The sequence below is a fragment of the Hipposideros armiger genome, unplaced genomic scaffold, assembly GCF_001890085.2.
Source record: "Hipposideros armiger isolate ML-2016 unplaced genomic scaffold, ASM189008v1 scaffold_582, whole genome shotgun sequence".
NCBI lineage: Eukaryota > Metazoa > Chordata > Mammalia > Chiroptera > Hipposideridae > Hipposideros > Hipposideros armiger.
In genome coordinates, this window is record NW_017731932.1 from 515,802 (window position 1) to 580,132 (window position 64,331).

The following is a 64,331-nucleotide window of genomic DNA, read 5'->3' on the forward strand; positions in this document are numbered from 1 at the left end:
CACACACACACACACACACACACACACACACACACACACACACACACACACACTTTCCTGCAGCTTTCACCTTCAGAGAGTGTCTCTACAGCAGGAAGGGTGTTAGAGGCCAGCGGGGGGCGGTGGGTCTCTAACTGAGGCCACCAGCCACCTGCAACAGAATCAGGTGGGGGTCCCCGGAAAGAATGCAGCTTCCTCAGCCCTGCCTGTGCAGCATCAGAATTCCCGGGCGAGAGCCAGGGAATCTGCATTCCACACCCCAGGCTCTTCTCATTCAATGTCACTTAGAAAACAACATTTTTTTCAAAGTAACTTTTGAAAGTTGGATGTGGTCCACCCTTCTTACGCTGCAGATTGAGAAGTAAGGCCAGGGCGGCCCAAGGGCCAGGGGGCTAAACAGGCATGTCTAGGTCCCTGTATTTCTGTACTGGAGGGAGTGGGGGTGTCATCCATCCCTGCCCCTGGCCTTCTGGCCCTCACTGCAGCTGCTAAAGGTCTGAGCCAGAACCAGCTTTGACCTGTACCCTTTATCATGACTTCCAGGTGGCTCCTGGGAGTTCCTTCTGGCAGGTTTGCTTGGGGAGAAGAGGAGCCTGCATCCCAGAGGCCGAGCAGTCATTCCCTGGGCAAATATCCACTGAGCACCTTCTGCCCCAAGCAGTGTGCTAGGCCTATGAAAGCAGAGGGGAGGGAGACTGGGCCTTGGACCCAAGGGCCTCAGCTGTGGGGCTCCCTGGGGTTCAGAGACCTGGGGGGAGACTGAGGATCTGTGACTGTGCATGGTACTTGATGCCCCGTAAGTGCTGAGTGCAAATGCCTGTGTCTGACTGAGCCCCGTGCTCACTACATGAAGAGCTGCTGAGGCCGGGGTGTGCACGTGGCACTCACAGATCCCGAGTGTGGCCTAGACATGGATGCTCTGGTGTGCCTCCTCCCATGGGGGAACACACACGTGAGAGTAGGGGACCCCATGCCCCATGTGCGTGGTACATCCCGCTCCTCGATTTTGGGCCCCACCACGAGCATCACGGGCCTGCACGAGCGTGTGCCGGCTGTCCCCCGCGTGTGTGTGAGTGCCGGCCCCGTGCGTGTGTAGGCTGGGTGTGATGTAATACTCAGTGACACAGCGGCTGCTGTTCCATTCGTTCACACCACCTCCGCGTTTCTCGGCCTTCTCACCCCTCCCCCGTGCGGCGTTTCACGATTACTTTCTCCTCCTGAGTTTTTCAGAACCACGTGGGGTGGAGGAGCATGTCTTTCACCCCTTATCTGAACCTGGCAGGGGTGGGGTGCTGGAGCGTGTAGGGAACCCTGGGTGGGTTTCAGCAGGTCTGAGGTTTGGGGCTTAGACCAGGTTTCAGAGCTGGAAAGGTCCTCCAGATTCATCTGGTTCAAGCTCTTGTTCTACTGAGGGCACAGCTGGGACTCAGAGAGGGCAAGTGACTTGCCCAAGGTCACACAGCAAAGTGGTTAACAGGGCAAGGACTAGAAAGGAGTCTCCTGATGCCCAGCCAGGGCACTTCCCTTCCTGGCAGAGTCACCCTCTGAGCTCGCTTCCCCAAGGACTTGATGCCAGAGGAAGCCAGATCCTTCTCTGATCCCTTAATCCTACCCTTTATCCACAAGCTCACAGGAGTGTGAGCTCTGAAGGCTGCCAGCCCTGGTGGGGACTGGAGCTCTTTCCCCAGCCTCTCGGGCTGATTGGCACCCCAGGAGAGACAGAGGGAAGGATGTGCAATCCCAGAGTGCTCCAGAGTCAGGGGCCACTCCCTGGCATAGGGGCTCTTCTAGCCTGGAGGCTGAGCGTGGCAGGAGCCAGCATCTCTCACCCACAGCTCCCTGGCCCCCTATTTGCCCACATTAGGGGGCTCCTCTCTTCTTTCCCCACACCCTCCCCTTTTTGTCACCATGTCCCCCATCATGGCCCACCTCCCCAAGCCTGGGATGATGTTCCCTGCAGGCTCTTTGAGGAGGGGCTCTGAGCACCGGCCCCTCCATGACAGCTGCTGCGTAACAGTGACTCTGTTGCCATTTCTGGCCCTCACTGCCGTTTAAAGCAGCTGTAACCCAAGGAGCCTCATCCATAATTCAGGCTGCGGCTCTCACTGGAGGCAAGGAGGAGGGGAAGGTGGGGGGCTCTGGGTTTCTCTGCCCCCAGGCCTGGCTGGAGTGCTCCTGGGCAGAGGCAGCAGGGGCTGGTGAGCTGTGTGTGCCTTTCTCTCCTTCCTCCGCCCTTCTTCCCTGCCCAGTCTGTGCCCTTTTCCTTCACACCACGGTCCCCTCTCCACCCCCTCCTTCTCAGGGCTCTTCATCACCACTCCTTCCCTCCAGGCCTGTGTCCTCCCTCTCTCTCCAGGACCACGGTTCCACTCCACCCACCCTTTGTGAATCCGCAGCAAAGACTGGGCAAGATGAACAGGGTATCAGAACTAGAAGGGGGTTACCTCAGTGGCTATCAGAGCAAACCCCTTATTTCCCACGTATCACCACTGAGGGCCGGAGAGGGGGCAAGGTAAGCTTCTGAGTGAGCAGCCCAGGTCTCCTAACACAAATCTGACAGTCTGTCTTCAGTATCTTTCTCGAAGCCTTCATGTCATCTCCCTGCTGCTACATGGGCCAAGGAAAGCCCTTTCTAATAGCATCCCCACCTCTCCGCTCACCTCATCCTCTCTCTTTCCTCTTCTCCTTTTTTTCTAAAGATAGCAGGTAATGGTAGAGTTGCAGGGAAGTATACAGCAGGGATGGGCAGGAACCATCTGTTATGATACACCTACTGTGTGCCAGGCACTGTATTTGTACATCTTTGCGCATAGAATACAACATAACATAAACCCTGTAAGATCAATATTATGGTACCTAGTTTGCAGATGAGGCTCGGGAGGCTCAGAAACAGGAAATGAGTTGCTTCAGGTCATGCAGCTGGTACAGGTAGAACCCAGAATGGACGAACGTGTGTCTAAAGGGACTCGCTGGCCTTCTTTGGAGACCTCATATCATCCACAGAAACCACCCCTGGGCATGAGAGATGTTGCCCTCTGGGTAAAGGGAGGAGAGAAATTGTACCCAGGTGCACAGGGATGGGCCAGCTATGACTCTGGGTCTGTTTGGCTGTTCAGGGTAAAGACAAGGAAGCGATGCAGGCTCTTTCTGTAACTTTCCTCTGCTGGGCCCCAGGTTGGGGCTACTCTTGGTGGGGGTGGGGGCTGTTGGGAGTCAAGGAGAGATGACCAGTGTCCAGAAGATATGGCCAGAACTGAGCAGGGGAGGGAGTGGAGAGAGGCCAGGGCATGGTACCCATTCTGGAAGGCTGAGGTGCTCAGAGCCAAAAAGTATCCATGCCCCTAGGGACCACTGTCAGGGACTCTGGGCTATCAGTCGCTCTGGAATACCAAGTCTCAGAAACAAAGTTCTCATCCCCGGAGCCACCCTTTGGTTTGGAGGCCCCAGTGAAAGAAGGAACTTGAAGAAGAGGCAGATGGGCCCAGGGTAGAGGGCAGGAGCCAGGGTGCCAACCCACAGGGCAGAGTGGCTGGTATAGAGTGGCCCCAGGAAAGGGTGCTTCCTGGAAAGGGAGTCAAGGCCTCTGGCTCTGAAGGAGGGGCACAGGGTCCCAGGTGAGAAGCAACAGTTCCATGCCCAAAAGGCTGGGGAAGGGCTGGGGCCTACCAGCAGATGCTGAGGGGGCCAGGGCTGAGGAGGTGGGAGCCAGGAGCAGAATGGAGGTGGTGGCGATGCCAGTGACGCAGGGGCCTGGGGAGGCACTGATGGTGACGGAGGTTTAGGCTGCTGCAAACAGCTTCTCACTCTGCCAGAATGTAACACCCCAAAATAAGCAGGTAGTGGCAGGATCCGACGTGGGGCCGAGAGATATAAATGGCAGCGTGGAGCCAGTCAGGGTGCCCACCCTCAGAGGCTGCCACCCCACGCGCGTGTCCTCCTCTCTTCCCCTCACAGCCACCCCACAAGACCCTGAGCTCTGAGCTCCAGGTCTGGCCGCTGACCACTCCCTGAGAGAAGGGATGTGACAGGCAGGCGCTTTGGGAATGGAGGGCTTCCCACGTGGAAGTGGTTACCAGAAGCCTCTTTGTCTCATCCCCAGGCAGCACCCCCCCAAGTCCCTTTCTCCCCTCCCTTTCTCTTTCTCCTCCCCTTTCTCTCTTTCCAGCCCCCATCCCCACCCTGATCAGTCCCCAGCCCCTCTCCCTTCTATGGCTCCCGTCCCCAGCCCTGGCTGTCATCCGAACCCTCTTCCCTTGTTCCCGGCACTCCAGCTCCATCCCCGTCCCCACCCTCCTCTGGTTTCTGATCCTTCCACTCCCCCTTCCTTCCAGGGACCAGTCCTCATGCGCTTTTCCGACACCCCTAACCCCAGATTCTGGGTGTTTGTGCCTAGCCTGCTTTCCACCCCTCTGCTACTCTGGTCTTCCCTCTCCTTTCCTCCTCCTAGGTCCTCACCTGGGTCCCACTTCTCTCCAGCTTTTCCCGTCGAACCTTTCCTCCTCTTCCTCCTCCCCCTCCCTGTCTACTTCCTCGGTGGTTGACTGCCCCCCTCCAATCCTCTTCCCCCCACCTCTTCCGCACCCCACCCCCAGTCTCTGGCCCACACCCTTGGCTGTTACCCAATCTGTGGAACTATCCCCTTTCCCCCCCTCCATCTGTCCAATAGGGGGGATTTGGATTTCCCTCTGCGCCCCCTATTCTCCCAGACAGCCCCCTACCCACATCCCCTGTCCTCCCAGGTGACTGGAAAGTGCTGAGGCACGGGGCACCAGGAGTTGCTGAGTCGGCGCTTCCACAGCCGGCCCGAGTCCTCAGCGTCCCCGAGAGCAGGTGGAGCCGGGACAGCGGAACCTGAGCCTCCCTCCCCCCCCACTCCGGGCCCGGTCCGCCTGCCCCCTGCGTCCCCCTCGGTCACGAGCTCCCCGCACATCCCGGCAGGCTCCGAGCCGGGTGCACTCTTCCAGCCTGCAGCCCTGGGGGCGGGGCCCCAGGGCTAAGCCTTTCCCCCCTCGCCAGGCTACCCCCACACCCCACGACTGCCCCATCCTCGCGCTTTGGGGGCCGGGGCGCCCGGCTCTCCTCCCCAGGATGCCCTCCGCCCTCCGGAGGACTGGGTTCCCTACCTTGCAGCAGGCGCCTGAGCCCGGGCAGCATCTTGTCTCGACGCTCGGGGGAGGGGGCCGCGGGGGGAGGGCGCTCCCACTCGCTCCCTGAGCCCGCCAGACAGACGGCGGGGACTCCGCGGGGCTCCGGGAGGGCCCGGGAGTCCCCGGGCTGTGAGGCAGGGCCGCGGCACTCTACCCTGCGCCCCCCGGGCTGCGGGCCTCGGGAGCAGCCATCGGCCCCGACGGGACAGGGCGGGGCGCGATGGGGCGGGGAGGGCCGGAGCTGGCCGTCGACGCCCGGTGCCGGCGCCCCCAGCAGCTCAGGCGGCGCGAGAGTCAGTCAGTCTGTGGGTCCGTGCGCCCCGGCTGCGCGCCGAGGGAGAGTGGGGACAGCGAGGATGCTCTTCCCAACCACCCCCACTCCTTCCCGCACTCGCTGGCTCCGCCCTCGCTTCCAAGCTTGCCGACTTAACCCTTTCCTGGCTACCAGGAGGCGGGAGCGCCTCTTTAGCCCCCTCCATGCCGGCCCCCACCCCTCCTTGGGGAACTCCGAGGGCTGTGTTCTGTCGCCTTCGCGGCGCCACGCTTCTAGAGAAATCCCTTCCAGAGGGGGTGAAGTAGCGTAAGGGAACCCCGTAGACGTGTCCAGTTCCCCTCCCCCAACTTTCCCGGAGGAGATGGGCTCTCGGGTCACCCCCCTTCCCCCCGCGGCGTCCGGGGCGCCAAGGTCCAGGTCTCCAACATTTCTCTCCCCTGGGAGCGCTCCAAGATTCCGCTTTCCCTTCCTTTCCTAGACCCCAAGCCATGAGAGTGTGCGACTGTATAAGAACAGTAGATGCAAGAAGAGTTTGTGTGTGGAAGATGGAGTGCATAGAAGTGTGCACGCGCGCTCAAGGACGCTTGTGCAGGTGTGACCGAGTGCTTGCACGTTATCTTTTATACTCCCACGGAAGCGGGGTGGAGGGTGGAGGGCACGTGAGTGTGCGAATGGGTGAGCCTCTGAGTGCCTACCCGCGTGCTTCTTTGCGCTGGTGGGAAATGTGAGGCTGTGCGAGAGTTTGGCGGAGCCAACTTGGGGATGGGTGGCCAGGGTACTTGTGTCTGAGTATGTATATGCCCCTTGATTCATTTGCGAGCGGGTGCAAGTTTGGTTGCGCCTGTGAGTGTGTGCATTTTTATGCGTATGTGTGAGGTGTCCTGAGGGGGATATCTCATCTCCCGCGGTGGGGATAGGAAAGGACTCAAGGATGGAGAGGGCGGCGTTGGCTTCACGCGAGCTGCTTCTACTTCTTTTTAAAGAGGGGTGCATTCTGGTATTATTGGGGCCCCTCGCATCCCTCGTAGCGGTGTTTGGTGGAGGGGGCGGATATCAGTCGACCCGTGACCTAACCATCCTCTGATTAAGGCGGCGATGCGGATCACCCTGGACCCAGCCCAGCGCGTCCGGAGGGTGCCCCGGCGCAGCATGGCGCGGGGCCCTTGGGGGATCTGCTTTGGGGACCTTGGCCCAGCGGCGCGAGCCGAGCTGGGGCTGCCGAAGCCGCGCGTACAGCAGGGGTGCGCCAGGGCCATCTGCGCGCAGCTCCGCCCCGCCCGCGGAAGCGCGGGAGCCGGGGTGGTCGCTCTCCAGAGCTAAGAAAACCCCTCGCCCCGCCGCCTTTCTCTAGTTCCTCTCCAGTCTGTGCCCGAGTCCGACGCCGCTCCCGGCATGCAGTCGGCGCCTTATAAATGCTGGTGTCATTTCCCCATTCAGTCTCCGCTCCATCCATAGTCTCATTCTTCCCTCGTTCTCATTCGATTTCTTCCCCCACTCTTATTCATATTTTATGCTCTCCATTTCTGCTCCCTCCCTTCCTCCCCGTCGTCTCCTCCCTTTATGCATCTGCCTCTTTGTGTCACTATCTTCTCTGTCTCTCTCATTGTCTCTCTGTGTCTCTGTCGCTTCCCGTCTGTCCTTTGGCTCCCTGCCGCTCTATCTCTCCATCTGCGTCTCGTGTCTCTCTCTGCCTTTATCTTCCTTTCCACGCCAGTAGCAGGCTCTCGGCCCACTTGCACCTTGACGCTCGGGCGCCCCCTGGTGGTTCCATCCTCTGCCCTTCACCGGCTCCCAGGCCCTCTCAGCACCTACATTTCCTCTCCTGCCCCTGTCGCGATCCCGCGAGGTAGAAGCAGAAAGGGGCGTCTCTGGGGCTCCGATTCCCCTCCCATCTCTAGAAGGCAGGAACAGGCCTCCGTGTTTCCCTAGACCCACTCTGCCGAGGGCCCGCGCCTGAAAGGAGGGCCTGGAGGGGGTGGCGGGGAAGAGTGTTGGGGGTAGCAGGGTGGGATTTGGCGTCCTTCCCCGGAATGAGCCGCGGCACAATCTGTCGCTGGGTTTGTTTGCCGAGCTGCCTCCGGAGCGCAGTGGGGCTGGCTCCCGGGTAGCGAAATATCACAAGATGCGGAGACAGACGCTGAGGGTCGGGTGGGCGGCGGACTGACTCAGGTGTGCTGTCATCAGCTCCCCGGGCCCGCGCTCTTATGAGAGGGGTGGGGGAACCCCGAGCCCCCAACACAGGCGGGCACCCATCCCGGGGGTGAGCTTCAGGGAAGGGGGTGCCTCTGCTGATAGTCCTTGGCTCTAAACCTCTCCTTCAGGCCTGGGAGCCCCAGGGGATATCCCCATCTTGGGGGTCACGAACCCCTCTGCTCATACCCCATTGTACAGGCGTCGGTTTCCTGTAATTACCTGCGGACTCACCACTGTCCCCGCACGAGACTGCTAGCTTTTTGAGGGCAGCAGACTCTTCTCATCTATCTTTGTGTCTCCAGCAGGTGCTCCATGAACACTCTGGGATCGGATGGCTGGTGGCTGGGTGGATGGCTGGTCTCGGTTTACAGGAAATACCACAATGCATTTGGTCTTCGCTGTTGACCGTTCTGACCCCTTGTTCCTCTCCCTGACCACATTTGCAGTCCCCCTCCCCCACCCCTACCTCCAGACAGGCAGGGAATTGCAAAGAGCTCTCCCTAGAGTTTGAACTCAGAGTTCTCTAGGTGACCTTACGCAAGTTACTCCTCAGTTTCTTCATCTGTACAGTGGGAATATGCCACTCACGCGTAAGACTTTAGTAAATCTCCAGCCACTCAAGGTATGAGAAAGGGCTTAGTAAAATGAAGTTGTGACCAGTGTCTGTGGTGGTAGCTGTTGTCATTACTGTTTTGGTGGTAATTCTTAAGATCTTTATCCCAGTAGAACTAGACGCCATGTTTGAACACGAGCTGAACTTCTGCAGTTAGACGTTTGGAGATCTGAGGGAGTAAGCTGATGGCCAAGTGTAACCGAGGGCGGTGCGACAGGGCATCTAGGTCCATCCCTGGCTGGACACTTGGCCTGGCTCTGGGGGTTATTGAATCCTTAGGACTTGGTCACAGAGCTGGCTCGCCCTCTGGTGGCTATAGATAGATCTGCAGCCCCACGGAAAGCCGATCTCCAGAAAAGGACGGGCGGATGTATAGATTTTCCTTGAGAAGCGGGAGGACCTGGGCTGTGGAAAAGAAGTCATGCAGAAAAAGCAGGATGTCAGCACAAATTAGAGGAGTCTCAGCTTCCTCTGTAAGGAACCCACTTCTTTTTTTTTTAAATTGGGGAACAATATGTTTTTTCCAGGACTCATCTGCTCCACGTCAAGTAGTTGTTTCAATCTAGCTGTGGAGGGCCTGGGGATCCAACCGGCAACCCTGGTGTTATGAGCACTGTGATTTAACTAACTGAGCTAACTAAGCTCCGCCCCAGTTCCCACTTTTTTTTTTTTTTTCCAGCTGAGCCATCCTGCCACCTGTTGGCAGCTCAACTCCAGCTGGGAACCGCTGTTGCTCAGAGCTTGCACTCTTACCCAACTGAGCCACTCAGCTGGCCCTCCGTTCCCGCTTCTTAACAGCACCCCTACTCTCCATGTGACACTTGGAGCCCCTCTTCCCTCTGGGGGACCCCTTGGAGTGAGTCCACAGAACTCCCCTGGTCCTTTTCTCCACCTAGTTGGCAACCTCACCTGTAGGACACTTGGCAGTTCGTGTACCATGTGGGGTCGCTCAATGGTCAAGAGCACAGGCCTTGCCAGGTTCATGGTCTGGCTCTGCTGCTCACTAGCTAGATGACCTTGGTCAAGATGTTTAACTTTTCTAAACCCCGGTTTTCTCACTCAGAAAACGGGAGGCAGGCAATACTAGTTCCCAACCCATAGGATTGTTTGAGGATTAAATGAGATAAAGCATGAATAAGTAGCTGACCCTGTGCTCAATAAACACTAATAATAATATTACTATTGGGTTGTCGGAAAAGTCATGACGCATGTTTGCAACGAAAAACATAGAAAAAAATACGTCACGACTTTTCCGACAACCCAGTGTTTTCCTCCTTTAGTTTCACAACACCTGCAGAAATAGATATTGCAGTCTAGGGCCAGAAAACACACTTATGACCTCAGGTCTCGTAAGTCGTGAATGGCAGAGCCAGGTCTGGGAGTCAGCTTTTAGTTATATCTTCCTACCCTGTGTGTGTCTGAGCCCTCTGCTGGCCTCCACTTCTCCACCTGCCCCTGGCACAGGCCAGGGTTGCCCGGTGTGATGACAGCAATCCCCACCTGAATTAGAAGGCTTGAGTTCTAGCCTGGATGCTGCCTCTGAATGGCTACGTAACCTGGGATAGATCTCTCTTCTGTCTGGGCTTCAGGTTCCCAGTCATTGAAAGGAACACCTTGGACTTGATGCTCTTGAAAGTCTCACAAAGTCATGACGTTGTGACATCCTTGTTTCTCTGTGGCTCCAGAATTGAAAGCTACCAAAAATGGAGCGTCTTAGCTAGATCCCGTGCGGCCCCCACCTTCCCAGCTCTGAGGGTCCCAGGGAAAGATCAGAATTTCTAGGGATCCCCCAGACCCCACTGTGGGCTCCTCAGCCCTCCGGTTGGTCGCCAGGCCCGCCCCTGAGCCTGTCAATGACTGAATACTCTGGAGGGAGGGGGAAGGGGCTGGGCCTGCACTTGTCACCAGAACCCTTGTCTCAGTGAGTTCCATGTCCTACTTTGCCCGGCCTGATGGGGACATGGCTCCTTTCCAGGCCCTTTCTAAAATAGGGAAGGAAACCTAAACTAGATTAGTTGAAAGAATTAGGGTGTCAGAAGATGTTTTCTCCTGCCTGGCTTAGTTTCTAGAATCTCTGTCCATTTAAATTCTTTATAATAATAACTAGCGTTTATTAACCACTTACTTCATGTCATGAACTTATTATGTATACTGGCTCATTTAACATTCAGAGCACCTTTATGGGGGAGGTCTATTAATAGCCCCTTTTTACAGCAGGAGCAATAAACTCAGAGAGGTTTATACTACTCCCAGCTCTAGACAAGAAGGGACTTGGCCTGGGTCCCATGCTTTAGAGGGTTTTGCTGTGGTCCTCCTCCAGCCAGCGTCCCTCCATGGGGCGAAAAGTCCCTAAGACTAAGGGGATGTGCCCTCTGGGAGCCTGCATTCCCCTTCTAGATGACACTTTGGGGGATCCAGGACACGGGATTCTCTTGCTCAAATGGTCCAAGTTTATTCCAGGGCCTGTGTGGGCATCTTCTCCTGTTTACCTTTCTGCCAGTGTGTGCACCCCTGGCCAAAGGATGGCCGAGGGGCAGCTGTTTGGAGAGAGCGTGTGCTTGAAACTTGGACACGTGGGTGGGATATTCCCATGTCGGTACACGAGACCCCTTGTTGTTTGGAATGGAGCCATGTTTGGGGAGAGAACAGGTGATGGCTGTATTTCTGTATAGAACTCCAAGGAGTCAGATCTTTCTAAAACTGAGCCTAGCTTTCCAAGGTCAGGTTCCTTTGAAGAATACAGGAGAGCAATGCTGGTGTGGTGGGAGGTGAACGGTACCTTGTGGACTGGTAGGTAGAGGAGAAACCTCCCAGCCTATGGTACCAGCTCCTTCATTTGTACTCCAGCCCTACAAATGACCTCATCAAAGGTGACATGACCAGGGAGCTGTAGAGCCGGGCCCTGAATCCAGGCCCATGTGAGTATTTCCTTCTTTTATGAAACTCCATGACAGTCTTGACCAAAAGTTAGAATTTTGGCTCCCTAGAGGTCTATTAGTTAGAAAGTTGGGTCCCACTGTATCTGCTGGAGTTCCCTTCCCAGAGAAGAGAGCCTCGTTTCCTCACTAGATTGTGAATTTGCTGAGTGCAGGGTCTGTGTTTTCTTGGACTTTGTTTGTTTCATGCAGTTGGCCCAGAGCAGGCGCTCGGCAAATGTGACTGACCTAGTGGACCCAGGGTCCAGTGAGGAAGATGCTAATCAAACAATCATGGCACAAGGTGCTGTGGTCATGTTGACGTCCAGCAGATGGGGAAGCCTGGGATAGAGGGCGGGTGTCGGGAAGCACTGGGAAGCCCTGCTTGGGGGTGCCTATTAAATGAGTTGCCTTAGGCTCTATTAGTCTGGGAACCATTTTATCAGGTTGTAGGGGTTCAGAACGAGTCACTCCAAGATGTGCCTCTGTGGTATGCAGATGATTAGGAGCTAAAGGCAACTGAGACCCTGTGGGCTCAAGAGAAATTTCTGCCCCCATTCCCCTTAACTACCTAGAAGAATTTAAATTAGGGGCCTTGCCCATGATAAGAGATTACCAGAGATGACCTTTCTGACCTATTTATAGGGCAGGGCAATCTACTCCTTGTTGAACTTTGCTCGTATGTCCTTCTCCTCTGCTAAAGCCTTGCTAAAGCCCCAAGGCGTCTTCTCTCATCCTTGGCTCAAAATGCCATAAATACCTCCTTTTCCCTTTCTGTCTAGGAACCTCTCATGTATGTGGGTTTCTGACTCTCTCAAGTATGTGGGGTTTCCCATATATAATTCAATTTGGTTGTTTTCTCTTGTTAATCTGTCTTGCATAGGTTTCATTGTTTTTATTATTAGACCAGCCGGAAGAAGAGTGAAAGGTAGAGGAGAGTTTCAACCCCTCTCCCACCTCCTTGGAGACACCAGAAGAGGAAGGGGTGCTCATGGCAACTCCTCGCTGTTTGACCCTCTCTGGGCAGCACTTTTGTCATTTATGTAGTGAACGGAGAGGACACAACGATCCCTTTCCCCTCAGTGTTTATGGACTGAAGCCACTGAATTCGCAAGGGAGGGTGAGTCCATGTGTGAGGGGCACGGCGGGAGGCTAGGCTGAGGGTCACACGCTGTAGTTTGGGGGACATTGACCCTCCTGCCCATCCTCATCACCACTGCACAGTCACAGTAACCTACTGACAGATTTCTCTGTCTCTCAGCCCATTTTCCTCAATTAACCTCAACATTCATCTTCCCAAGGTGTCGTTTTGGTCATGCACTCTCCTGCTCAGAAGCCTCCAATGGCCAAACCTGGCTGGCCAGTGATTAATATCCATGACTCTAAAGTGCTCATTCAAACTGATAACAAAACCTCAAGACCTCAACAGATAATCAGGCGAAGGATGTGGACCATCGTTTTGCCCCAGAGGATAAGCAGAGAGTCAACAATATTTAGAAACAGTCCTACCTGGTAGAAATGAAAGCAGTGTCAGGCTAGCATTCCATACTTAGTAAATTAGCAGAATTTACAAACACCATGACACATCCACCCAAGGTTGGATGAAGTCTGTGCTCCTTACATGTGTGGAAGCAGTGTGCAAAAACTCTGGAAAACAATCTAGGAAAGTGTGACAAGAGCCTTGGAAATATTATTACTTTTTGACCCATTAATCTCACTTCTCGGAATTCATCTTCAGAACATAATTCAATAGACGAAAAAAGCTCCAGGCATGCCCCTGGCATTATTGGTCTACACTTCTCCAGGCAATGAGACGGTTAAGAAAACTATGGCTAATCTAGTCAGTGTAAGATCCTGCAGCCACGAAAATGATAATTATGAAGGACATGCAGAAGCATGTGTAGAGCAGCACATTTGCTGAGAAAAAGCAGAGTGCAAAATTTGCATGAACACTGCGATTACAACCTCAAACAGTGAGTATTCAAGTTGACAAAGTCTGGAGGAGAATATGCAAAAAGGGAAATTACTTCAAGTTAAGAGAATGATGCGTGTTTTCCTTTTTTTGTTTAAGAAGCGTCTTCCTCGTTAATGTTGCTGCAATATTATTTCCATGACAGAATGAGTTCTATATGTGTGTCACTGTTGAAAGAACTTCAGTCATTAACGTATCCCCATCATGATCTGGGGGGTAACGGAGGCTCACACATCATGCACTATGATTCACTTAATCTTTACATTTAAACCAACTTACTTTTTGAACGTTTGAGTGCCTATTCTAGCATTATCCTAAGCAAGAATCTCCCTTGGAATCATCTGTTAAATGTGTTGACTATATTTTTCAAAGTACAATAAAATAAAAAACACTAATAGTATAAACGAATCACCGAAGATCAGCTTGTACACCCCTCTTTGGGAAAAACTGAACTATCTTGTGCCCTGACCTCCCATTCTCGTCTTACTTCCTCCACACACCTTGCTTGTTCCGGAACAGCCATTCCTGAGGCCTGAATATTCCCAGCCAGATGCCCGTCTCCGGGCTCTCCCAGCCCCTCCCTGTTGGGTGCATTCACACCCATCCTGTGTCCCCTCCCTGCTCCCAGGCTCAGTGTCTCCCCAGGGCTTATCCAGATCAAAGCTATTGGACAAAGAGGACACTCAGATTCAGAAGGCTGCCCATTACAATAATTAATTCCTATTTATTAAACTCCTACTGTGTGCCAGGCACTATACTAGAAGCTTTTTATGTACTTGATCTCTATTGGCTTTTTCTTCATCTGTTGGCACATTTCTGGGCCAAAGTATATATATTACACAATTCTTTTTATTTTATTGTGGGAAGGACACTTGACATGGGCTCTACCTTCTAGACAGATTTTTAAAGGTACAGTGCAGAATTATTATCTATTGGCACAATGTTGTACAGCAGATCTCTAGAACTTATTCATCTGGCATAACTAAAGCTTTATTATTGGCTCCTTATAATGGCCCTGTGAAATGGATATGATTTTGAATTTCTACTTTATATGTCAGGAAACTGACATTTAAATGACAGGGGTTAAGGCACTTGCTCAGGTCCCACGGTGGGTAAGTAGCGGAGCCCGGATTCAAGTCTGGTGCTGTTTGACTCCAGAGTCCTTCATCTTACTACTCGGGTCCTTGGCCTTATAAATGATGAGGGGTCTAAAACAGGCCAACAGTGCCCTCCTCCATGCCCCCCAAAGTGGGCCTATCAATTCCTTGCCTCTCCAGGGAGTGGGGAAAAGAGGCATTTATTCATTATGGCTGATGGTCTTGATTGGTACAACCACTATTGAAAGACAATTTGACAACAGCTATTAAATTTAAATTTAATTTAATTAAAATTAAAATTAAATTAAAATTAAAGTTTAATTTAAAATTAAAAAAATTAAATTTAAAATGCACATGCTCATTGACCCCCCCAAATTTGCTTTTTAGGAAATTATCTTGAAGTTATTCTTGTACAGAAAGACATCTGTGGATTCACAGTCAATGCAGCCTTGCCTATAGCAGCGTATGATGTAGTAGACACAACCTAAGTATCATCGGTAGGGGATGGGTTACATCAAGTTTAGCACATCCATAGACAACCATCAAGAAGAATGAAGAAGGTCCGAATGTTCTTATGTGGAACAACAGCAAAGATACTAAGTTTACAAAGCAAGATGCAGAACAATGTATAATAATAGTATGTTACTATTTGTGTCAAAACCCTGTGGGATGAAATACACATATACTGATACATGCACAGACTGTCTCTGAAAGGACATAAACAAAACAGGTAACAGTAGCTGCCCATAATTTTGTATGGGAAGGACTCTGATTGAGGTGGCAGGGGAGGGCTGGTTTTGCCGCAGTGTTTATCCAGCCAGCAGACTGTACTTAAGTCTTAGGGTAATTCTAGGGGTTTGGGGATGTGAGTAATAGAGATCTCCCCACCTCCATGCCCACGACAGCCACTCCAGGCTCTGCCCCAGATCAAGGGAGACTTAGTTTCACTCTGTAACCTTTGTACTGTTTTTTTTTCTTCCTTTTAAAAAAAAAACCCTGTGTGTATATTACCTCTTTAATAATTTAAAATTTAAAATTAAAAAAAGAGGAATGTCCTGCCTAATGCAAGACCCACCTAAGAAATGGGGACTACCCAGGCTGCAGGTGGGTCTGGGTGGAAGGAGTTACAATATCAGATTCCACAGCATGCACAGCACCTGGGGACCTTCTCTCTTGATTTTTTTTTTAGCTGAGCCATCCTGCCACCTGTTGGCAGCTCAGCGGCTGCTCAGCTCAGGCCAGGACTCGAACTGCTGTTGCTCAGAGCTCAAACTCTTGAGCGAGTTCTTAACCAACTGAGCCACTCGGCCGGCCCTCTCTTGATCTTTTTTTAGTGGAAGGCTGTACCATCTCCTCGCTCCCACCAGCACCTTGTGATGGCTTCAGACGCAGGTTTATTTCAGTAGCTTCGCTGAACCTGAGTTAGGACTTTATTTCCCCGTTTGTAAGATGGGGACAACACATGCCTCATAGGGTGGTTGTGAGAGCGAAGGAGCTGGTACTGGGTGGCACACAGAGGTGGAACAGGACCGTGGGGAGAGCCCCCTACGACCTTGGCAAAAAGGGAAAAAAAGTTGACCTGTGAGAGGTCAAACCCGTGGGAATGGAAGGGATGCCCTCACCAGTGACAGTGCTTTGGGGTGCAAGTTATAGAAACCCCCACCCATGCTGGCTGAAGCACGCCTCCTTGTCCATGTTCAGGAGGAGAAAGCAAGTCTTGCTCAGTCATGGGATAAGAGTCTTAGGTCAAACCCCACTTGAGACAAATATTTGTTGCCTGGGGTATAATATACATTGATTGATTTAAGTGGGGACTCCCGAGCTAGTTTCTGGTGAGGAGCATGATGCCTCCATGATTACCTTGGACTCATCAGGGCAGCCCTGCAAATGGGATCAGACCCTGAGCCACATTACTGCTGAGCAGTGAGTGGGGAGGGAGAAGACGTGTATAGGAGGAGGGGGTCAACCGCAATGACCGTCGCACCCCTCTAGGTCCAGGTAACAGTGTCTCAACTGGATAGGAAACATAGCTAAAAGAAGACCATCCATTCATTCATCCACCCATTTATCTCTTGAGTGATTTATTAAATGACAACCGGGTGCCAAGCATGGGGCCAGGGGCTGTCTGCCAAGTGCTTGCTTCCTTCCAGGTCTCGCTTGCCTTCCTTTTCAGCGAGGCACCTCACCTCCCTGCTAAACCCTGCACCTTGCACTCCCACCTACACTCACGTCTTCCCATGCCCCGCTCGGCTCATCTTTTATTCCATAACCTTCTAACATGCTCTGTAAGTTATTTATCTATTAGATTTGTTGGTTATTGTCTGTCCCTTACTACTAGAATGCAGACTCTATGAGAACAGGGAGTTTTGTCCTTTTTTTTTCTTGAAAGTACCTGTAGCTCCCAGAGAAGTTCCTGGCACCCAGCCGTCAATAAATAGTGTTGAATAAATCTTTGTGCCCACTGTGTGCCTATGAGTGTTTACATGTGTGGGGTAGGTATGGGAGAGAACTCAGGCATCAAGTAATCCCAGGCAGAAATATGTAGTTATAAGCAGGAATAAATCCTATGATGAAAGAGTATGGGCTACAGTGAGAGAACTTGCATCAGTCCTGGGGATCGGGAACAGCGTCCTTTAGAAAGTGACATTTGAGTCAGGCTCTGAAGGGTGAGTAGGAATTGGCTGGGGGCTAGGCAGTGAGGGACAGAGCGGGGGCCTTCATGCAGGAGGTGGCTGGGCAAGGGGCCTGGTGGTTTCTCCTGCAGAGTGAAGAGGAGACAGGGGCCCAGCAGCACTGCAGCCTCTCCAAGGTTTCGGATCACTTTAATAAAGGGGGAGTAACAGCTCCTCCTGGGATGGGAGCTCAGCACAGGGAGCCATGAGGTGCTGGGCCCAGGCAGCCTGTCTCAGGGGTAACAAGTGGCTCTCCCACCTCGGCTGCTTCCCAGTCCTCTATGTGCCCCAGTGTCTCAGACCCAAGCTGCTCCCAGTCAGAGGTCCTCACTCAGTGCTCTTGGGCCTGCCACCCATGATGACGGTGATGGTGATGGTGATGGTGGCGGTGGTGATGGTGATGGTGGTGGTGGTGGTGGTGATGGTGGTGATGGTGGTGATGGTAGTGATGGTGGTGGTGATGGAGGACATGAGGATGGTGCTATACAGAGCAAGGGTTTCCAAATCTCACGCGATGCTCTCAGCCCTGGGAGGCAGGTCAGTGCAATTGCATTCCTCTTTTCTGGTTTAGGAGGGGCTCAGTGGAGGAGGGGCTCAGAGCCCAAGGGTGGCTTGTGACTGAGCGGTGGCCATCCTGGGCCTGGACAAAGATCATAATGGCCTTTGACTCTTAAGCCTCAATTCTGTAGACTCAGTGGGGTCTGTGGGGGAGGAAGACATTTTCCTCTACCCTTCTAGGTTCTTCTGGCTGGTCTAACAATTAAGTTGACATGAGACAGATTAACAAGAGAAAATTATCAAATTTAATTACATACATACATATGGGAACTCCACATACATGAGAGGTTCAGGGACAGAAAGTTAAAATGAGGTATTTATGGCATTTTGAGTTAAGGATGAGGTAAAGCACTGGGACCTCGGCGGGTGCGGGGGAGGAGGGGGAGAAGGTCATTGCAGGATGATAAGAACAGTAGATGTTCAGTAATTAGAAGTTTGCCATGTCCTACAGATAGGTCATAAAAAAATTATTTCTTGTGATAACTCTTATTATGGGCAAGGCCCCCAGTTTAAATTCTTTGAGAGGTGAAAGTTTCTCGTGAGCCCACAGGGTCTCCATTGCCTTCAGCTCAAAATAATCCACATGTCAAAGTGGCACAACGCGGGGATGCCTGTCCTGAACCCCTTCTGGGCAAAGCCCTCCCAAATACACCCGGCCAGGGTGTCCCATGCTTGCGTCTCCTGCTGATGTTGGCTGCCCCAACCCACCAGCTGTCTCCTGTCCTGGCTGAGAGGGGAAAGGCTCTGTTCTTACCGATACTGCACTCTTCAGGAAAAGTCCCAAGGCATTTTTGTTCTTGCCATTTTCTTGAAGTCTTGGGGACAAGCGACTCAGGGCTAGGTCAAAAATAGCCCAGACTTTGCTTCTGTCTCAAAAGCGTTTGTCAAGCCAATGCTCCCAGGAGCAGCCCCAGGCACCTCCAGGCTTGCCTCCGGGTTAGTTTCCAGCCACCGTGGGCACTCCCCCCAGGTGGGAGGCAGCCTTAATCCCACCTCCTTTATGATCATTTTCACTGGAGTCTTGTAACATGACCTAGATCCTTCACAGCTCTGGGCCCTCCCAGTCCCCAATCACAGGAAACCTGCAGACGTCCCAGCCCCTGAGTGGACCCAGTCTGTCCACATGACCAGGTATAGACCAAGCCGTGCACAGAGCTCAGCGGGGATCTGTTCCCTCCAGTTGCCCCTTCCAGAAGCCAGCCCTGCTCCTTGGAGCCTGGTTTGTCAGCATTCCTCCAATCCCATCACCTGCTTACCTCTTTGTTTTCAGGTTTGACTTTCGGTCTTGCTTTTGCACCTTAATATGGCTTAAAGGCTGGCCCTCTGGGGATGGGGAAATCTATGATGAGGCCCGACTCTGAAGTGCACAAGTTGTAGCATGAGGCAGGTCAACTACAACTAGCCCCAGCAGCCACAGTGGACAGAGGGCAGTGAGGGCTGGAGAAGACAGGTGAGGGAGGCGAGTGCAGGAGGCGGCCTTTCCCCCTCGGTGCAGGCCCCCTGGCTGCCCTGGCTGCCTGGCTTGGACAGGTGGAAGGGAGGTTCTGTGGCTGACTTGTAAGATTGCACGGAAAGTGCACTTAGCCTGGTTTGTTTTCCCAGGAGCCTCAGGCCTCCAGTTGCAAAGTGGAATCTGGGTGTCACCGCCCCACCCCCGCCTCTCTCACCTACTCAGGTGCTGGGCCTGAGCCTAGCCACTTAATCTGAGCCGAGATACCTATCAGGTGTGGGCTGATGAACAGCTGATAGCATTTTGGCAGTTACCAACTGGAGATATCTGCTTCTTCTCACCAGGGACTCTGAAACCAAACTCTTCCCCAAGGGCTCTGTTTTATCCCTCCTGGCTGGTGGGGCAGGTGCTCAGGGAGGGTCTGGGGAAGTGCTGTGTGGACAAACTGTAGAGAACCGTGTAAGTACGCACGATTAGCCTCTCTCTTCCTTTTCCTCCACCAGGAAGCAGCACTCCACAGCCCATGTTCAGCTATGAGGGATGGAAACAGGTTGGGAAAGGGATATAGAGAAACAAGAACCTGAGTGCATATTGGTGTCATCCTCTTCCCCACAGGAACATCTGTGCTCTAAGTGGGAGAAAGGGAATTATGGTCATTTCAAGCTGTGCAGAAACTCAGGCCATTCGCGTCCGGGTCGCTTATGATCTACAGGAGCTTTACTGGAGAGCCTCGAATGTCTAAAAGACTCAGCCTCTCAAGATGGGGGCGGCTGCACTTGGTCTGTTCACAGCAGGAGAGGGCAGCTGAGCGGTGTTTGGGACATAAGAAAGTAAGACGAAAACAGAGCAGCGCCGATTCCTAGCAGTTCCCAAAGGAACAGTTTGTGAAAGTGGGAAACCAGTCTGCTCGTTGGCATCTAAAAACCACGAGTGATTCAATTTCAGAGATTAACACACCTTCTGACACCGTTATTACGACGGAGCTTTGTCTAAGTCCCACACTCAGGGTGACTTTTGGAACAGGAATTTGCTTTTTCAAGTCCCAGAGAAGATCAAAGTTGGATGTTCTTCTCAAAAACATTGGTTTTAGGGTGACTATAGGAATGACTGACTATATAGAATGGGGAGCACATTCAAGAAGAAGTGGAGGGCCGGCTGAGTGGCTCAGTTGGTTAAGAGTTGGCTTAAGCGTGCGAGCTCTGAGCAACAGGGCCGCCGGTTCGATTCCTACATGGGCCAGTGACGCTGCACCTGAGCTGAGCTGTCGCTGAGCTGCCAGCAGGTGGCAGGATGGCTCAGCTGGTGTAACAAGATTGCCTGTTCCATGGTTGGCTATGCCCACCCACAACTAAGACTGAACTCGGCACCTTGAGCTGAGCTGCTGCCCAGTTGGCTCAGTGGATAGGGTGTACGCTCTTAACAACAAGGCTGCTGGTTCGACTCCCGCATGGGATAGTGGCTATGCCCACCCACAACTAAGGTTGACACAGTACCTTTGAGCTTAGAGGCCACGAGCTGCCAATGGGCAGCCAGATGGCAACTGGCGTCCTCCACAACGAAGATTGAAGAACAAAAACTTGGCTGGTCCCCTCCCCCAAATCCCCAATAAAATCTTAAAAAAAAAGAAGAAACGGGGAACAGGCCAAAGTTTTCTCTCTGCATGGTCCTTGAACTGTATCAAAATCATCAGGTATGTCTGGGAGTGGGGCCCAGGAACCTGCAGTTCATTTTAAATGATGGTACGTCATACATATAGTAAAGGGCACAAACCTTCAGTGTATAGTCCAGTGAATTTTTATTTATTTATTATTTTTTTAAATTGCAGAAAAGGACAGTTTATTAGAAGAAAAAAAAACATTTCAAAGAAGCAGAAGCAGCCAGAGCAGTAGAGAATGGCTCAAGGCCATTATTAGGAGAAAAAGTACACTCCAAAGAGTTTGGAGCGTCCCAGCAAAGGAAGCTCAAAAGGCATCCAGTGAGTTTTTACATATGACTAGAGCTGTGTAACTACCACACGGATCAAGACTGTTGCACATACTTCTAAGGTGCCCCAAAGGCTTCTTATGCCTGCATATGTCTTTTGGTGAATCTATGCACTCATTTCTCTTGGGTAAACATCTAGGGTGGAACTGCCTGATCATAGGGTAGGTGTGGTGGCTTCGTAGGAATGTGCCAGCTAGGCTAGGCTGGCTTGATTCTCGCTTGTTTCTGGTTAGGGTGGGCCATGGGGGGCCCCAGGGCAGAAGGGAAGTAGCAGCCATTTTTGTGGCTCATGCACGTTGCAGCTCATCTGCTGCCTCACGGTATTGGCAAGAAGCAGCTGGTTTCTCTGTTGGCTTCTCCTGCCCATCCCCTCTCCCCAGACATGTGTGTGTTTGTTCAGCTCTGTGGTAAGAGATCCAGGCTTCTGCAAAACGCTCCCATCATCAGTGACAGAGGCAACAAAAACTGATGTGAGTTTCAGGAATTCAGCTTATCCTTGTGGGGTTCCGAGTGAGGCTTGCGGGGTCCAGCCTGTTCTTGATCTCCGCAAGTTCCATCCGCTTCCCTTCCCAATGACTTGACCTCAGGAATTCAAGCTCCAACATGAGAGGCAAAGAGGGCAGCAGCCTTGTGAGGCTGTTTCACCAGCTCAGTCCCTGTGCCAGGTCCATTCATACAGTGGCTCTGCTCCCCTGCTTGAACATGGCTGGTGCTGTAGGTGTTTGTTTAACTCGATTCGAAACCGCCAAACACGTTCCCAAAGTGGCTATTCCTACTTACTTCCTCCCGTTGTTCTGCATCCTTAGATCTAGTTATTTCCAGCCTTTAAAATTTTACCCACCTGAAACGAATAAAAAAAATTTGTTTTTTACCCATCTGGTGGGCGTGGGTCTGTATTTTTAAACAAGCTTTCCTTGGGGTTTTTACGACGGATAAAGGATAAGAAACTGGTTTGAGGAAAGACCTTGGCACTTGAGGGAAGCCAGTTTGATTTGGAATTATATCTTCACTACTTACTGGCTGTATGAGCTTCGTTTATTTTCATCTCTCTGGGCTTCAGTTGTTTCATCTATAAAATGAATTATTAATCATCACTAACAAGTATTGAGTGCTTACCAGATGCCAGACACTGTTCTCAGCACTTTATGCGTATTAACTCATTGAATTCTCTTGACAAATGATGAGATGGGTGCTAGTATTATCTTCAATTTCGAGATGAGGAAATGACTTACTGGGATTCAAACCCAGGCAGTCAGGCTTCCATGGTTTTCACCATCTGCCATCCTTCCATGGCAAGGCGGTACGAAGATGAGACGATAACATGGAGGTGAAGGCTCTGCCCAGGGCAGTCCGGCTACTACATACTGATGCTTCTTCAGTGGGTTCCCATGGAAAACTGCCTTTCAGTTCTATCAAATATGCTGAAATGAATCTAAACAAATAAGCAAACAAAAAAGCCAGTCACCATCATATACCTGCAGCCAGAAAGAAAGGCGCTTCATAGGATCCAGGAAAATTGGGCGTGATCCAGAGAAGAGGACACCCATAGGGCTCCCTGCTTTGGGTATTTTGGCCTGTTGGCAGATAGGAGGCTTCACAGAGGAGTGTCGGGCTTTACCTAAGTGTCAATCCATCAACTCCCTTCACTCTGACTTTGTACTGAGCAGAGAACCTTCTGGTATTGATTTCCTTTCCCAAAAGTCTATCCTTCCTGAAAGAGATTGTGCTGACCAGTCAACCTCAGGATTCCTGTCTGCTGGGCGGTTTCGTTTCTCAGTGTAAATTAATAAATTGCATTTCAGGTTTGTCCATCAGTCTCATGTGAGTTTGTTTGCTGTAGGTCATTTCCCTAATCGCAACAGCTGAGCTCTCATGGGGAGGCAACACCATCGTGGCAGGATGAGAGAGATGTTCGAAGTATGGTATGGAAAGGTATGCTGTGAGACCGAAGAGGACAGAGAGCATGATACCATGCTAAGGTCCGGCTGCCTGCTGCTTGAAAAAGTTAGAAATCGAGAGACAAAGTTTGTGGAAAGAAAAGCAGGTTTATTCAGAATGCCGGCACTCTGGGAGGATGGCAGACTCCTGTCCAAAGGCTATCTCCCCGTTCCTAGACCTGTCAGAAGGTTTTATAGGTACATAAGAACATCAAAGGAAAGGGGGAGTCAGTCAGGCAGGTAGGTCCGAGGGCTGCCATCGCTTCCTGGGATCTGGTCTGTTTTAAGATAATGTTACCTCTGGACTCGGGACTCTCGGCCTCTGCCTGGGGCTTTATGCATCACCAGTAAAAACTGCAAGGGAGTTGCAAATTGGATTCTGGGTGTCCAGGTGCCTGAGGATTAAGAAATTGTTCTTTTCAGGTTAGAATTCTGCTAATTAAATGGAATAAGGAGGTATGGGTAGCCTTGAGAAAGGGAACAAAACAGAGTTTTTAAGTTAATCAGTGAGGGGAGAAACAAAGAGAAAACAGCTGAATATCAGGGTAGCTCTAACTGCAAACTAAGTAAGTTGCACTACAAGTGGCTAGATAGCGAGCTACGAGGTGAATCAAACTGCAAGCTAGGTAAATCTGACTGCATTATTGATTCCCCGAGTTTCACCCTTACAAAAGGACTTCTGCATGGAGGAAGGGAACACCAAAGAAGGCCTCCTGGAGGAGGGTGACATTGGCAGAGGGAGAGGGACACTACAGCATAAAAGTGTGGCTAAACCACAGGCTCTGGAGTCTGCCGTCGTTGTTGGAAGTCTGTCTCTTCCTGCTTACCAGCTGTGTGACTTGGCCAGTTTGCTCTCTCTCTCTCATTCCTCACCTTTAAAAGAGCATAATGATTGGGCCGAGTGGCGCGTTGATTAAGAGCTGGCTTGGGATGCCAGAGGGCCCTGGTTCAGATCCCACATATGGGGGCCAATGTCACTGCCCTCTACAGCTAAGATGCTGAACAACAGCTCAACCTGGAGCTGGGCTGCCGGCCACTGCAGGTGGGTTGCCATGGTCACGGTGTGTAGCCAGCAGCCAGCAGCCAGCGTGAGCAGCCAGCAGCCCCCGTGAGCAGCCGTCCAGAGGCCAGCGACTGATCTGCCTCGCCCGGGAAGAGCCCAATGATGGTGCCAACTTGGGCCAGTGAAGCAACGTCCTCCACAACTAGACTGAAGAACAAAACGACAGCAACTTGTCTGTTCCCCTTCCCCCAATTCCCCAATAAAAATCTTAAAAAAAAAAAAGCATAATGATAATAGCCATCTTATGGGGTGGCTGTAAAGATGAAATGAGTCTCTATACTATATTGGGTTGTCGGAAAAGTCATGACGTATTTTTTCTATGTTTTTCGTTGCAAAAATGCATCATGACTTTTCCGACAACCCAGTATATGGCTTTTAGCACAATGCCTGACCCACAAGCTACACTCAGTAAATGGTTGTCATTATTAATACCCCAAATGATGTTTTCCTTGTGGAGAATTCTAGAAGAAGGGGACACCTGTGAGTCCCGCTGTATCCCCAGAGGCAGTTTTGTCTCAAAGGGAATGAAAGCTGAGTCTGTGTTTGCTTTGAGACACAGAGGGCAGAAAGCTCTTTGCAGCCCGTGACTCTTTCCTTGAGACTGGTCACAGCCCGTGCTGTGGTTTTGCATCCCAGGCGGAGAGCTGCCTGTACAATCTATAAGAACCCATCAGCTTGAGAACTTCCGTGGTTTCTGAGTCACTGTCAGGCCATTTCAGCTTCCAAGCAGAAACTCCCAAAGTGGGCTCACCATCTAGGCCTTTCCTTCCTTCCTCTGTGTAGGGTGGGCTAGGGTGCTGCATTCCACAACAGATTACTTCTCACCTTCATCTCTGAGTGGAGGCCCAGCACCACCGCAAGTCCCCAAAGGAAAGATGCTAGGGGTTGCCCAGGTAGGGTGCTCCAGACCCAGGCCTGCTTCTTGGTCCAGCGTTCTATCTACAGACCCTGATGGGTCTTCTCTAGCTTCACCACGCCCTTGATTCTGGGGGACGCAGGGAGGAAGGGTAGAGAGACAGGAAGGCACGCTAGAGGGATGCTGGCACTTCAGTCATGAGTGTGCTCTCCTGGCAAGTGGAGATCCCCCCTTCTCCCCAATTTCCCCCTCCCCCCAGTTAATCCCTGACAGCGCCCCCCTCCCCCACTTCTGCACCATGGAAACCACTCCAGTGTTGTCTTGCTTCCCTTTGCTTTCCCCCATAACAAAAGTGGAGCGTTCCACTGGCCCCAGCTGTTTCCTTTTTTGTATCTTGGGGTTGTGGGCATCTAAAACATCCTGTTTTCTTCACTCAGGAATCCTGTCTTCTTCTCTTGGACCCATTTCCTCTTTTCATGAAAGTACATGTGGGTGGCTGTGGGTGGTTGGAAGAGTGGGGCTGGGAGACTCAGACCCACGGACGAATGGGAGGCAATACTCCCCTCTTGTTGTAACCAATGAGACCTCTGAAAGGCATACCCACCCTCGTCCTATGACTGATAATTGCTCCCTGTATTAACCCAATTCCAGGGTTCAGTGCTCTGTCCAGTGCTTGGGGGGAGGGGCCTTAGGAAGGCTGGTGGCATCTTGGTTAAGAACATTTAGGTTCATGTCCCAGCCCTGCCACCCTCTACCTCTGTGATCTTGGGGGAATTGCTTAATCCCTGTGGGTCTTAGTTGGCCCAGATGATGGACCAATAGCAACACCTGTCCCCATAGGATTTGTCATGAGATTCGGTGAGAGAATCAGCACAAAGCACTCAGGATGGTGGCTGACAGGTGGTGAGTGCTCAATGACTATGAGGTCCCATTGATGGTTATTATTATTTCTCTCCGGGGTGGGGTATGCCTTGGTGTTGACAGCCTTCCTCAGCCGGACCCTTAGCTTTGGAGATTCAGAAGTTGTCAGTCAATGCACCCAGGACCCTCCGTTCTAGCAAAGTCTATGTGAGAAGTCAAGTTACCAATAAACAGTTGCTTGATGAACATGGACTCAGAGCTGGGCGGAGGGCAGTGGGCAGCAGGAGGCTCATATGGCTTGTGGTCCCATTTCTGTCACAGGGACTGGCCTGGAAGCCCCCTGTGGCTGGTCGGGAATGCTGTTCTCCCACATGCAGAAAGGGAGGCCGAGGTGATTACACCATCTGCTGACTCCAGCACCCACTAGGGCTGAGCTGGTTGACCTGACTGGCTGGAGCAGCCCCCTTGCTCCAGTACTTTTTTGGGTGTCCTTTCAGATTCACCCTTGGTTAGAGAAAGGTCTTCCCAAAGCAAGGAGGCCTCACCTTCATTGAGGGCTGTGTAGAGGCTCCCCAGCCTTGTCAGAGCTGCTCTGAGCACACCAGGAGTCACCCTGAGGGGCCAATGGTCAGACGCTCTCCCCTCCCTGTCTGCCTTCCCTGGTTCATGAAGAGGAAACTTCCTTCCCACACATCACAGTACAAACAAACCGGCCCCTGCTCTGCACAAGCCTAGTCAAGTAGGGAGGTCACCCTGGTGACGCTGATGTGTGTTTGGGTGTCACCTAGAGATGAGTTCTCCTGAATGGGACTCCTAATACAGATGACCGAGCTTACCCGTTACACAGTGATTATTTTTTCTTCTTGTTTATTTCTTTTTTAGGTTAGGAGCACTTTGCAATCCTCCTCAAATATGACTTCATGATTTCCATTGTTTTTCAGTAATTAAATACTTTTTGTTAACAATAATAGCTGCTATTTATTAACTAGCTAGTATACTAATTGGGTGATTTTCTTATATTATCTTTAATCCATACAACAACGTGATTCCAACTTTGTAGATGAGGAAACTGAAGCTCAGAGAGACCTGTAAACTCAGTAATTGGTCCAATATCTGTGCTTTTTTTTTTTTTGGCATTGCCTCAAGATGATTAGTAGTTTTCTCCTCAGTTGACATAAAAGAAAAAATGTTTGCATTTATGTTTCATCTTCCAAAACAAGCTCTTGAAACCTTATTAAAGAACATAGCTGAAGAAACCAGTCATTTTGATTTGCACGAGCCCAGATTTTGCAAGGACAAAAAGTTTATGTTCTGTGCCATTTGTGTGTTTGCTTGGCATATCAGAAATCAAAGTCCTTTATCAAAGGAGGACCATGGAAACCAACTCTTGCAGCAGAATGGCGATGTCCGGGTGAGAGATGATGAGTGTCCGAATAGGGCAGTGGCCAAGGATGGGTAGGAGAGATATTAAGGGGTAGAATCAATAGGGCGTGATTGATTGATATGGGCTGATGTCCACACGCCTTCGCTTAGGCAGCCACCCCGCCTCCAGCGTTGCCGTTCTCCTTGCCGTGTCTGCTATAGCTGGTTCCTGAATAACCTTGCTCTCGGCACGCCCCTTGCCTCTGAATGCGCTGTGCTGGTTTCCGTTGCCTCACTCCAGAAATCTTGGGTTTCTTTGTCTGTCTCCCCAGTTAGAGAATGAGCTCGTTGAGGGAAGGCACTGAATCTCGACTCTCTGAACCCCAGCCTCTGGCACAAAGCCTCGTGCACGATGAATATTTGTGAAGCGAATCAATAAATTAAAAAAGGATGCAGGACGAAGAGGAAGAAAGGGAGTAAAAAAAAAGAAGGACTGGAGATACTGGGCGTGCCATCAGGCCTTCATATAATTACTCCTCTCTCTGATGCTACACATTCGTCCTCATCGTCCTCATCAGAGCGAGGCACGAGAGTGATCCGAATAGCACGTGCTTCTGCTCCCTGCTGGAATGTAAACCAAATAAATTGGGAATGGTTCAGAAAATATTCTAACATTCTGTCCCAACAGTTTCCATAAGACTGTGGCATTACCAGAGGCAGTGCCTTCTGCCGTCATGGATGTGGGTATGGGGTGGGGGACACTGACAGCCAGGAGAGAGGGAACAAGACAAGGGGGAAAGGACCCTGAGACCTGTCCCGAGCTCCAGTCCTGGGTGCACAGACAGCCCGTGAGCTGGGCCTTTCGGACCGCTCCTGCAGAATATACATTTTAAAATCTCTCTCTCTCTCTCTCTGCTTTGACTTTGTCCATTCCTCCCTTGTTACTTCCATGCTCACTGATCCCCCAGGCCCTCAGGAGACCAAAATATAAGCCAGAGCAGGAGACAGGGCTTGAATTAATTTCAGTGTCTTTGTGTCTTGCAGTAAAATTGAAAATCTTGCATCTTAAGTCCTGTTTGTCTTAGGCTGCTGTATTTTCTTATGTTTCCACCCCCCTCCAACCCACCCCCCAATTAGTTTTTAAAGAAAAGACCTGTTTTCTCTAATGTCCAAATATACCACGTGAAGTCTTGGGAGTGTTAGCACATGGTTTGGGAGTCGGGAAGACATTGCCACTCCATAGAGTGGGTGAGTCCCTTTAAAATCCCCTCTTAAAGCTGCCTCTCTCTGGCTCTGTTTACATCCCTGGAAACCGGAGAACCCAGTACCTTTCAGCCTGGCCACTGCCTACCATAACTGCAGTGACTTCATAAACCCACCTCATATTCATTTTGTGAGAATCACTATAATTAAGGTACTACAGTCCTCACCTCACAGGTGGGGCAGGCAAAGAGCCTACTCTGGGCTGTGAAACTAGTCAGTGGCTTGGGTAGCGCTGCTTTCTTGATCCTTTGTGTTTTGGTAGAGATCTGAGAAATCCTTAGTGGTTCTGGCCTTGCACGGTACTAACCTCTTATTTCTTCCTCATTAAAAATAAGGGTGGACTTGGAATAGCTTGAGTCCCTGGGACCCTGGGCGTGGGGGAATCCAGGAGGCTGGGCATGGGGGGTCTCCCAACTGCACTGACCATGAAAGAAGCTCTCACCCCAGTTTGGCTTTTGAGGAGGAAATGGCCACCCAGGCCAAGGAAGCCAGCAGTTCACTAGCTCTGGGCCAGAATGACAGCAATGCGGCTGGTTCGGCTGGCTATCTCATGCTGCTCACAGGCAATTATACACGCCTTTGATTAATAAAAAATGGGGCAATGAATGAATACTTAATCAACGCAGTCTGGCGGGGAGGCTCTTTCAGAACCCGAGCTGAGGGTGAAGCAGGGAGTAATCAAAGGGGATGCAGGAGGTGAAAAGGCAGAGCGCCCCTCCAGGGGGTGGTTTTAGAAGGCTGTCCAGTCCTGGTCCTTCTGTCTCTGGTTCTGTGCTGGGGATTTATTTACTGGCAGCTCCCGGAGCATCGGATCAGGAGAGAGGGTTGAGCTTGTGGGCACATGGGTAACAATGTATTCTGTGCCCACCCACGTGGTCAAGTGCGGGAGTCCAGCTCCCGCGAGTAGTCCAGGGGTTCCCTCAGGTGAGGACAGGGTCGGGGAAGAGGCGAAGAAGGGGCAGAGACACAGGAGCGTATTGAAGTGTCACACTTTATTTTTCCAGCATGTCCCTTTTTATGCTGGACAGTTGATCATTACCTCATTGTTAAGTTGTTATTTACATAGTTTTGATGTTATTTTCCCAGGGTTATTTTTTCTTATAGGCTACTTTTCTCAGAGTTTCACTTCCTTATAATTTTTCTGCTACATGGTAAGCTTGACCTGTTCTAATGCTAAAGATTAACTTATCTTAACTGTGTTCTAATCTTTTACCTATAATTACTAGGTGGTTAAGGCTGAGTTTCTGCATCATAGTCTAAAGAATGGTTACTATGGCTACCCAACAATGATCCCAAACACCATTAGCTAAGCAGGATCCTAAGACTACAGGGTGCATATTTTGTTCATTACTAAGAGACTAGAAGTGTGACTAAAATTGCCTTTAGTGTATAGGGTAAAATTTTTGTAATACATCTAAAATCTACTTATTTATGATTAAAATAATCAGTACTTAAAGGGGTATTGGATCTTTGTCCTTATTTTGGGATACATTAGGGGGGACTAGATTTTTCACCATAGAAAGCAGTATCTGTTTCTCAGTCAGAGCTTCAGAATTTGCCACAACAATAATGTACTTGGTAAGAAATCCAATTTATAATTTTTTATCTCCCGAGGCAAGAGATATTACAAGACCAACCATAAGGCAGCGCCCCAGACATCCAGTGCCACCCCGATGCGACCTTGTCAGACACCGAGGCGCAGCCGGCTCCCAACAGTCAAGGAAAAGCACAGGAATAGGGGTGTGTCCGTGTGTCTGTGCTCTCTGAGTGCGTGCTGTGAGGTTTTGATCGGTTGGGCGCCGTGGGCCTGCTTGTTCACGCCTTGGTATGAAAACGAACTTGCTCGGGGAAGGAGGAGAGGCCGGGGAGCTGGGAGGCTGAAAGCGCGTCAAGGGAGATGAACAGGCCACTGCTGGGGTTCCAGGGAGAGACAGGAGAGACGATCCAATGGCTCCGTCAAAAAGGGCATGAGAGCCTGCAGGCCGGGGGAAGAAGGAAGTGATGGGGAGTGGGAGGCGTGGGACCTTGCCGGCACTGCCCCGCCTGTCCCTTCCGGGCTGGAGCAGGGGCTAGGAGGAGGGGGAAGGGCAGCTGAACTGCGCAAAGAGCAAAGTGCAAAGCGCAGGGCCAGCCTGGCGCGCCCCGAGGAGGCGGCGGTAGGGCGCCAGGGAGCGGCCAGCCGCGGGCTGGGCTGCGGGGCCAGGGGGCGGGGGCCAAAGGGTGGGGGCCATGGGCGGTGAGGCCCGCTGACCCCTGGGGTGACTCTGAGGGAGCGCAGGACTTCGTGCTGCAGGGGTTCGGGGTGGAGATGGTGGCCTGGCCTCTGGGCGCCTTTGGGCAGACAAGAGGAAAGGCTGTGGTGAGGGGACGTGGGGAGTCCTAGCTGAGGGTCGGGGAGGATTCTGTTGGAATTCGGATATTTGGGGAGTTAGGTTGGCCCTCGCTCGTTGTGACAAACTAGCCGATATGACCTTGGACATGTTGAGAAAACCCCCTGGAGGTTTTGCTTTCTGTCAGTGAAAGGAAGGTAACAAAATGAGTTTGCCAGATTGTTGGGGAGACTGGCGAGGACATATATACAGCTCCCTCCCTCCCTGAGCCTGGGTCAGCGTGGCTGCTGCCAGTTATTTTCCCAGACAGTTTCCACAATTTGGGCTCAGTTCCTGCTTTGCGACCTGCTGCCAGATGTGGTGGGATTGAAAGGCTTTTTGCAGCTGTTTCTAACAGCTGGCCTCTCTCTCCAGCCCCCAAAGAACACTTTGTCCACCTGAATCATCTCCACAAGCCCCTGTGCCAAGCAGCCTCTGCCGCCTTTTACAGGATCCAGAGAACCGTTCACCGATGGTTTTTGCCCAAGCTGGACACAGCCAGGACTGGAGAGCTGCGTGAACAGAAGAACCTGCCAGGGGAGCTTTCCAAGTGCTCCAGTGCCAGACCTCGCAGCTCCCGTGGCCAGCCATGCCAGGCCAAGGCTCACCCCTGCGCGTGGCCACCCTGCCTACAGGGCTGCTGGAATGCCTCGGCTTTGCTGGAGTCCTCTTTGGCTGGGCGTCGCTGGTGTTTGTCTTCAAAATAGAGCATTACTTTGAGGAGCTGTGTGAGCCGCATGCTGGGCTGATGGGCAATGCCACAGGGCAGGATGGTAAGACAGCAATGCCTTCTCTAGGAAGTTGAGTCTGGTTCCCAGCTGGTGGGGAGGGGCAGGAAGGACTGTACCCGCTACCCATCCTGTCAGGTTTTCTGTGGTGAAAGGGACTGTCAGCCTTCCCCGTCCCCCCCTTCTCAACCTAAGGGGTACCTGCAGAAGAGGTACCAGCGTCTGAGGGGGTAATTAGGGGCAGTCAGATTTCAACTCACATAAGGGAAAACTTTCCACCAGGCAAGGTGTTCGGAGATGGAAGAGGTTGCCCCAGAGGGGAGCCAGGTTGGGTGCCCATCTGGCAAGAGGGCCAGGATGAGTGGGTGGTTGGCCCATCTAACCAGGGCTCCTGGTACCTTCCTTTCTCTCCTCCAGACTGCAAAGCCCAGGATGAGAGGTTCTCACTCATCTTTACCTTGGCATCCTTCATGAACAACTTCATGACCTTCCCCACCGGCTACATCTTTGACCGTTTCAAGACCACCGTGGCCCGCCTCATAGCCATGTAAGTCCCAGAGGCCCCGCCTGGGCACAGGTGGGCATGGGATATTCTTCTGGCAGCAGCCTCACTTGGAGGGAGACCCAGGCCGGGCCCTGCCCTGGCAGCTCTGTTTAGAAACAGCCCAGGATGTGGACCCACCTTCTTTCCACACCCCTACTTCCTTTCCTCACCTCCCGCTCTGCTCCAATGGAAGGTGTGCTCAGGGTGATACTGAATTGAGCAGGAGCCCAGGCCTACTTCCTGTGAGGGCTGGTCTGGGGCCAGGGTTAACAAATCAGCAAGACCTAAAATTGTCACTCTGCCCTTCACCCTGGGGATCCTTGTCCGCATCTCCTACCAGACCTCACACCTGGGGGTTCAGGCTTAATCACCCTCCTCCTCGCCGTCCATCACTCCCCAAAGGCTTAGCTGGTAAGGTCTCCTAGGTATCTCCAGTGCTGAATTCAGGTCGCTTCTGACTGGAAGGGAGACAGAGGGGGTTTCCCCATGCAGATGAGTTAGGGAGGGTCAGGGTCTTGATCTCGCTCACAGAGGAGCCACTGCAACTGGCCAAGTGGCCTGCTGGGGGCTATTAGGAGCACTTCCTAGCAGGCTTGTGAGAGGTTAGTTGTCAGATGGAGGGAATAGCGGGCCAGCTGGGCCAGAAAATAACCAGAGAGGAAAGCAAGTGCCTTGCTCTTTAAGCATTTGGGTGCATAATGAGTTTAACTCAGCCTCAGGGTCTGTGGCCCCCTGTCCCCTCCTCTTCCCGCTCCTTCCTTTGCCCCTTCCTCTTCTCCAGCCTTAGCATGTTAAGAAAACCACCGTCTTCCTTCCTGTGTTTCTCCTTTACTTTCACAGAACATTTTGCTTCTGACGCTCTGGTCACCCCCTGTGTGGGGGATTTCCGTGACACCAGCTGGGTGTCCTGCAGTTTAACTCAATTCTGACATTCCATACGTGGAGACAGAGTTAGATCGCACAGGTTAAGGGCTCGGTGCCCTGAGACGACCCGTTTCAGATGTCTCTGGTGATAGGTCTTCTGTGTGGGGGAGGGAGAATTTCCCTCTCTCCACTCTTAGTTCTTTTGGCTGGTCTAATAGTCACATTGACGTGAAGCAGATTAACAGGAGAAAAATAACCAACTTGAATTACGTACGTATGTACAGGGCTCCATAAGGATATGGGCCCCCCAAATTGGTCAGTTGAGCCTTATCTGCTCTCTTGAGCTAAGGAGAAAGGGGGTGGGAGTAATGGTTCGGGACTTCAAAGGTAAGCAAGGCAATTCACATGAAGATGGAAAAGCAAATGTTTGGTAAACAAACGTTTGCTGAACCATTTTTAAGGATGAGACACCGAGAGAACTTTGATCACACAGTTGTGCTGACTTCCTCCCTGTCACACACTAGTTCAGATTAAACTATAGCCGTCTTTGATGTTAGCTCCCTTCCCAGAGCAAGTCCTCTCAATTTTTTTTTTTTTTAGGCAGTTCGGGCAAAGGTCAAAGTTTCTTCCTGAGTCTTGTCTTTTTTAAAAATAACCAGCTTAAAATGATCACTATTCCAAAGAGGCATATTTGGGTTGGCAAACTCTGCTCCCCTTGACCAGAGGTTACCCACAACTTCTGTCCAATTTGGCTACAAACTGGAGGATCCCATGACCTCTTCCCCTTTGGATTTGAATATTTGCTCCAGCAGCTCACAAAACTCGGGAAACACTTACTTACGCTTACTAGTTTATTAAAGTACATGGTAAAGGATACAGAGAGACAGTCAGATGAAGAGATACAAATTGGCCATTCTCATAAAACATTCAGGTAAAGGAAACACAATTTATTTACATAAAGCTGGGAGGGTCCCGTGCACAGGGGCTTCTGTCCCCGTGGAGTTGGGGTGTGTCACCCTCCTGGTGTGTACAATAGATGTGTTCACCAGCCTGGAAGGCCTCTGAACCCCATTCTATCGGGACTCTATGGAGGCTTCCTCACGTAGGCACCATCAGTTATTAACTCCATCTCCAGCCCCTCTCCCCTCTCCAGACAAGTGTGCGGTGGGGACAGGGCTGACAGTCCCAAGCTTTGAATCATGGCTTAGTCTTTCTGGTGACTGGCCCCCATTCAGGAGCCCACTCAGATTTGCTTCATCAGAACAAAAGATCCTCTAATGCTCTTATCAGTCAGGGATTTACAAGGGTTTTAGGAGCCCTGTGTCAGGGGCTGGGGACAAAGATTAAATACATGTTTTTTTAATTATAAAATGACAATATCACAGTCCACCCCCTAGTGCTGGAGCACGGCTCCCTTAAAACAAAGCAATCATAAAGTTCAAAAGATATTTGAATTGCGTATTACCAGTTTCAGTCATTACCCTTTCAGTCAGCAAGAAGTATCCAGTCCATCATCATATCATATGAAAATGTCTCTCAGGGCCACTCAGGCTTGCAGGCTTCATTTCCATCTTGGCCAGTTCCAAAAGCAGAAGTGGTGTCAGCAATATACGGCGTCACCTTTTTAGGCGTTTGGTATAATTAAGCCAAGAGACAATATTGTGTCTTGCTCTGAGCCTCTTTCGAGGTGTTACTGCAATATTGGATTTCCCTCATTACTTAACCCACTTATCCATCCCTCTTACCTTCCGATACCATTTTCCCTCTCTCCATGTGTACCCAAACCCTTCCCCCTGGGGAAGGGACAGTGGGTTCACCACTGTGTTTGTCTAGATCGCAGGCAGCAACACTAGTCTAGCAAGTGTCTGCCCCCCTGCCGTCCGCTTCTGTTCAGACAGGGAGAGGACGGGTGCAGAACTGGTGGGCTGTCGCCCCCACCAGGCAATCGAGCTGCTTTGCCTGTTAGCCCTGATTTTGCCAGATGAGATGAAGGTATATCCTGCCCCACCCGGCCCTTAGGAATTGTAACATAAAGGTTACAAACAGTGACAGTTTCTTGCTTAGGAATCATCCCTGTTTCCATTCCCTGTAGTTGCCACCCTGGCCCTGTGACCACTGCATTGGTAGGGGGGAACCCCCCCCCAAAAAAAACGTTGAGGTGCTGTGGGACAGAAAGAATACCAGCACCTTCCCTAACCCCTTTTCCCCAGAAGAGCAGACATCTATCCAGTGGGCACCGTCTTTTAGTCCCCCTCTTGCTGAGCGTGAGCACACACTTGTGAAGGCATGTAAGCCAGCCCTTCATGCCTTCATCTCCACCCCCCTCACCCCGTCTCCCCGTTTCCAACAACCAGTGTTTCAACTGCTTGTTTCAGTTCTCTCTCAAACTGGTCCCCTGAGGAGAACAGCTCTGTCCATAGTTGGACCTTATTGGCTGTAAAGGGTGTTCCTTGGTGTGAAGAAATGATGGTCAGCCATCCAAACTGGTTCTTTTACAGCACTCGAGCATGTGTGTCTGCCGCCTGTAAGCCAAGCCCAGTCCAGGACCCATTTGTAGCTGCCCAGGGCTCTCAGTACCAGCCTCTCTTGCCAGCTCTGTCCAGGGCCTTCTCCCCGGGGAACCTGCCACATGGCCATCTGCAGCCTGTGTCTCTTTTGCTGGCAGGCAGAGCAGCCCTTACTGGCCTTCTGTGCCTCAGAGGATGCAGGAGGGCTCTGTATAGACCCAGCCCATGTCTGACTGCAGCACCCCCATTTCCACTCAGCCATGGACCCAGGTGGCCACCTTACGCGAGCACATAGGGACATCTGCTTGTTGATCTCCATCATTATCTGAACCTGGAAAGTGGTTCTTCTAACAGTCATCGACATGTCCTACTGTAATGCACCCCTCAAGTGCCATGGTGATTTCCACAGGGCTATTCCCCATCCAGGCATCCCTTTAATAGACCACATGTCCATTGCCCTGGCCTGACCATAGGGTCAGGTCGTTGGCCACTGCCCAGGAGTCAGTAAAAACCCAAACACAGGGGCTTTTCCCATTGTTCAGTTCTTCCATCTCTGCTAGGAAAAGAGCCCGCAGTTCAGCCCACTGAGCTGGTCTGTTTTCACCTTCATCGATCAGAAAGGGGGGGCCTTTCAAACTGGATTCTGTCCATTCAGCGTGGGACTGCTGCCCACCAGCCAAGCAGCTCTTTGTGGGTCAGTGAAGAGTCCTTTCTAGGGCACTGTCCAAGTGACAGTAGACTCTGGCAGCTCCTCGCACAGCTCCAGCCAGTCCTGGGGGAGAGAGGCTGCTTGTTCGTGAGTACCTACCTACTCCTCGCGTTCCCCAGGTGGTGTGAGCCTGTATAAACCATTTCCATGTCATCAGGGGACGCTCCTGGCACTGCCCCCTCCATCAGAGGGCTTCTCTGTCATCATCCCAGACATTGTGGGAGTCTCACGTCTTAAGATCATTTTATGTCCTTCAGTCACTGGTGAAGCTTCAATCAATATCTGATAACAAGATAATAAATGCCCCTCAGATGGAAATTCTCTAGTTCTAAGTCCGGTAGTCGTCGCTGAGAGGAGCCCACAGGCTTTGGCCGTAGCCCCGGTCTGGGCTGCGCGTGGGCCGTGGCATGGAGAGCTTGTCCCTACCAGCATTCCCGCTTCCATTTCACACTGTGTCTCTGTTTAGCTTGTCCAGTGATGTGGCTCGAAGGGGCAGGCTTCCCTGCCTCCTGTTTTACAACACTAGGTAGGGGGACTGTTCCCCAGGCAGACACAGTGTCCACCCCCATAATACAATCAGGTCAAAGGGACACACGTACTTCACACAAATGCTGTTCAAACATACTAATTATCCTACAATCTATTTTTTTAAAAAGATTTTTATTGGGGAATTGGGGGGATGGGAACAGTGCTGGGGAATTGGGGGAAGGGGAACAGACAAGTTGCTGTCGTTTTGTTCTTCAGTCTAGTTGTGGAGGACGTTGCTTCACTGGCCCATGTTGGCACCATCATTGCGCTCTTCCCGGCAAGGCAGATCAGTCGCCGGCTTCTGGACGGCCGCTCCCTGAGACAGCTGGCCGCTCACGCTGGCTGCTGGCTACACACGGTAGCCCATGGCAACCCACTGCCACAGGGGCTGCAGCCTACGCCATCACCAGCGACTCAGGCAGCCCAGCTCCAGGTGGAGCTGTTGTTCAGCATCTTAGCTGTAGAGGGCAGTGTCACTGGCCCTCATATGTGGGATCCGAACCGGGGCCCTCTGGCATCCCAAGCGAGTTCTTAACCATCGCGCCACTCGGCCGGCCCTTATCCTACAATCTTAATTCCTTCAGCCTCAACTCCAACATCCCTTTCATTCTGCATGGGAGCCTCCATCAGGATTTTATCAAGAGGTTTTGGTTTTACAGGATGAGGGGACATGTTAGCCATTCTCACAAAATCGTCAGGTAAAGGAAACACAACTTCTTCACATAAAGCCTGTTTAGACATTCCAACTTTTTTACTCTTATCAACCCTTACAACTTCATATTCTCTCATAAAAACCATAGCCCACCTCACGGCTTCACCAACGGGTTTTGGTATCACCGTGTGTGAGGCTTCTGTTTCAAGGAATCCTGAAACTTCTGTTTTTCACCCCCTGACCAATATTTACCCATTCTTGTACAAAAGGCTTTGGGTCCTCAGTGAGGGAGCAAGGGTCTCTGGCCCTTTTGTCAAATCTTTAACTTGATTTATCTGCCACAAGCCATTGCTGGTCGGGTTTCGCGTTGTAATCTCTGTCCTCTGGCTTTAAATTGTTTTCTAAACTGGGGTAAATAGACCGGACTTGTTTGGGGACACTTTAAGGCTGGGGGACCAGCTGGGGCTCCCCTTGACCCACCCAACCTTTGGCAGTGCTTGGCCCACACAACCATGGGTCTTGCGTTAAGACCCATGGCGCGGGCAGGATGGGTGAGTGGCGTGGTCTTCATTCTGCCAGGGAGCTTCTTAGCCCCTGCTGCGATCGGAAGTGGCTTGACGGGCAGTACAGTAAGGCCCATGTAAGCCCAGCCCCGAAGGCCAGCGCGTTGAAGGCACTTACCAAGCAAAGGGGACTGTGCTGGGAACAGTAGGGGTGGAAACCGAACAGCCAAATTCTGCTGTCAGGAAGCGTGTCAGGGTCCGGCTGGTGAAGAACGCCAAACGGGTCACAGTCTTTCTACTCAATAACGGTTGTTTGAATTTTATTGAGGAAAACGATGAAGTTCTGGTTGTTAGATTCCATCGCAAATGCAATGCTATTAGTGACATGTCTGGTATCTGCTTTTAAGTTGTCAAAGTTGCCAGTGTCTCTCGTTGACCTTATTCAAAGGCAAGAAGGAAAGGCCACGCACAATCCTATTTGCTGTCTTCACCTTATTCCTTAATAACCATTTAAACATTTCTACTCTCCTAAGGCCAGTCCCTTGTTTCTCTCCATTCTCTGGTTAATTTACCTAATATGCTTATTAGCATCCGTAAGAATAATGAGGGGAAACTGAGAGGGCAAAGTGAATAAGGCTCCCTGAACTGTTTTACAGTTTTGCAGCAATGAGGTTCTGTGGGGTGCCCACACGAGAGGGTCCCCCTTACCTACAACATTTACATGGCCCGGGGAACGGGCGTACCCAGCAGGTGACTATCCTGGTCCCCAAGAAAGCCAGTTCCACGTATCTTTCACACGAAGTGTATCCGCTGCTTCGTTTAGGGTGCTCTACTCAGCATTGATAGGGGGACACAGACCCTACGGTGGTTTGTATCCAGCCCACCAGGCTGGCCGTTCCCCCAGGAATAGCCAGCCTCCTGTGTGTCTGGATCACATACAGCCATATATGATGTTTCCATCGTGAGCTCTGAGTCCAAACATGCTCTTCCATTCTGCCACATTCAAAGCCAAGGACACAGCCCCAAGTTAATGACTTACGGTCCATTTCAGGAGAGGTTTGTCAGAGAGCTCTTAATACCGATCCACAAAATGAAACAGCTCCTTCATACGGTGCCCCCTGGTTTCAATGGTATTTTGGTTTTTGCTCTCCTCTCACACTGACTACCTTCTTGGTGACCAGAGGTCTTAGAGGTACTTTCTGTTGTCCCTGCATAATTTTTCCCTTGGCAGGCTGGCTTTTCAGGCTGGTGGCTGAAGCTCAGACTGACCAGAATCTGAACTTGGTCTAGCATCAAGGTCTGACCCAGCGCTCTCTTTTAATTTCATTTTAGCTATTACAGGTAGCTATGGCCAAGAGATTGTGTGCTTCACCTTTTTTTTATTAGTTTGCATTTTCTTTTCTTTCTTTCTTTCTTTTCTTTTTTTTTTTTTTAAAGATTTTATTGGGGAATTGGGGAAGAGAACAGTGTTGGGGAATTGGGGAAGGGGAACATTGTGTTTTTCCAGGACCTGTCAGCTCCAAATCAAGTTGTTGTCCTCCAATCTTAGTTGTGGGGGGCGCAAGCTCAGCTCCAAGTCCAGTCAACGCTTTCAATCTAGTTGCGGGGGCACGGCCCACCATCCCATGTGGGAGTCGAACCGGCAACCTTGTTGTTAGGAGCACACGCTCTCACCAGCTGAGCCATCCTGCCACCTGTTGGCAGTTCAATGGCAGCTTAGCTCGAGTGCAGCTCACTGGCCCATGTGGGAATCGAACCGGCAACCCCATTGCTCAGAACTCTCGCTCTAACCAACTGAGCCACCCAGCAGGCCCAGTTTGCATTTTCTATGCATCCAGTGAACCAACTCCCCAAGAGTTAGATCCATCTCAAAATTCTGTTGGTAACTTTTACCTGTAGTAACTAACTGAAGCACAGCAGCTGCTCACACCATGAGGGGCCACATGCCCCCCAAAATCAGAGGGTCTTCATCCCATACCCTTCCATCCTTTTGCTTCCCAAACCACAGGCTCTAGCAGATCCTACCTTGCTGACACCAACTGTACTGGAAAAACCTACACCCTCCTCCTGTGTCTTTCTCTTGACATTCCCATAGAGCACTTGCCTTCTGACACTGCTGGTCGCCAACTGTGTGGGGAGGTTTCCCACACTGCACAAGTTCGTGACACCCGCTGGGTGTCCTATAATTTAGTTCAGTTCTGACATTCTCTACCTGGATATAGGGTCGGATCGCATAGATAAGGACTCAGTCCCACGAGACTGCCCCTCCCCCCTTTAGATGTCAACAAGTTGTAGGTCTCCAGGTTACCCACAGGTTCTGTCCAATTTGGCTACAAATTGGAGGTTCCATGACCGCCTCCCCCCACACCCATTTGGACTTGATTATTTGCTAGAACAGTTCACAGCACTCAAGGAAGCACTTACTTATGTTAACCAGTTTATTAAAGGACAGGATAAAGGATACAGGTAGACAACCAGATGAAGAGATGTGTAGGACACGGTCTAGGAGGGTCCCGTGCACAGGGGCTTCTGTCCCCGTGGAGTTGGGGTGTGTCACCCTCCTGGTGTGTACAATAGATGTGTTCACCAGCCTGGAAGGCCTCTGAACCCCATTCTATCGGGACTCTATGGAGGCTTCCTCACGTAGGCACCATCAGTTATTAACTCCATCTCCAGCCCCTCTCCCCTCTCCAGACAAGTGTGCGGGGGGGACAGGGCTGACAGTCCCAAGCTTCGAATCATGGCTTAGTCTTTCTGGTGACTGGCCCCCATTCAGGAGCCCACTCAGATTTGCTTCATCAGAACAAAAGATCCTCTAATGCTCTTATCAGTCAGGGATTTACAAGGGTTTTAGGAGCCCTGTGTCGGGGCTGGGGACAAAGACCAAATACATATTTTTTATTATAAATCACAATACTACACCTAGGTACTGCTTCTATTACCCCACACCTTATAAGACTCCCAACCTGCTAAGAGGTCCCGATAACCTTGGGGTTGTAGTCCTGAAATTATAGCTCCCTAGAACTTGAAGCTTAGGGTCTAGATCAGTCCAATGATTTCCTTCTAGATTAGTCCAGAAAAGGTTACTGAGGCCCAGAGTGGGGCAGTGCCTTTTCAAAGGTCACACAGCAAAGAGGATTTAGGACTCAAGGTTTTGATTCGTAGACCAGGCACTAACCCTTTTCTCTAAGGGATTGGCCTATGGGGACTTCAGCCCTTCTGTCCCTCTAGGTTTCTTTTTTTTGACAACATTCTCCATCTCCCATTGTGTATTTCAGATTTTTCTACACGAGTGCCACGCTCATGATAGCCTTCATCTCTGCAGGTGAGTGCTGTTGGCTGGGTGGGAGGGGCACCTGTAGCTCAGGGGCACCTGGTGGATCGGGCAAGTGCAGAAGGTGATGGCAGGACACACTGACCTCCATGGTTATTCAGAGACCCACAGGCCTTGAGCTTGAGAGAATCCTTGAAAGAGTTATTGCTGGTCCGTGAAATCAGTTTGGTCTACTGTGAAATGTGGAAAATAAGGATAATAGAGGGACTGCTTCCAAGAGTAAAAATTCTTCAAAAGATCACATCCTTCCTCTTCTATGTGTTCAAATGCCTCTCTCTTTTCAAAGCGAAATGACATTAGGAATGGCAGCTGTTTTTGGAAATATCCTTACTTAGCAGGACAAAAGTTGACCACCCTACTGTAGTAAAACGTTTTCAAATTTCACTGGTCTATAAACATATAAAATTCCCAAAGTCTGAGGAATTCCAATCCAGTTTATTTCCCCATTATGTAGAGGAGGAAACTGATGCCGGAGAGAGAGCCCTGGCAAAGACTTGCTCAAGGCCACAGAGCAAGTTACTAGGAAGTGCGCCTGGGACCCCTGCTGGCCAAAAGACACCTTTCCATATTCCGCCTGTGTCAGTTCGGGGGGGGGGGGGGGGGGGGCTCAGCTTTTCGGTTAGGAAGTAACAACAGCACCCTAACTCTTGTGTGTGTAGTACCCGTGCTGAAGCCAGAGGGCGCCATGGGGTCACCTCCATTTGTGCCTAGTAATCACAGGCTGAATGTCTTTGTCCAAACAGATTTCATGAGCTAGACTGGCACCTTGAGCCAGCTATTTAAAACCACTCTCCTCATCAAACCGGCTTCATCTTGCCCAAAAGCCTGTGAATGATTTTCAAGTGGCTGAATGGGGAGGGGATGTTTGACTCTCATTCAGGCTTTGAACATTCTGAGGGTAACTGCACCCAGTTACAATTTAATAATATTGTTTTCCTTTCATTGTATGTATGTATGTATTTTTTTTTCTGTCTAGGATTTTTTTATTAAATTATTTTTTATTATGAAATACACATTTTTTAGAATTAGTTTCAGCTGTACAACACAGTGCAATAGTTATTGTATGTATGTATTTTTTAAATTAAAGTTTATTGGGGTGACAATTGTTAGCAAAGTTACATAGATTTCAGGTGTGCAATTCTGTAATACATCATCTCTATATCACATCGTGTGTTCACCACCCAGAGTCCGTTCTCTTTCCATCGCCATGTATTTGATCCCTTCACCCTCATCTACCACCCCCCTCTATTGTATTTATTTATGCGGTTACTTTCGACAAGTTGCTTTTCATTTATAGTAGTGATCCAAAGTTGTCTTTTAAAAATAATAGGTTTCTGGGAGGAGGGTTGTTACCTGGTGAGGGTGAAAAGGGTAACTATTGCATTGTTCTGTACACCTGAAACTAACAATAAAAAAAATTAATTAAAAAAAATAAAAAAATAAAAATAATAGGTTTCTTTCCTATTAAAAAGAATAGGAATACATTTTAGCGAAACAGGCATGGGTTATATCCAAAATCATGAAGGTGGGCAGAGGTCTGTGGTTTGGGAAGGACTAATTTCTTAAGCTCCCCCACCACGACTGCCCCCTGACATTTTAGCTGTTCCTCTATTACCCAGCACTTTCCTGATGTATTGTAATGATTTTTTTTTTTGCACGTGGGTCTTTTCAAGGGCAAGAAATATTCCTTACTCATCCTGCATTTCCAATGTCAGAAGCACAATGCCTGGCATAAAGGAAGTGTTCAAAGTTTAATGAACAAAGGAAGGGCAGTCCATGGCCATTTTCTCAGATCTCACAGCACACCACGAAGCAGGAAGATCAGGGAATGTTATTCCCATTTACAGATGAGGTGACTGAGTCACAGATTCAGAATCGGGCTCAAAGTCATGCAGTGAATTAGTGGCAGGGCTTGGGGGCTGAGTTCAGGCTTCTCTCGCCCACAGTGTCAAGGATGAATAGGGGGCTGCATGTGGTTTGGTGAGGGCAGGGAGCAGGGGCTTCACTCTGAGTCCTGCCTCTATTTGTAAACATCCAGGCCTGTCACAGACCAAGGACCATTCTTTGGTGGGACCAAGAAGGTGGCTCAGGAAACCTCTGCAGGGTCCCACCTTGGGGACATTTGGGGGAGCCCTGACCATTACCCTAAGACCCCCAACTTCTAGAAGGCTGGCTAGAATTGGGGCCCTGCCCCCAGGGTAGCCAGGGGTTTAGAGCAGGTGGGAGCCAGCATTTGAGGCTCCATGTTTGGGCTGCACTACAGCATGACCCACCTCTGTCCTCGATTGTTCCAGATTCCGCAGTGCTGCTCTTCCTGGCCATGCCCATGCTCACCGTTGGGGGGAACCTGTTTCTGATCACCAACCTGCAGGTGAGAACCTGCCCTCATCCCAGGCACCTGGCAAGAGACTTGAGGGGCCGGGGGAGGGCCGAACACTTTTCTAACTTGGCTGCCTCAGATGGGGTTGGCCCAAGCCAGGGTGGTCGTTCCTGGCTGGAGGGTGGTCTGGGTATAAGGAGGGCTTGCTGGGTGCACAGGAAATATTTATTTCACGAATAAAGAAGTGATTCAGGGGCCGGCCGAGTGGCGCGATGGTTAAGAACTCGCTTGGGATGCCAGAGGGCCCCGGTTCGGATCCCACATATGAGGGCCAGTGACACTGCCCTTCCACAGCTAAGATGCTGAACAACAGCTCCACCTGGAGCTGGGCTGCCGTGAGTCGCCGGCGACGGCGTGGGCTGCAGTCCCTGTGGCAGTGGATTGCCATGGGCTACCGTGTATGGCCAGCAGCCAGCGTGAGCGGCCAGCAGCCGCAGTGAGCGGCCGTCCAGAAGCTGGCGACTGATCTGCCTCGCCAGAGAAGAGCGCAATGATGGTGCCAACTTGGGCCAGTGAAACATCCTCCACCACAACTAGACTGAAGAACAAAAACGACAGCAACTTGTCTGTTCCCCTTTCCCCGATTCCCCAGCACTGTTCCCATCCCCCAATTCCCCAATAAAAATCTTTAAAAAAAAAAAAATCTTTAAAAAAAAAAAAAAAAAAAAAAAAGAAGTGATTCAGGCTGGTCACGTGTTGTCCAGGTTGGGAACCTGTTTGGCAAACACCGCTCAACCATCATCACCCTCTACAATGGGGCATTTGATTCTTCCTCAGCTGTCTTCCTCATCATTAAGGTAAAAATTGGCAAAAGCCAATATTTAGTGAACCCTTCTCTATGCCAGATACTTGTCTTGTGAACTTTGCATAATTTCTCTCCATCAACCCTTCTGCAGGTAGTAAATACGACACTTGAACTTGAACCCTGGCCCTTGAACTTGGACCTTGGCCCTAGAACCCTGGTTCTAGAACCCGAGCTTGTGACCCATAGTCCCTTCTTTACACTTACACAGGGTTTGGGGCAGAGGCTAAGGGAAGGCGTGGCTATGACATGCTTGGGCCTGTGTTGGGTAGAGGGTGGGAGCCCCTTGGGATGGAGTGTTTGCAGCTGTGATCTGGTTTGTCAAGGAGGAGCAATGTGGCTAGTGGGGATTGCAGGGGCAGACACAGGGGCCCCTCCAGCTCTCCTAAAGGTGAATGCTGGGGTTCAGGGGGCTGGGCTATTGCAGGCTATTAGTGGCCCACCCAACCGCCATTCTACCTTCCTCACTGCTAACAATTTCACCTGGGCAGTGATGTGCCCAGCCCAGGGGACGACTCTTGATTGATCTAAGCCAGCTGGCAATCCCTCTCCCCCTTGTTAGTGATGGGCTGAGGTGGTCATATCATCCAGTCCTTATTAATGAGATGAAGGCGGTACATACTGGAAGACTTCAAGGGCCATTTTTCTCCCTGATGGAAGATGAGAGCAGAGCAACAAGACAGCCTCCCTCCTCGGTCCCCTTCCCACCCTTCCTCTTTGCAAGTTGTGGGAGAAGGCGATGGTGGAAATGTGGCAGCCATACTGTAATTGTGCAGCCACAAGCTGGAGGACAAAAGCTAGCACACTAAGGATGACTGAGTGAAAGGAATGAAAGAGTGGGGGTCCTTGACACCCCAACCTGCCCAACCTGGGACTTCCCTTTGGGCTTCGTGTTAGGCCAGAGGCAGCTGGCATAGCCTGTGGGCCATGGGGGAAGAGGAGAGGATCTCTGGGAGTCACTACCCAGACATGAGACAGCTTCGTCCCCTGAGCACCTTGACTTGGAGGGTGGCCCAGAGACTGAGCACCTGAGGCACTCGCTCAAGCCTTCCTGTCTCTGGTACAAGAGCCACTTTCCAGGCTGTCCCTCCTACCCCAGTCGTGCCTTCCTTTCTCTCCCCAGTCCTTAGAGTTGGAAGGCGAGCGAGTGCCAGAGCAGGAGCTGGAGTTCTTAGCTCACGCTGACCTTGCTGCTGCCTATTCTGACCTTGAGCCATTCATGGCGCCTCTCTGGACCTCACTCTCACCCCCTGGAAAACGAGGAGGTTGGGCTAGATCAGCGGTCTTCAAACTGGGTGTTGAGGAACACTGAGGGGTTCCCTTTGATGTAATATTCGGTCACCAAGGGGAATGAGGCGAGGAGGACTGGGCCACTCCCCACTGATGTGTTTTGTGAGTTGAATTTTTATGTGAAATCTTATGTTTGAACAAAAGAACTTTGCTGCTATTGAAAAAAAGAAAGCACTGGGTTAGATGGTCTCTGAGAAGCCACACTGGGAGGCTCTCCGGGGCTGTGGGATGGGTGGCATGGTGCCTGCCCTGCTGCTGGGTGAGCCTGGGCGTGAGGGTGAGGCTGTGTGTGTACCAGGTGTGCTTGATTAGCGTCCAGGATGGAGGCAAAAAGATTCACTCTTGGAAATGGGGTCTATGCCCCTGCTTCTTACACTGACTTTTTTTTTGGATGACAAAATAGGGATAACATGAAATTTACCATCTTAACTATTTTTAAGTGTACAATTCAAGGGCGTTAAGTTCATTCACATTGTTGCGCAACCGTCACCACCATCCATCTCTTTTCAACCTTGTAAAACTGAAACGCTGTCCCGATTAAACACTAACTCCCCGTTCCTTTGTCCCCCAGCCCCCGCAACCACCTTGTTGCTTCTTGTTTCTGTGCATTTGGCTTCTCCAAGTACTTCTTATAAGTGGGATCATACAGTATCTGTCCTTCTGTGACTGGCTATTTCACTGAGCATTGTGTCCTCACGGTTTGTCCACGTCATAGCATGTGTCAGGATCTCCGTCCTTTTGAAGGCTGAATAACATCCCACCATGTGGCTAGACCACATTTTACTCGTCCCTTCATTTGGGACGGACCCGGGGCTTGCTTCTACCTTTTGGACGTTGTGAGCACGGCTGTTATGCCAACTTGCCTTCTTTTTGCAGCTCCTTTACGAGCAGGGCATCAGCCTCAGGGCCTCCTTCATCTTCCTCTCCGTCTGCAGTGCTTGGCACGTTGGGCGTACCTTCCTCCTGATGCCCTGGGGGCACATCCCCTACCCGCTGCCCCCCAACTATAGCTACGGGTAAGGATTGTCACCCGGTGACTGTGGGCCAGAGCCCTTCACCTGACCTCACGTAGGAAGCTGGGGACAGGACAGACATGGTTATAGCAGGGCAGAGGAAACCTGTCACAGGACAGGATGAGGACGGGGCCTCTCCGTGAGCTATTGCTGCAAAACAGGCCGCCCTCAAACTCAGTGGATCTAAAACATTGCACATTTATTATATTTTTATAAGTCTGTGGGTAGCTGACTAGTTCTACTGATCAGGGACAGACTCGGATGGTCTCGACAGGCTCACTCGTGTCCTGATCACCTGGTGGACTAGCTGGGGGCTGGCTGGTCTAGGATGGCCTCACTCACATGGGGTTTATCTGGCAGTCATTTAGGGTGACAGGGATGCCTGGGTCACCTGGCTCTCATCCTCTAGCAGGCTAACTTGGGCTTGTTCACATAGTGGTGTCAAGCGAGAGTGTAGAAGTGCCCAAGTTTTCTTAAAGTCGAGGGTTGGAAATGGCACACCCCATGACAAGGCCAGCCCAGATTCAGGGGGTGGGGGCTAGTCAGGGCTGCAGTCCCCTTGCACAGGGTGGGGAAGAAGTGTGGCTGTCCTTCACTCTATCATCATGAGCAGTAGAGGGGGCCACACGTGGGCCGCTCACTTACAATTTGTAGACTCCATGAGCTCTCTGATAGATACCCTCAAATAGATACTCTCTCAAGTAGATACCCTCATCTCCATTTTTCCAATGAGAAAATTGAGGTTCAGAAGGGTTAAATCTGAGCCATGTGGCCAGCTAGGAAGAGGCCGAGCTGGGGTTTGAACCCCAGGCCTGAGGTTCAGAAGGGTTAAATCTGAGCCATGTGGCCAGCTAGGAAGAGGCCGAGCTGGGGTTTGAACCCCAGGCCTGCCCTATTCTTCCTACTCTTCCAGTGGTTTCCAAGCTTTACTGCCTCTTAGAATCACTAGGAGATCTTTAAAAAATATGGAAGCCTGGCTTGCATGCCCCCACATCCCAATTTCCCAGGTCTGGGCTGTGATCTGCGCATGGCCATTGTTAAAAGGTGATTTCCGTGTGCAGTGCCATTTGGCGACGGCTGCACGCTTACCTCCAGCCTGAGCCTCACGCTCAGCTCACAGTCCCTGGCCTGGGCTGGGCTCAGGGACCTTCTGTTTCCACAGCCTGTGCTCTGGGAATGGCACCAGAGGGGAGAAGAAGGAAACAGCTGAGCCTGAAAAGCTAGATCTACTGTCAGAGGAGTTCCAGTCACCAGAGGAAGGTGAGCCCTGCCTGATAAGCCATGTTTCCTTCCGAGCCTGGCCTTTCTCTCACCTCCAGAGCTGCCGCAGGGACTTGGACTCAGGAAAGGTCAAGTCGAGTGTGTAGGATCTCCTCAGCCCCTCATTTCATAGAGGGTCCGGAGAGGGGCAAGGCTTTCGTGCCTTCTCTGTTGTCCGCCCCTCTTCCCTTCTGTCTCCTCTGTCGTTCCCCCTGGCCCCACAGTCAGTCCCCTATCACTGCCTTCCCTCTCCCATGCTCCTCAGTCCCAGTTTGGCTTATCTGTCCCCATTTCTGCAGGTGCCCCAGGTCTGCCTTCTCTCGTCGTCCCTTCGCTATTGCTGCCTCTTTTCCCTCTTCTATCTGTTTTCGGTCTGGTATAAACACCCCAAACCACGGTTGGCTAAGGTAGCAACACGAACAGGATTCTGGAAAGCTCACACATTGACGGGGGAAATGAACTTGCCAGGCTCCAGGAGGAGTAGAACCAGGGTACCTCTGGGATCCCAGTCTAAAGCCGTAGCAATCCTCTCTAGGGAGAACGATCAAATCGGTCCGCCATGGGTGAGGAACAGAACACTTAACTCCCAGTCCCATCGGGACCATGCAGGATACATATGACAGAGGAAGATTTCCAGAGGAAACCAGGATGCTGGGACCAAAAGAAAGGGAGGGGATGTGGAGCTGTCTGCCACTATCCCTCATGTCATCTCATGTCATCACCCCTCCTTTTCACCATCTTGGCTGAGAAAGATCAGGAAAGTGTTAGTGCATGAAGTGGCGTTGAAGCCAGGCTGTGAAGGACAGACCGGTTTTCAGCAGACAGAAAAGACCACAGGGAGGGAGGCTCATGCAAGGTGGCAGAGCCAGGGTGACCAAGGTGTGGAGGTGGGGATGCACAAGGCGCAGGCAGCCGGGAGAGCACTGTGGATGGGATCTAGGCGGTGAGAACAGAAGGTGTCCCATTAGGGCCTCCACGCTCTCGCCCACCGCAGCCCTCCACTTGCCTTGTAATTCATATCCAGATTCTCCTTTCCCCAACAGAGGCCCCGGGACCAGGGCAGCAGCAGGAAGCCCTCTCTTTCTGGAGCCATGTTCTCTCTCAGCGCTTCGCCTGGCACCTGGTATGGCTGTCTGTGATACAGCTGTGGCACTACCTCTTCATTGGCACCCTCAACTCTCTGCTGACCAACCTGGCCGTTGGGGACAGGGCGCTAGGTGTGTAGCAGGGCTGGGAGGCAGCCCGTCTGCACACCCCAGCCGGGGACTTGGAACCTCGAGGGTGTGGGGTGCTGAGCTCAACAGGGCGATGTGTTGCAGAGAGAAGGCTGAGCAGAGGATGTGGAGGAGGGCCAGGCAGAGCATGGCGGGTGGGAGAGTCTTCTCCTGTACGGCAGTCCTGGGAGTTTCTTACCCCCACTCCCACCCCTCTCTGTCCTCTGCAGTCAGCAGCTACACAAATGCCTTTGCCGTCACTCAGTTCTTTGGGGTGCTGTGTGCCCCCTGGAATGGCCTGCTTATGGACCGGCTGAAGCAGAAGTTCCAGAAGGAAGCGCAAAAGACAGGTGAGAGCAGGGTTCCAGAGGATCAGGGAACCAGGAGGGGAGACATCTGCATGTGTCTCCACGCCCATCTTCTCTTTTGTTCTTAACCCTTGTCTTCTTGTATCTATCCATCCATCCATCCATCCATCCATCCAACCACTAGTCACTGAGTGCTAATTATATACCAGCCAAAGTTCCAGATTCAACAATGGGCAAGACAGCTATGTCCTTGTTCTCAGTCTAGAGGGTGGAGAAAGGCACTACAGTCCATGAAGGAAACCCAGAGGGGCTATGGGGACACGAAGAAGAATAGCACGTAACCTGTTGCAAAAAGAGGATGGGATTGGTGTCAGGGAAGGCTTCCTGGAGGAAGTGGCATCCAAGCCGAGACCTAGAGAATGAGTAAGAAGTGAGGAGATGAAGAGGAGGGCCTGGGAGAGTGGCCCAGGAATACAGTGGGGTCAAGGTGGTGAAGGAGAGAGCAAAACATTGAGTAATCTGGGGGATTCCAGAAAGTGATTAGGCTGGCCAGGGCACAGAGCCCTGGAGGCATGGTGGTGGAGACAGGGGTGTGAGGGGGTGAGGGCTGGAGAGAGAGAAGTAAGAAGGGGCCGGCAGCCCACCATCCCAAGGAGCTTGCTCATACATGACCCTTGAATGTATGGGAGGAACAGAGGGGCACTGAGGTATTTTAATCTGCAGGGGTTGGGGGTCTGTAGGGACGGAAGTAGAGAGTGACATTTCTCCTACAGTTTCATCTATACCTCTTCCCCACTCCCCCTGCACTGCAGTCTCTCACCCCTGCTGGAGTATTTTAAAGCAAATCTCAGACACCAAATCATTTCATCTGTAAATACTTCCATTTGTAATCTCTAACAAATAAGGCCTCTTTTATGTAAACCTTACCATAATAATATTGGGTTGTCGGGAAAGACATAACATCTTTTTCTATGTTTTTCAATGCAAAAATGCGTCATGACTTTCCCAACAACCCAATATTATCACACCTGAAACAATCCCAGTAGTTTCTTGATATTATCTAATATGCAGTTCTGTTCAAATTTCCCACGTTGTCTCAAGTATGTCTTTTTAGCATTGGTTTGTTCAAATTAGGGTCCACACAATGTATTTGGTTGCTATGCCTTTTACATCTTTTGAAATCTGTGATGCCATCTCACTTTTTTTGGTCGTTTATTTGTTGAAGAAACTGGGTCATTTAGCCTGTCAAATTCCCCACATTTCGGATGTGGCATTTTTTCATGTCATTTACAAATGTCTCTTGGATTGGGTATTTCCTGTAAAGAGGCAAGTTGGAGGCCGAGGAGACTCAGTTTAATATTTTTTGGTAAGCATGATTCAGAGGCGGAGCTGTGGGCTTCCAATGGGCTCCCATCAGCAGGCCCCTGGTACCGGCTGTCCCTGTTATATGATGTTAAGATTGATCGATGGGCTCAGACGTCAGCAACCTAATCGGCTCATTATATATCAGGTTTCCCATCAGCTGCCTGCCCTAATGATTTTAGCAGCCAGTGACGATCAATGCCCACACCCGTTATTTTATTAGGGCTGCAAAATGGTGATTTTCTATTTCTATCTCCCCTTCGGATTCTAGAATTCCTCTAGAAAGAAAAACTTTCCCTTATAATCTATTTTGTTACCCAGAAATAAATGCTTGGTTTTCCTTCTATTTCCATGTCATGAAAATGAGGTTGCCTTAGCAACCTCTAGGGGTGACTACGTGTTCCTCTTTGAAAGTCTCACTTTAAATATCTTTGAACGTGTTTCGGTCCATTTCTATCACAGTTCTTCTTGATGTTCAAATTGTCCCATCTTCGGCCATTGGGAACATTCCCAATCCAGTATCTGTGTCCCTTAGACATAATCTTTAGAGAGTGTCTTTACTTTCTAGCACAAGGGGATGTTTAGGTCTGTTCCGTTGGGTATGTTTCCTGCTCCAAACCTGAAACCAGCCATTTCTCCAAGTAGCCCTGGGTCCCTGTAATGGGAAACGGTACTCAGAGGCTGCCGTCTGGATGCTAATGCTTCCAGTTCTCCTGGGTCATCACTGCCGTTAGGCCTTGGATAGAGGTAAGAGATACATAAGGTTTTTGGATGAAAAAGTACATCGTGAATACCTAATATTGATATTTTAATTCAAATTTTACCTCCTTGATTTTACATTTGTATATATTTTTTCTCCCTCTGAAAACTGTGGTTCCTAACAATACTATATACATGAACAATATACTGTATACACATCCATGTATATACCATATTTTAAAAACATATTTTATACATAAATGCTGGTTTAGCAATAGCAATACTATTAATAATACAATTGCTACAGGCTGTCCTCCCTTCCTTCCTTCCTTCCTTCCTTCCTTCCTTCCTTCCTTCCTTTTTCCTTCCTTCCTTCCTTCCTTCCGTTTTCATCCTTAGGCTATCTACCACAAGAAATGTAGTCAATTACTGTGTTTTATAAGTCATCAACTTGATATAAAGTTCTGTCCATTGGTTTCATTTTGTTTCTAATTTGGGGGAAACACTTTTCTTCTTTTCTTCCTATTATTTTAAAAAAATGTACATATCAAACATTTATATTTTTCCAAAGCCAAAACTGTGAAACAAGCTATATTCAGAGAAATTTAGTTTCTCTCGCTGTTTCCTGTATTCCATTCCTTCCCTCTTTCTTTGGCAATTATTTTTATTGTTCTTTACTTAAAGAAAGACTATCTATATACACCTTCTCTCTTTCTTAGATAAAAGGCAGTGTATCGCACACCCTGTTCTGTAGTTTTCTTTCTGTGCAACTCTCTGTCGACCAAGTGTAAATGAAATCAGACTTCGCTAGAATTAAGTGACAAAGTTTTTTATTTTATTTTTATTTATATTTATTTATTTATTTATTTATTTATTTATTTATTTATTTATTTATTTTAAAGATTTTTATTGGGGAATTGGGGGGATGGGAACAGTGCTGGGGAATTGGGGGAAGGGGAACAGACAAATTGCTGTCATTTTTTGTTCTTTAGTCTAGTTGTGGAGGACGTTGCTTCACTGACCCAAGTTGGCACCATCATTGCGCTCTTCCCTGGCGAGGCAGATCAGTCGCCGGCCTCTAGACGGCCGCTCATGGCGGCTTGCTGGCTGCTCACGCTGGCTGCTGGCTACATACGTAGCCCATGGCAACCCACTGCCACAGGGGCTGCAGCCTACGCCGTCGCCGGCGACTCACGGCAGCCCAGCTCCAGGTTGAGCTGTTGTTCAGCATCTTAGCTGTAGAGGGCAGTGTCACTGGCCCTCACATGTGGGATCCGAACCGGGGCCCTCTGGCGTCCCAAGCCAGTTCTTAACCATTGTGCCACTTGGCCGGTCCTTAAGTGACAAAGTTTTAATCAAGGGTCTTAAGTGAGTGAATTACAATTCTGGAAACACTACCAGCAATACCTAGAGTGTTCCAAAGAAAAAGAAAAGGTTGATAGTTTTTACGGTAAGAAGCACATTCCCGAGAAGACTCGGTCCTGCCTGCTTGGCTGGGTCTGCGATAGTGATCTTCCAGATGTCTGGTGGTCCAGACACGTGACCATTCTTTCCTGAGTCCTTCAGGGGAGCTACCTGTAGCGTTTACACACCTCCAGCCATTGATGCACAACTGAAGTTCTAAAGTTTATGCTCCCAGGCTAAAGTAAAATAAAATAGTTTCTCTCATGCTTCGGCCCTCTCTGACTTTTGTCAGCTTGGCTGTGGTGATTCCGCTTCGTTTCTTCACATCTTTCCCGTCCCTGCCCTGCTCCCCAGCGGGGCCCCGCCCCCCTCATTCCTCCAACTGCTGCCTCATTCTCTTACGTGGCTGCAGCATCGTGCTTGCAGCTTTCCCCTCTTAGTGGCTATTTGGATGGCTTCCAGTCTTTTGCTGTGACCAGTAGCATTCCTCGGGATATTTGGTTGTGGGCTGGAGCGGGCAGAGCAGATGTGGAGCCCGTTAGGGGGCCGTTGTAATAATCTATGAGCGAGTTGCTGGTGGCTTACAAGATGAGTCAGTGGGGGTGGAGAGGAGTGCTATTTAGGAGGTGGATTACCAACGTGTATTGATGGACTGGAGACGGGGCATGTGGGAGAGGGCGATTCAAGGATGGCCCCAGGTTCCTGCCTGGATGGCTGGGTGGATGGTGGCCCGCGCCTTTCTCCCCATCTTCTTGTCCCCTCCCTGCCCTGCATGGCGCCCCCTCCAGGCAGCCCCTCCTCTTCCCCCTTGGACCAGGATCCCCGGCCTCAGAGGTGGCCCTTTTATCAGCGGTGCCTTCGCTGGCCCTGACGTCTCTACTGTGCTTGGGCTTTGCCCTCTGTGCCTCGGTCCGCGTCCTCCCCCTCCAGTACGTCACCTTCATCCTGCAAGTGATCAGCCGCTCCTTCCTGTACGGGGGCAATGCCGCCTTCCTCACCCTCGTGTAAGTGGGCTTGGGGTCTGTGACCTAATGGGGGACACACTGGGGCAAAAGGAAGTGTGCTGGAGGTAAGGACCTGGGAGGTGAGGATGGGCCTGGGGGTGATCAGGCGAGGGGAACAGGGTCCGGGAGCAGACGTGGGGGTGATGCCTGGTGGGAGGGACAGAGCCTTCAGGTACTTGAGCCTCCACGTCAGCTCTACCCTCTGCCTCCGTAGTCTGTCCTGTGAACTCCTATTCACCCCCCAGGCCCGCTTCCGTCCCAACTCTCCCAGGAAAGAGTTGGGAAGAAAGTGTGGTTCTTTCTTTGTGCCCTTGGCACCCACTCTAGCCTTGCTTCCTTTGAGAGTGCACACATCGCCTGGCATATAGTGTTCACGTGTTCTGTCTTTTCCTTGAGACCTCCCTGGGGCACCGCTTGTATCTGGGTCCCTGCTGTTTTCCCAGAGCCCAGTACAATGCCTTCTCTGTGTTCTGTGGTTTCAAAGCCTGAGCCAAGGCAAAGGGGATGGGTGGGTGGGCGAAGGCAGGCCTAGGACACAGGAGTCAGGAGTGAGTGGCTGACAGAGGCCCAGAAGGCAGGGCAAGCTCCTGCTCCCTGAAACTCACGGGAAGCCCCTTGTCTCTCCTCAGATTCCCTTCGGAGCACTTTGGGAAGCTCTTGGGGCTTCTGATGGCCCTGTCAGCCATCGTGTCTCTGCTCCAGTTCCCCATCTTCACCCTCATCAAAGGCCCCCTCTGGGGTGACCTGTTCTACGTGAGTACTGTGAGGAGGGGAGGGGTCCTGGCCTTAGACTGGCAAGGACGTCCAGGCTGGGGCAACTCGGGGGGACCCCAGCAGGGGGCACTGACAGACCTGGCAGTGTCCTGACCACTGCACAGCGCTGCGAGCCTCATTTCAAGAAGCTCAGCAAAGTTTCAATCAGTCATTAGAATAAAAAAATGGACTGAACTTACAAATCAAGGAGAATTCCCTGATTGTGACATCGGAAGGCCCTCAGGAGATCTAGCTGGTGCCTCCACCAACTTCCCATGTGACCTTGAGCAAGTCATTATGTGCTCGCGAGGCCTCTGTTTCTTCACCTGTGAAATGGGCATAATATTCTTCCCCCACCCTCCTCCACAGGGCAGAATTAAGACGAACCCCTGGTCCTTCCCCTGGGGCACTGTAGTGTCTGAGTGGAAAACAGATCCACTGGGCAGAGTCCTGGTCCCTTCGCGGGTGGGGTCCCTGGACTTCGCCTCACTCCTCTCCCCTGCTCCCCCCCAGGTGAATGTGACGTTGGTGCTTTTCACTCTTCTGACATTCGTCCACCCCTTCCTGGTGTACCGTGAGTGCTGGCGGAAAGAGCCGTCCCCTGCAACGGCCTAGCTCAGACGCCCTTGATTTTCAGCCCTGCAGATGCTTTTGCTCACCTGTCCTCATCTTAGAGGACCCTGTGTCCAGAGAGACTTGGCCCACCCAGCCTATTTGTATTAAGTACCCATTATTTTTCCTTAAAAAAAAAAAGCTGCCTTTAACTGTTTAACTGCCAGCTAAGAGTTTTGATCAGTAAGAAAAGACTCTCAGTTGCCAAGCTGATTGACGTCAGCCAGCGCAGAAGCAAAAGCACGTGGAAGTTCTTCTTAGTTCCAGGCCCGGAAGCATATGGCCATGGCAGACATGGCCTGAGGGGAGCTGATGTGATGGGGGAAGAGGTGTGTCACTTACTTCTTTAGGCCTGTTTGGCCCTGAAGCCCTCGTGTGCCTGGGCTCCGAGCTGCCGGGTGATTTTCTAGGCCTCAGCTGTGCCACCTGGTGTCTAGAGGTGGCACCCAGTTTGCCCTCAAAGGCACAGCCTTGGTGAGAGAATGGCCGTGAGCCTGAGGAGGAAGAGGAGTAGACGGGGTGGGGGTGGGGGCCCCTGGGCCTGAACCCCATGTCTGCCACTGATGTTGCATGGCCTTTGGCAGACCCTTGTCTGGTCTGAGCATCAGTTTACCCATCTGTAAAATTAGAGGGTTGTGGAGTTTGAAGGTTCTTTCTGGAGCTAATGTTCCAGAAGGTTTTAAGGACAGTGATAGGGTCAGGCCACCCACAGGCCTTGGGAACCAGGGGGCCTGCTCCACCAAAGGAGCTCTAGCAAAGTCTTTTGGGCATGTTTTCGTCTTCATCAAGGGGGATGATTCTTTACTTTGGGTAGCATATAGAATTTTTCTCTGGGGGATAATTTTGCTGATAAATAAAGCACCTCTGCCTACGGCAACTACTGCTCCTCTTCTCCAGTCTTTGGGGCTGTGGTGTGCGTGTGTGCGTCTGCCCCGTGCGCCAGCCTGGGGAAGTGAATGATGGAGGGGAGGCAGAGGGACCTGGATGCAGGGTCCTGGTGTGGCAGCGGGACCGTGACGTGGGGCAGGAGCCCTGAGACTAGGATCTGCCCACCGGGTCGGGCTTGAGACCCCCCCCACCCCCACCCCCAGGCATCTCCTCCTGGACACTCTACAACCCCAGCTGGAAGCACTAGGTGGAGTCAGAAGGTCCAGGTATGAGTCTCACTTCTGTCGCTCAGCATCTGGGCATGTCTCTTCGCTTCTCTGGACCACAATTTCCTCACCTGCAAAGTGCAGTTAATCATTTCTACCCCTGAGGGTGTTGGCGAGGATTGAAAGTAATTGCTACTGCCTGGCACATGACTGGAGCACACGAGTATTTGTTCCATTACTTACTCACGGCCAGAGAGGGATGGGTAGCAAGGAGAGAGACGGCAGGTGGGCGAGATGGGAGAACCTGGGGTCGGGGTTAGGATGGTCGGGGAAGGGGGCTGTCAGGCAGTCATTCATTCATTGTCATTGTGAACAAATGTTTATTGAGCCCTTACAATAGGTCCGGTAGGTCCTAGGGGCTGGGGATATGGAGATGCACAGGGTCTGAAGCCAGCTCTTTTCTGAACTTGCTGAAGGGTAATTTCCAGGGGCCTAGGGACCTGGGTCTGAAGACAGACACCAGAGTGCGAATGGATGTCTTTGATCTTCTCTTTCTCAAACACTTTCAATGTCTCCGTGCTGCCCAGGGGGGAAAAGCCTAGGTTCTAGCCTGGCATTCAAGGCTCTCAGCAGTGTGATTCCAACCTCTCCCCTGACCTCTTCACCTCACACCTCCAGGGAGAGAGAGCTCATCCCAGTGGCCCCAGGTTCCTGGTCTCTGGGTCTGGGAACACACCAGTTTCCTCTGCATTAGGAGCTCACCCCATCTCTGCCAGGAAACCTGCCTGGTCTGCTGGGGTCCTGCTCAAAATGGCATCTCCTCCAAAAATCTTTCTTTGGGCTCTCCAGCAGCTCTGAGTTCCTGGTACTTGCTCACACCCTTTCTGGTGACTGGAAACTGCTTCCTTGCATGACAACCTCTCCGAACCTGGACAGCAAGCTCTGGGAGGCGGCATCTGGGACTCCCTGGCTCAGTGAGTGATATGTGCTTGCCACCCAATGATGCAAGTTAGGCTTGTTAAACAGTAATTGCAATGTGAGTGGATTGTTTCTTTTCTTTTTTTTTTTTTTAATTGGGGAGTTGGGGGGATGGGAACAGTGCTGGGGAACTGGGGGAAGCGGAACGGACAAGCTGCTGTTGTTTTGTTCCTCAGTCTAGTTGTGGAGGACATCGCCCCACCAGCCCAAGTTGGCACCATCATTGCGCTCCTCCCGGGCGAGGCAGATCAATCGCCAGCTTCTGGAAGGCCACTCACCGCGGCCGCTGGCCACTCACGCCAGCCACCGGCCACACACGGCAGCCTATGGCAACCCACTGCCACAGGGGCTGCAGCCCACACCGTCGCCCGCGACTCATGGCAGCCCAGCTCCAGGCCGAGCCGCTGTTCAGCATCTCAGCTGTGGAGGGCAGTGTCACTGGCCCTCCCAGTGGGATCCGAACCGGGGCCCTCTGGCGTCCCAAGTCAGTTCTTAACCATCGCGCCACTCGGCCGGCCCGGGTTGTTTCTTGTCCTGGCCCCAGAGCCAGTCTGGAAGAGAGAGCAGAGCCCCCGGGGGAGCAGAGCACCAGAGCTCCCAGAGTCTGGTGCTGTGGGAAGAACGTGGACTGGGAGGCCAGGGCAGCCCTTTTTTTCATCCCAGCTCCGTCACTAAGCAGTGTGACCTTGGATGGGCCACTTCATCCGTACACCTGTTTATCAGTATGATGGGAGAAATAGACCTGCCTCCCTGGACTGTTGTAATTAGAAATTAGATCAAGTGCCAACACATGGTAGGTATTCAGCAGATCACAGGTATCTTTACAGTTAATATGTTAAATTTAAAAAGGATGCCGAATGCCCACCAACAGGTGGATGGATAAGTAAAAAGTCGCCCCACACAATGGAATATTATTCAGCAACACAAAGGGATAGAGTACTGATACTATGACATGGACCCACTTGGAAAAATTTATGCGACGTGAAAGAAGCCAGTCATAAGATAGCACCTGCAGTATGATTACAGTCAGACATGAAATGTCCAGGAAAGGCACATCTCTAGAGGTAGAGAGTAGATTAAGGATTGCCTGGGGTCGGGGAGAGGAGAGAATGACTGCTAATGAGGAAGGGGTTGCTTTCTAAAGGGATGAAAATGTTCTAAAATTGACAGTGGTTGTACAACTCTGAGATACATGGAAGTAAACACTTGCAACAGGTGAATTGTATGGTATGTGAATTATATCTCAATAAAGATGTTATTAAAAAGAAAAAAAAAGATGCTTGGATTCCTCAGGAAGTGCGGAGAACACTTACATCCAGAGAGAGCCAGAGATGAGTAAGTGAGAGAAGTGGTTCACGTGCACAGCCTCCTATTTCTGTGCCAAGAGCCTCCCTCCTGTAACCTCTTCCTCAAATGGGACCAACCCCTCCCTCCTGTAACCTCTTCCTCAAATGGGACCAACTGCTCTTTCAAACGAGGAAGGAAGCAACCCAGGGCTTTCACAAGTTTTGATTTCACTCAGCAACGGGCTCCCAGTGCAACCCTTTTCTTCCCTGCCAGCCTCAGCAGAGAGGGACTGGAGGCAAATGTATTCTCTCCACAGATGTTGGGCCAGGCGGGACCTTCCTGCGACAAAGGACACTTCCTGGGACAGAGGACACTTAATGAGGAAGAGAGTGCCTGCCATTTAAAGAACAGCTGGCAGCACGAGTTACAGCTTTGTGTGATGGTCTCTGTTTATCAAGCCCCACTTTTCAGATGAGGAAAGCCAGGCTCCAATGGACACCATCACGTCCAAGATCATCCAAGTAGCGGGTTATGGAGCCTCGACTTATACTCAGATTTGTCTGACGCCCAAGGTCATGTTCATTGTAGACGTTACCTTTTCTTTACAGTCATTCTTATGTAAGAAACACATGCGGGTTGTAACACAGACCAGAAACTGAAGAACGACATGAAAAAGAAGTCTCACTGTGAATCGCACCACTCAGAAATGCCCGTTGGTCGGCACATTGGCGTGTTCCCTCTGAATCATGGGACCGTGTGCGTGTGATAATGGAAATGATCTCACAAGCTTTTCTTCATGTCATTAAATAGTCATCAGAAACGTGATTGTACAACCCCATCTCCAGGCCACGTCACACCTCATTGATCACCCACCCTGCATCCTGGGGTCCCTCTTACACACATCTTGGGATGCCGTGCCCCCATTCCCATGCTGTTCCTGCTGTCCTGCCTGAGCAGGGGGTCCCAGAGGACAGTGATCCATGGGAGCGGCCGAGGTCAGCAGATTGGACAGTGAAAGTGCTAACAGGACCCAGAGGGGCCAGCTGTTGTCCATGAGCCACCTTAGAAGTTCTTAGGGAATGAAGACGCATTCTTTGATCATCAACATTAATTTGTTCTTTAGCCAAAGGTGTTGACTGCTGGCTTCTCCAGGGCCGTGGACTCTAGCCCCCAAATTTGAAGCTTAGGGCAAGGACTCCAGGGGTTATTTCTGGAGCCCCTTTCCCTGCCAGCCCCTCAGGGGATAAATTCTAAATGTGTTGGGTGCAACTCGTGCATAGCAGTGAGTGTGTGCTCTAACGTTCTCTGGGAAGGACACTTTCATCTGGGCTTCCGGGCACAGGTCCTTTCCAGGCACAGGCTCTGGTTCTTTGTTCCATCCTGAGGAGTCCCCAGGTGGGACATGTCTGGTGGCTTCTGGGCATATCACAGGTCACTGCCCACAGGGGGGCTGACTCACGGGCAGGCAGGGTGATTAAACCCAGGGCCGTGGCTCGTGGTCACACCACCCCTGATGCCAGGGGTTTGGATCATTTATTTTCTAACTGCAAACATCTGCTCCTAGGCTTCTCAGCAGTCCGTTTCCTGGGTCCAATGGTACCCCTCACGCCTGAAGGCGGACTCGAGTAGTAGGTGCCTGGGACAGGCTCTGGGCTTCGCAGGCACCAACCAGCCGTGTGGCCTTGAAGAAACCCTTAATCCTGCACTGCTTCCATTTCCTCACCATAGTGGAGATAGCAAGTACCATGGGGGCTCCTGGGAGGATGACCAGGAACCTTTGAGAACTAAAGGCAGAGGCAGTTTGGGCTCTGCACTGGACTGTCCAAGACCACCTCCCAGCTCTTCCCCATGCAGGCTCTGGGATAACAACAGGACTGTATCGTGGAGCTGTGAGGATTCGGAGAATTAGTGAACGTAAAGCACTCCACACATGATATGTGTCCCACTTGGCAGGCAGCAGGCTGCTGTGTGAGCATGTGGCTGCAGGTGTCATCAGTGACACCTGCGATGCTTGGGGCACAGCACACTAGGGTGCACCCATGTTTTACTCCCAGTGGGGTCTGGAATGTCACTGTCATGGTGCAGGTTGGAAACCACCCTGCAAGAATTTGCCCAGGCTTGTTTCTGCCTAACAAAGAGACACAGATTCTCTTGTATTGTTTAGAATGGGAAAACTTCAAGGCAAAATTACCCAAACTCTTAAGCCAAAGTCGATGAAAAATAACAATCTTCATAGTCAATTTTTGTGCCATTCTGTTTTTCAGCAGTCAACGCAGACAATCCATGAGCACAGACATGTCAATCAACGGGGCTGGGACTGTGTAGTCCTTCCTGAGCCAGGGGCTCCCAGCCTAAAAGGGCTGGGCCACCTTGTTGTCACCTTCTCAGGCTGCGTGTCCTTGAACGTGTCCAGCCTCTAGGGCCTTTGTTCCCTCACCTGAAATGGGGGTTAGACGCCTACCTCCGAGAGTGGTGAGGATAATCGGTCTTTGCATGAAAAGTGCTTGGTCCCGGCACACAGTAGGTTTTAAATTAATAGAAGCAATAATATTTATTATAAACACAAAAATCACATTAAAGGTCCAGTGCACTATTTAAAAGTGAACCTGATTTATTTTCTTTGCTTGGAATGTGTCCCACCCAACCCTGGTTAACTCTACATTTCCTTCTCTCCCATCTCAGATCATTCTTCCTTCCTTTCTGGCCTGTTACCTGGTGCAGGTTTTCCAGGAACCAGGCACCTCTTGGCAAAGGGCTTGGCAGTTTAACATGTGATCAATTAAATTAATGTGTGTCTTCCATTAGGCTTGGAACTCCATGTGGGCAGTAACTGTATCTTCCATTACCCATTATATCCCTAGGGCTTTTCACCCTCTCGGGTTCAGAATGGAGGTTCAAGGAATACTGGATACATAGGTGGAAGGGGAAGAGAGAGAGAGAAGGAGAGAAAGAGAGACAGAGAGAGAGACAGAGAGAGAGACAGAGAGAGAGAGAGAGAGAGAGAGAGAGAGAGAGAGAGAGAGAGAGGGAGAGAGAGAGGGAGAAGAGAGATAGGAGGAAGGTAGGGAGAGGGGGAAGGTAGGAAGAAGGGAAAGGAAGAGAGGAAATAAGGAAGGAAAAAAGAAGGAAGGAAGGAAAAGAGTCTAACTCCCCATCACCCAGAGATTTATGTTCTTCCACTCACAGGAACTTTCTTGCAGAAACTTCAGGGTGAAATGGGCCAGCAGGCCTTGGAGAATTTTGGGGTACTTCTGGTGGTATCATGTGGGGAAGAGATGAAATGATGGACAGTTTGAGTCAGAATGCTGTCCTCTTGTAGCTGGCCAAGAGAAGATGACCTGCCTAGGAGAAAGCCCCTGGGCGACCCAGCCCCTCCCTCTGGGTCTCCTCAGTCACCTCCAGGAGTCTTCCTAGGACATGGCAGCAACTGCTAGAGGAATGGTGTGTGTGGCCAGCCTGGTGCTGAGACCAGTAAGCCTGAAAGTCAGTTACACCAATAACCACGGCCAGTCTGCCTCCCCCACTCATTTTCACCTGCCTCTGCCAGGTGGGCGAGTTGGCTGAAACCCATAGGACCTCAGGGCAGGGATGTGAACCTCCCCTGCTGAGTGTGAGGGCCCCATGCCTGGGCTCTTCCCCTCAGCCAAACCTCCCATCACGGCTCTGAGCTTCCCGCTGGGGGAGCAGAGTCCTAATGCCAGGTGCTCATGACTGGGTCCTCGTGGTGGGGCTGTGACTTGTCCCACACAGTGATGAGCTTATAGAAGATGCTCAGAAGATCTCTCCTCCTGGATGAAAGATGAGTTAGACTTCTTTTTCTGGTTCCACCATTTGCTAGTACGTGAAATTTGGACCATCACTTAACCTTTCCAAGCCTTGCTTTCTCTAGTCCTGAAATGGGGGTAATGTTCAGAATTGTTTGTTTGTTGAGGACCTACTGTGTGTCAGACACTTGGGTGACTACACAACCAGCTTCTCCGTCCATGCTCCCCAAGTCCTGTGAGGTTGTCATCGTTAGGTTAACTCAGAGAAGGGCAAACTGAGCCTGGGTGATGCGGGGCCTGCCCAGGTCGGCCAGCTCACGAGTGACAGGGCCAGAAATGGAGCCAATCAATTAAAATGATTAATTCCAAGGAGCATGTCCTTCATACTTCCCATGTCACCTGCCTCACTAACGTCCAAGGTCACGGTGAGTGCCGCTCATGTTAGAGAATGAACTTGAGTGCTCTGTGCCACTAATTCACCCCCACAGGGGAGAGAGGTGTGGAGGGAGGGGAAGAATGCAGGCTCTGGACTCAGGTCCTGGCCTTGACGTTGACCTGGCCAGTAACTGGGCCATTCTGAGACTCATTCTTTTTGTCTGTAATTTGTGGATGACAATGGTACTTGCCTCGGAGAGTTGTTTAGAATTAAATGACATGAGCAATGAAAATATTTAGCATATAGAAAGTGCTTCCTAAACATTAGCTGCTGCTGCTGTTACTGTTATTAAATTCCTGCCTAACATTTAGTTTCAGGACGAATCTGCCCAGCTCCGTCATAAACAAGAATTGCTTTGCACCTGTCATTCATTCAGTTCCACGGCAAACATAAATGGAGCCCCTAGTGTGTTTCCAGAGCATTGTTGTTTTAACTCTTAGGATCCCATTGCTGGAAGCATTGGCTGCTTCCAGGGTAAGATCTCGTGGACGTGGAGCACAGCGTGGAGGCAGGACAGAGTCCCTGAGCCTTGGGTTCACCTTGGGACATAGGACCCCAACCCAGCTGGAGGTGAGGGAGTCCCGGTCAGACATGAGGATGGAAGGCATTCTGAACCTCTCTCCACTAAACAGGGGAGCAGGAAGTAGGGGCTCAGCACTCGAAGCCCTTTTCCTCTGGGACTCCTCAAAGTCAGAGAGTTACAAATGGGACCAGGCTCTGAGAGAAAAACCAATAAAGAAGTTTAGTTTTTCGAGTGTGGCCCAGATAGGAGAATCTACTTGCTCAAGGTTGCACAGTAAGTTGAGAAAGAGATAGAAATCAAACTGAGGCCGGCTGTAACCTCAGCTCCACGCCATCTGTTGATTTCAGAGATGGTGGAATTCTGAAATGCTGTTGCGTTCAGCCCAGGGCTGGGGGCTGTGGACAACGCAGCTGAAGTCTAGCTTTCACTCCTTGCTCTCCTGGGCTTTGTATCCTGGGATGGAAGGAATTGCTTCCCTTTATTCAAAGATCCATAAGGAAGTGGAGGAATATTTCCTATTTATTAAGCATTTATTACCCTGTCTCTCTGAAAATAAGACCTACACAGAAAATAAGCCGTAGATGTTTCTAGGCTCCAAAATATGGCCCTTTGGCATACTGAATATTTTAATCTGAAGGAGTTTGTGGGAAAGCCACCCTTCTGCATGAAACAAGTCATAAAACCCTCCATATCCTGAAGAATAATGCTACGGGTTATTCTCTGACTAATTCTTATTTTGGAGAAATACTGTAGGTGCCAGGCTCGGTGCTAAGTGGTGGGAGGGTTTTGTCTTGTCCTTCATAAATCTTCTGTTGGGGGTGTGTTGTGCCAGAAGTGTGACTTCCAGTCCATAAAGATCCCCTTTAGGGCATTAATGACAAGAAGGGGGACTGAAGGTAGGCGTCTGGGCTCCTGGTAACATTCAGGATCTTGATCTTAGCACAGTTACGTGGGTGCATTTACTCTGTAAAAATACTCTGAGCAGCCCACCCTACTTTACAGGATGCGTGTTATACGTCTATAAGAAAAGATAAAAATGTGAGATTAAAGCAGGAAGACTGCCTTACATCCCAAAATATGTGGTTGTGTGTCATTTTTCCTCTCCAGCACGTGGCCTAACTAAGCTCCATGAAGCTAAGCTGGTGTCTTCACAGTAGAACCCCTGGAGCTCCTCACACCAGGAAGCACAGCGCA

The 64,331-nt window shown here is 50.9% G+C and overlaps 2 protein-coding genes and 1 pseudogene across 9 annotated transcripts in view; 2 read left to right on the forward strand and 1 right to left on the reverse strand.

The window, feature by feature from the left end:
* The window catches only part of RTN4RL2 (reticulon 4 receptor like 2), a 24,612-nt gene extending 19,093 nt beyond the window's left edge, over positions 1-5,519 (reverse strand). Inside the window, exon 1 of the mRNA XM_019624208.1 lies at positions 5,124-5,519. Coding sequence (XP_019479753.1) covers positions 5,124-5,154 — 31 coding nt within the window. The 5' untranslated portion in view covers positions 5,155-5,519. The remainder of the gene's footprint in view (positions 1-5,123) is intronic.
* A 24,777-nt stretch (positions 5,520-30,296) lies between these two features.
* On the forward strand, positions 30,297-57,095 carry SLC43A3 (solute carrier family 43 member 3). Of its 8 annotated transcripts, none has more exons than XM_019624306.1 (13): positions 30,297-30,372; positions 31,037-31,358; positions 31,731-31,860; positions 40,899-40,945; positions 43,249-43,325; positions 44,039-44,131; positions 46,303-46,442; positions 47,560-47,699; positions 48,743-48,916; positions 49,144-49,263; positions 53,504-53,690; positions 54,320-54,443; positions 54,957-57,095. In XM_019624306.1, exons 2-13 carry the CDS (start codon positions 31,175-31,177, stop codon positions 55,056-55,058), a joined length of 1,518 nt encoding a protein of 505 aa, XP_019479851.1. In that variant the 5' UTR covers positions 30,297-30,372; positions 31,037-31,174; the 3' UTR covers positions 55,059-57,095. The 8 variants fall into 8 exon arrangements, with proteins under 8 accessions (XP_019479851.1, XP_019479849.1, XP_019479850.1 ...); XM_019624304.1 differs by having other exon boundaries at positions 30,337-30,372; positions 30,961-31,358; XM_019624305.1 differs by lacking the exon at positions 30,297-30,372 and adding an exon at positions 30,461-30,743.
* On the forward strand, positions 37,216-39,915 carry LOC109371597 (40S ribosomal protein S23 pseudogene; annotated as a pseudogene).
* Positions 57,096-64,331: the final 7,236 nt, after the last annotated feature.

Coding starts and splice junctions, on each gene's coding strand:
- SLC43A3 (XM_019624306.1), top strand. CDS start 31,175: ATGCCAGGCCAAGGCTCACCCCTGCGCGTGGCCACCCTGCCTACAGGG. Junction 31,861..40,898: donor GTGGCCCGCCTCATAGCCAT/GTAAGTCCCAGA, acceptor TGTGTATTTCAG/ATTTTTCTACACGAGTGCCA. Junction 53,691..54,319: donor GCCGCCTTCCTCACCCTCGT/GTAAGTGGGCTT, acceptor GTCTCTCCTCAG/ATTCCCTTCGGAGCACTTTG.